Source organism: Pristiophorus japonicus, chromosome 30 (genome assembly GCF_044704955.1).
Source record: "Pristiophorus japonicus isolate sPriJap1 chromosome 30, sPriJap1.hap1, whole genome shotgun sequence".
In the NCBI taxonomy this organism is placed as follows: Eukaryota; Metazoa; Chordata; class Chondrichthyes; family Pristiophoridae; genus Pristiophorus; species Pristiophorus japonicus.
This window is the reverse complement of record NC_092006.1, coordinates 9,517,345-9,578,292: the sequence shown is the minus strand read 5'-3', so window position 1 is coordinate 9,578,292 and position 60,948 is coordinate 9,517,345. Positions and strand designations below refer to the sequence as shown.

The following is a 60,948-nucleotide window of genomic DNA, read 5'->3' as shown; positions in this document are numbered from 1 at the left end:
GGAGGGGTGGTACTGAGGGAGCGCTGCACTGTCGGAGGGGTGGTACTGAGGGAGCGCTGCACTGTAGGAGGGGCAGTACTGAGGGAGTGCCGCGATGTCGGAGGGGCAGTGCTGAGGGAGCGCCGCACTGTCGGAGGGGTGGTACTGAGGGAGCGCTGCACTGTCGGAGGGGTGGTACTGAGGGAGCGCTGCACTGTAGGAGGGGCAGTACTGAGGGAGTGCCGCGATGTCGGAGGGGCAGTGGTGAGGGAGCGCCGCACTGTCGGAGGGGCAGTACTGAGGGAGCGCTGCCTGAAAGGGCGGTGGGAGCAGATTCAATCATGACTTTCAAACGGGGGAATTGGGTAAATACTGGAAGGGGGGGAAATGTGCCGGGCTGTGGGGAAAGAGCAGGGGGGGAGTGGGACTGATTGGATCGCTCTGTCACAGAGCCGGCACAGCACGGGCTCCATGGGCCCACTGGGATCCTCCTGTGCTGTATCGCTCTGTCGGCTGTATCAGAGGATGGTTAAAGAGTTGACCTTTGACCCTGGCTGCACTTTGCCGCCCTTGTCCATTGGCTGCCTCGGTGTCGATCATCGGAAGGCACTCGGTGACTTGGTCACGCCCCCCCCCCCCCCACGATACCCGTCGGGGCGGAGAACTCCAAAGGTCAGCGTCGACGCCAAAGGGTTCAAGGGTCACCTTTTTTTTTTATTGCCATCGAAACCCTGCCAGGAGAGAGTTGACAGTTAACTGCTTCATAGCACACGGGATTCCGAACCCTCGTTCGAAAAAAGACAAAAGGGACCCGCGACATTCCACGGGTTCCGCCGTGGAATGCGCCAAGCCGAGGCGGCCAATCAGCGGGGAGCGGGCGGGCCTCCCCCACGGGACCGAGGGTTCCCATTGGCCGGGAGGTGGCTGAGGGTCAGGCCAATCGCGTGTCAAAATAAACCTCTCTCTTTGTCTCCCTCCCTCCCTCCTCGCCTCTCGGCCGTTTGTTCCCCTTCCACGCCGGCTTCTTCCCACCGCCCCCCCCCCCCAGCCTCCGGCCATTTCCAAAGTCCTCCTCGCTCGAAGCACGTGGCCGTCGGGAGAGGGAAAGAGGGAAATCGAACGCCCCGCGCGCGCACCTCCGTCACCCCGCGGGGAAGCACAGGGGGAAGAAAGAGAGTGAAGAGTTAAAGATCGGCAAGAGGCGGGAACTTGGCCCCGAGTCAAATCAGTTTAAGGGTCAAGGGTCGCACGAGGGTGATAAATCGACACGCTTGACGATGTCGCAGGTAAGAAGGGATCAACGCCGGGGGCCAAGGGCCACGCCTTGCTTGCAGCGTACTAATATTTGGTGAGGTGAGAGGCTTGGCTCAGCTGAGCGGGCTGAGTTGGCCAACTTTGGGTTGCGATCATGAGAACTTGCGGATCGGAGAAGCTGGTTCAGTTGGCGTCAGACAGCGGTGGGGACGATGTTGTTTATTTAACGTGCTGGTGGTTGGTGGTGGACCTCAATTTGATGTCCCCTCCCCCCCCCCCCCCGCCACCTCCCCGGTGAGTCCGTGTGTAGGAGAGGGTCAGGGCAGGCCGCCTCCCTGGCAGAGGGGTTTTCCGATTGGCTGCTGAATTCCCGTCTGGTTCCTGCTTCGGTCCACCGGCCCGTGCTGGGCAGGCTCAACCGGCGACGGGTAGGCCTGGGCCTCGTTGCCCCGGGCGACGATGCAGCAACGGAAAGCTGGGGCCCAGGTTCCTGCCCCCTGCGCTCCGTCCGGTGGAGAGGGTGGGACTGTGGGGACTCACTAAACCTGTCGCCTCTCGCCCTATTGGCTGAAGGCACAAAGATTTAAGAGCGGCAACGCATTCATTGAGCGCCCATAACAGCAATTGTATTGATATAGCGCCTTTAATATGCTTCACAGGGGTGTTATGGGAAAAAATATCTGACCCCGAGCCACTTAAGGAGAAATTAGGGGCAGGTGATCAAAAGCTTGCTCAAAGAGGTCAGATTTAAAGAGCTTCTTGAAGGAGGAGAGAGAGGCGGAGAGGTTTAGGGAGCGAGTTCCAGAGCTTGGGGCCCAGGCAGCTGAAGGCACGGCCGCCGATGGTGGAGCGATTATAATCAGGGATGCTCAAGAGGGCAGAATTAGAGGAGTGCAGAGATCTTGGGGGGTTGTGGGGCTGCAGGAGGTTACAGAGATAGGGTGGGGTGTAGGGTCTGGAGGAGGTTACAGACTTAGGGAGGGGTGTAGGAGCTGGAGGATGTCACAGAGATAGGGAGGGGTGTAGGGGCTGGAGGAGGTTGCAGAGATAGGGAGGGGTGTAGGGGCTGGAGGAGATTCACAGAGATAGGGAGGGGTGTAGGTGCTGGAGGTGGTTACAGAGATAGGGAGGGGTGTAGGAGCTCGAGGAGGTTACAGAGATAGGGAGAGGTGTAGGAACTGGAGGAGGTTACAGAGATAGGGAGGGGTGTAGGAGCTCGAGGAGGTTACAGAGATAGGGAGAGGTGTAGGAACTGGAGGAGGTTACAGAGATAGGGAGGGGTGTAGGAGCTGGAGGAGGTTACAGAGATAGGGAGGGGTGTAGGGGCTGGAGGAGGTTACAGAGATAGGGAGGGATGTAGGGGTTGGAGGAGGTTACAGAGATAGGGAGGGGTGTAGGCACTGGATCAGGTTACAGAGATAGGGAGGGGTGTAGGGGCTGGAGGAGGTTACAGAGATAGGGAGGGATGTAGGGGCTGGAGGAGGTTACAGAGATTGGGAGGGGTGTAGGAGCTGGAGGAGGTTACAGAGATAGGGAGGGGTGTAGGGGCTGGAGGAGGTTACAGAGATAGGGAGGGGTGTAGGCACTGGATCAGGTTACAGAGATAGGGAGGGGTGTAGGGGCTGGAGGAGGTTACAGAGATAGGGAGGGATGTAGGGGCTGGAGGAGGTTACAGAGATTGGGAGGGGTGTAGGAGCTGGAGGAGGTTACAGAGATAGGGAGGGGTGTAGGCACTGGATCAGGTTACAGAGATAGGGAGGGGTGTAGGGGCTGGAGGAGGTTACAGAGATAGGGAGAGGTGTAGGGGCTGGAGGAGGTTACAGAGATAGGGAGGGGTGTAGGTGCTGGAGGAGGTTACAGAGATAGGGAGGGGTGTAGGGGCTGGAGGTTACAGAGGTAGGGAGGGATGTAGGGCTGGAGGTTAGAGGTAGGGAGGGTGGAGTGAGGCCATGGAGGGGATTTGATGCCCAAGGGAGGGAAGTTCCAATTGACGGGGGGGTGGGGGGGGGGTGCCAATGGCGGGGCAGAGGGGGTTGCGAGGAGAGGATACGGGGCAGCAGAGTTTGAGGGGAGCAGACCAGCCACGGAACCATGCCCCAGGCCGACGTGCTGGCTGTCGGGGTCAGAGGTGGGTGTGTGGGGGGTCGGGGGTCGGTGGGAGGGGTGGGAAACACCAATTGGCTTACCCCGCGCGGGGGAGGGGCTTCTCTCTATTGACTTCAATCTCCGCGGTGTGACCTTGGCCTGTTTGACTGACCCCTGACCCCATCCATCTCTTGCGGCCGAAGGTCGGAGTGGACGGTCAACTCTTGACCCCGGCCAAGCGCATGATGGGCAAGGCATCCAGCAGCAGGAAGATTCTGCGGGAAAAGATCCGGATTAAGAACCGCCTGGTTCGGGAATGCCTGGCCGAATTCATCGGCACCTACATGCTGATGGTAAGTACAGGTTCACTCCTGTTCTCTCCGACCCCGGACCCAGTCATCTATCACGTCTCTTCCTTTTATTCCCCCTCGCCACGCTCATCCCGGGGTGCTTATGTGCTCACTTGCTAAGCACCGACAATCCCAGGGCAGGTACAGCACGGGGTTAGATACAGAGTAAAGCTCCCTCTGCACTGTCCCATCAAACACTCCCAGGGCAGGTACAGCACGGGGTTAGATACAGAGTAAAGCTCCCTCTGCACTGTCCCATCAAACACTCCCAGGGCAGGTACAGGGGGTTAGATACAGAGTAAAGCTCCCTCTACACTGTCCCATCAAACACTCCCAGGGCAGGTACAGGGGGTTAGATACAGAGTAAAACTCCCTCTACACTGTCCCATCAAACACTCCCAGGGTAGGTACAGCACGGGGTTAGATACAGAGTAAAGCTCCCTCTACACTGTCCCATCAAACACTCCCAGGGCAGCTCCAGCACGGGGTTAGATAGAGAGTAAAGCTCCCTCTGCACTGTCGCATCAAACACTCCCAGGGCAGGTACAGGGGGTTAGATACAGAGTAAAGCTCCCTCTACACTGTCCCATCAAACACTCCCAGGGCAGGTACAGGGGGTTAGATACAGAGTAAAGCTCCCTCTACACTGTCCCCATCAAACACTCCCAGGTCAGGTACAGCATGGGGTTAGATACAGAGTAAAGCTCCCTCGACACTGTCCCATCAAACACTCCCAGGGCAGGTACAGGGGGTTCGATATAGCGTAAAGCTCCCTCTACACTGTCCCCATCAAACACTCCCAGGGCAGGTACAGCACAGGGTTAGATACAGAGTAAAGCTCCCTCTACACTGTCCCATCAAACACTCCCAGGGCAGATACAGCACGGGGTTAGATACAGAGTAAAGCTCCCTCTACACTGTCCCCATCAAACACTCCCAGGGCAGGTACAGCACGGGGTTAGATACAGAGTAAAGCTCCCTCTACACTGTCCATCAAACACTCCCAGGGCAGGTACAGGGGGTTAGATACAGAGTAAAGCTCCCACTACACTGCCCCATCAAACACTTCCAGGGCAGGTACAGGGGGTTAGATACAGAGTAAAGCTCCCTCTACACTGTCCCCATCAAACACTCCCAGGGCAGGTACAGCACGGGGTTAGAGACAGAGTAAAGCTCCCTCTACACTGTCCCATCAAACATTCTCACTGTCAGTAACGCAGTGTTTAGTGATTTCCCACACATGAATGCTCGTGTTACTGATATTGTGCTCCATTAAAAGTAGTTCAAAATGGCAGAACAATTCCATCCGTAAAAACTCGTCCCGTATCCCTTCTCTCACTCGCCTCACTTCCCAGCCCTCTAACTTTATTGTTGAAAATCTCCTTTTTTCTAGTTGCTGGGAATTTCCACAGTGGCGCAGGTGGTCACAAACCACGATCAGAAGGGAACGTACTTGTCTATTGCCATGGGCTACGCCTCCGGGGTCCTGTTTGGCATTTACTCATCTGTCGGAGTATCAGGTACACCGTGGCAACATCTCTTTCCCGCATCCAGCACAATGCCCCCTGCACGGCAACATCCTTCGGTCCCCGGAGTGAGTTACAGGCTGGAGTCTAATCGAGGGGTTCGGGGGTTTATATATAGAATAACAGATACCCCGGGAGTTAGTTACAGGCTGGAATCTAATCGAGGGGTTCAGGGGGTTTATATATAGAATAACAGATACCCGGGAGTGAGTTACAGGCTGGAATCTAATCGAGGGGTTCGGGGGGTTTATATATAGAATAACAGATACCCGGGAGTGAGTTACAGGCTGGAATCTAATCAAGGGGTTCAGGGGGTTTATATATAGAATAACGGATACCCGGGAGTGAGTTACAGGCTGGAATCTAATCGGGGGGTTCGGGGGTTTACATATAGAATAACAGATACCCGGGAGTGAGTTACAGGCTGGAATCTAATCAAGGGGTTCAGGGGGTTTATATATAGAATAACGGATACCCGGGAGTGAGTTACAGGCTGGAATCTAATCGAGGGGTTCGGGGGGGTTTATATAAAGAATAACAGATACCCGGGAGTGAGTTACAGGCTGGAATCTAATCGAGGGGTTCAGGGGGGTTTATATAAAGAATAACAGATACCCGGGAGTGAGTTACAGGCTGGAATCTAATCGAGGGGTTCGGGGGGGTTTATATAAAGAATAACAGATACCCGGGAGTGAGTTACAGGCTGGAATCTAATCGAGGGGTTCGGGGGGGGTTTATATATAGAATAACAGACATTTGGGAGTGAGTTACAGGCTGGAATCTAATCAAGGGGTTCGGGGGGTTTATATATAGAATAACGGATACCCGGGAGTGAGTTACAGGCTGGAATCTAATCGAGGGGTTCGGGGGGTTTATATATAGAATAACGGATACCCGGGAGTGAGTTACAGGCTGGAATCTAATCGAGGGGGTCGGGGGGTGTTTATATATAGAATAACAGATACCCGGGAGTGAGTTACAGGCTGGAATCTAATCGAGGGGTTCGGGAATTTATATATAGAATAACAGATACCCGGGTGTGAGTTACAAGCTGGAATCGAATCGAGGGGTTCGGGGGGTTTATATATAGAATAACGGATACCCAGAAGTGAGTTACAGGCTGGAATCTATTCGAGGGGTTTGGGGGGGGTTGATATATAGAATAACGGATACCCAGGAGTGAGTTACAGGCTGGAATATAATCGAGGGGTTCAGGGGGGTTTATATATAGAATAACAGATACTCGTGAGTGAGTTACAGGCTGGAATCTAATCGAGGGGTTCAGGGGGGTTTATATATAGAATAATGGATACACCGGTAGTGAGTTACAGACTGGAATCTAATCGAGGGTTTCAGGGAGGTTTATATATATAGAATAACAGATACCCGGGAGTGAGTTACAGGCTGGAATCTAATTGAGGGGTTCGGGGGTTTTATATATAGAATAACGGATACCCGGGAGTGAGTTACATGCTGGAATCTAATCGAGGGGTTCGGGGAGTTTATATATAGAATAACAGATACCCGGGAGTGAGTTACAGGCTGGAATGTAATCGAGGGGTTCGGGAATTTATATATAGAATAACAGATACCCGGGAGTGAGTTACAAGCTGGAATCTAATCGAGGGGTTCAGGGGGTTTATATATAGAATAACAGATACCCGGGAGTGAATTACAAGCTGAATCTAATCGAGGGGTTCGTGGGAGTTTATATATAGAATAACAGATACCTGAGAGTGAGTTACAGGCTGGAATCTAATCGAGGGGTTCGGGGGTTTTATATATAGAATAACGGATACCCGGGAGTGAGTTACAGGCTGGAATCTAATCGAGGGGTTCAAGGGGTTTATATATAGAATAACAGATACCCGGGAGTGAATTACAAGCTGAATCTAATCGAGGGGTTCGGGGGGGGGGTTTATATATAGAATAACGGACATTTGGGAGTGAGTTACAGGCTGGAATCTAATCGAGGGGTTTGGGGGGTTTATATATAGAATAACGGATACTCGGGAGTGAGTTACAGGCTGGAATCTAATCGAGGGGTTCGGGGGGTTTATATATAGAATAACAGATACCCGGGAGTGAGTTACAGGCTGGAATCTAATCGAGGGGTTCGGGAATTTATATATAGAATAACAGATACCCGGGTGTGAGTTACAAGCTGGAATCGAATCGAGGGGTTCGGGGGGTTTATATATAGAATAACGGATACCCGGGAGTGAGTTACAGGCTGGAATCTAATCGAGGGGTTCGGTGGGGGTTTGTATTTAGAATAACAGATAACCGAGAGTGAGTTACAGGCTGGAATATAATCGAGGGGTTCAGGGGGGTTTATATATAGAATAACAGATACTCGTGAGTGAGTTACAGGCTGGAATCTAATCGAGGGGTTCAGGGGGGTGTTTATATATAGAATAACGGATACACCGGGAGTGAGTTACAGGCTGGAATCTAATCGAGGGTTTCAGGGAGGTTTATATATATAGAATAACGGATACCCGGGAGTGAGTTACAGGCTGGATTCTAATCGAGGGGTACGGGGGGTTTATATATAGAATAACAGATACCCGGGAGTGAGTTACAGGCTGGAATCTAATCGAGGGGTTCGGGGGGTTTATATATAGAATAACGGATACCCGGGAGTGAGTTACATGCTGGAATCTAATCGAGGGGTTCGGGGAGTTTATGTATAGAATAACAGATACCCGGGAGTGAGTTACAGGCTGGAATGTAATCGAGGGGTTCGGGGGGTTTACATATAGAATAACAGATACCCAGGAGTGAGTTACAGGCTGGAATCTAATCGAGGGGTTCGGGGGGTTTATATATAGAATAACAGATACCTGGGAGTGAGTTACGGGCTGGAATCTAATTGAGGGGTTCAAGGTGGTTTATATATGGAATAACAGATACCCAGGAGTGAGTTACAGGCTGGAATGTAATCGAGGAGTTCGGGGGCTTTATATATAGAATAACTGATACCCAGGAGTGAGTTGCAGACTGGAATCTAATCGAGGGGTTCGAGGGTTTTTCTATAGAATAACGGATACCCGGGAGTGAGTTACAGGCTGGAATCTAATCGAGGGGTTCGGGGGGTTTATATATAGAATAACAGATACCTGGGAGTGAGTTACAGGCTGGAATATAATCGAGGGGTTCGGGGGGTTTATATGTAGAATAACTGATACCCAGGAGTGAGTTGCAGACTGGAATCTAATCGAGGGGTTCGAGGGTTTATCTATAGAATAACGGATACCCGGGAGTGAGTTACAGGCTGGAATCTAATCGAGGGGTTCGGGGGGTTTATATATAGAATAACAGATAACCGGGAGTGAGTTACAGGCTGGAATATAATCGACGAGTTCAGGGGGGTTTATGTCATGTATCTCACATTACTGTATATAACTATCTTACCATGCTATACATGACTGTAACTGGATATGACCTGTAACAATAAGCATACCTTACCACCAGGGGTGCACTTGCAGGAGACACTCCATACCTGTCCCACTGTGGTATATAAAGGGTGGTCTCAGGCAAGTGCAGCACTGGAGAGCTGGAATTAAAGGTGCAGGTCCTGAGTGACCTTGACTTCAGCATGTGTCTCGTGTAAGTCAGTACATTAGAGTCAGGAGTTAACAGTGGCGACGAATTACGGGATCACAGAATCCACAGAATGGTTACCAACAGCTCAGATGAGAAGTACAATGCTGGAGACAATCGGGATGACTTTATAGAAAGGCTCCAGCAAAACTTTGTGACCAAAGACTGGCTGGGCGACGATAAGGCAGACAAGAGAAGAGCCCATCTCTTGACCAGCTGTGGCTCGAAAACATATGCTTTAATGGAAGACCTGCTGGCACCCGAGAAATCAGCAAGCAAGTCGTTTGAGGAGTTGAGCACACTGGTGAGAGATCACCTGAAGCCAGCGAGCAGCCTACACATGGCCAGACACAGGTTCTACAACTACTGACGCTGTGTGGGCCAAAGCATACCCGACTTCGTAGCGGAACTTCGGAGGCTGGCTAGTTGATGTGAGTTCCCCGATGAACTAAGGAGAGAAGTACTGAGAGACTTTTTTATTGAAGGAATAGGCCACGCAGGCATATTCCGAAAGCTTATAGAGACTAAGAACTTGACTCTAGAGGTAGCAGCACTGGTCGCACAGACGTTCTTGGCAGGCGAAGAAGAAACGAGGCTGATCTATACTTCGGGTACGACTACCAACAAGGCATCGGAACAAGGGGCTCACATTGTGAAACAAACCGCTACCCCCACACACAGACAAAGGCAGCAGAGCAGGCCTTCAACAGCAGGCAGTGGTGCCAGAAGCCATCAAAATCAAGGGCCACATGAACAGCCGATCACACCTCATCAACCCACAATGCGAGCAATCAACAACAGATTGAGAGAAGCTCAAGGGAGATCAGCCAGACACAGCTCATCCTTTGGAAACAATGGAAACGGTCTGTGTTGGAGATGTGGGGGCAGGCACTCAACCAGGGTGTGTCGATTTCAGCATGCCATTTGCAGAAACTGCAACTACACACGGCACCTGGCTCAGATGTGCAGAAAAACAGCAGCTCGGCTGGTATACGAATCGGAAGGGTCGGAAAGCGGACCAGAAGAAGATGGATGGAACAGTGCCCGGGACGCCGAGGTACAGTGGGTTAACACGATCAATGTCCACTGTTCTTACACCAAGATGCCTCCAATTATGATGAGGGTTCTACTCAACGGGATATCCGTCGACATGGAACTGGACACAGGGGCCAGTCAATCCCTCATGAGCGTTCAACAATTTGAACAGCTGTGGCCGCACAAAAACACCAGACCGAAACTCACAAAGATCGACACCAAACTAAGGACCTATACTAAAGAAATCGTCCCAGCCCTTGGCAGCGCCATGCTCTCAGTCACACACAAAGGGATGGTGAACCGACTTTCCCTGTGGATTGTCCCCGGGAATCTCCCAGCCCTGTTGGGGAGAAGCTGGCTCGCAGAACTTAATTGGAAATGGGATGATGTTCACGCCATGTCGTCAGAGGAACGGACCTCCTGCTCAACAGTTCTAAGCTGTTTTGAACATCTCTTTCAGCCAGGTGTGGGCACCTTCAAAGGGGCTAAAGTTAGAATCTACATCACACAGAATGCCAGACCGGTACATCACAAGGCTAGAGCTGTGCCTTCTGTGATGAGGGAAAAGATTGAAAACGAACTGGACCGGCTTCTGCAGGAAGACATAATTTCTCCCATGGAATTCAGAGACTGGGCAAGCCCCATCGTCCTGTCATGAAGCCTGATGGATCCGTGCGAATCTGTGGGGATTGCAAGTCTACCAATAAACAGAGTCTCCCTACAGGACCAATACCCGCTGCCCAGAGCGGAGGATCTATTTGCCACGTTGGCTGGAGGAAAACTTTTCTCAAAACTAGACCTCACATCTGCATATATGACGCAAGAACTGACCGAAGAGTCTACGCTACTCACCACCATCAACACACATCGAGGCCTTTTTGTGTACAATCGATGCCCATTCGGCATCAGGTCGGCAGCTGCCATATTCCAGCGCAACATGGAGAGTCTGCTCAAGTCCATCCCGGGGACGGTTGTGTTTCAAGATGACATACTCATCACGGGCAGGGACACCGACTCTCATCTCCACAATCTTGAGGAAGTACTAAGTTGATTGGATCAGGTAGGCCTAAGAGTTAAGAAATCCAAGTGTCTGTTTCTCACGCCTGAGGTTGAATTTTTGGGCAGAAGGATTGCCGCTGATGGAATCCGCCCAACCGAATCCAAAACAGAAGCAATTCGCCTGGCACCGGAATGTCTCGGAACTGCGCACCTTTCTCGGGCTACTCAATTACTTTGGGAACTTTATGCAGAACTTGAGCACGCTGCTGGAGCCTCTCCACGTGCTACTCAGGAAGGGGTGCGATTTGTTTTAGGGGGGACGCCCAAGAACGCGCTTCAATCAGGCACGCAACCTTCTGTGTTCCAAGAGTGTTTTAGCCTTTTTTGGCCCAGGTAAAAAGTTAGTCCTTACGTGTGATGCGTCAGCGTACGGGGTCGGATGCGTTTTACAGCACATCAATGATGCGGGTAAATTGCAGCCCGTTGCTTATGCCTCCAGGTCACTTTCGCGGGTGGAGCGCGGGTACGGTATGGTTGTGAAGGAGGCGCTCGCGTGCGTGTACGGTGTCAAAAAGATGCACCAATACTTTTTCGGGGCCAAGTTTGCGTTAGAAACCGACCACAAACCCCTCACGTCCCTACTATCCGAGTGCAAGGCAATCAACGCCAACGCCTCGGCGCGCATTCAGCAGTGGGCACTCATGCTGGCGGCTTACGACTACACAATAAGGCACAGACCAGGCACAGACAACTGTGCCGACGCGCTCAGCAGGCTACCCCTGGCGACCATAGAAGGGTCCGACGAACAGGACTGTGAGATGGTCATGGCAATCAATGCCTTTGAATCCACAGGTTTGCCTATGACGGCTCGCCAAATCAGAGCCTGGACGACCAGCGACCCCACGTTATCTCTAGTTAAAAGATGCGTTTTAACCGGTGACTGGGCAGAGGCTCGTGATGCCTGCCCCGAGGAGGTCAAACCCTTCCATAGGCGCATGCATGAACTATCACTACAGGCAGACTGCCTGATGTGGGGCAGCCGAGTAGTTATGCCCTTACGAGGCAGGGAGGCGTTTGTCCGGGAGCTCCATCGTGAGCACCCGGGGATCGTCCTTATGAAGGCATAGCCAGATCTCATGTCTGGTGGCCTGGCATTGCCGCGGACTTGGAGCTCTGCGTCCGTCGGTGCACCATTTGTGCCCAACTCAGCAATGCCCCCAGGGAGGCCCCCAAAGCCCTTGGCCCTGGCCCACCAAACTGTGGTCGTGGGTACATGTAGACTATGCGGGCTCATTCATGGGCAAAATGTTCTTCGTAGTCGTTGATGCATTTTCAAAATGGATCGAGTGCACCATTTTAAACTCGAGCACCACCTCCACCACTGTGGAGAGCCTTCGAACCATGTTTGCAACTCACGGCATTCCTGACATATTAGTCAGTGATAATGGTCCGTGCTTCACCAGTGCAGTATTTCACGATTTTATAGTTGACCATGGTATAAATCACGTTAAGACGGCACCTTTCAAGCCGGCCTCCAATGGCCAGGCGGAACGAGCAGTGCAGATCATTAAACAAGACATGCTCAGAATCCAAGGTCCCACGCTGCAGAGCCGCCTGTCGCGACTGCTGCTGGCATACAGATCTCGTCCGCATTCGTTGACTGGGGTTCCCCCCGTGCAACTATTGATGAAACGAACCTTAAAGACCAGGCTCTCGTTAATCCTCCCAGACATGCATGAAATTGTTGAGGCTAAGCGTCAAAAGCTAATTGAGTACCATGACCGAAATTCGAGGGGGGAGGTGGAATGAGATGGGGGACAAAGTGTTTGTGCTAAACTATGGCCGGGGTCCCAAATGGCTTGCAAGGACAGTAACAGACAAAGAGGGAAACTGGTTGTGCAAATGGACAATGGCCAAACCTGCCGGAGGTATGTAGACCAAGTAAAAAGTAGATTCACTGATAACACTGAAGAACCAGAGGCAGACTACGATGTGGAACTCGCACCACACCTGGTGGACAGACAGGTGGAACAACCTGAGGAAAGGGCAGTCTCAACAGACAGCCCAGGCGAGATACCAGCAATCACACCGAACGAAACAGACAGCCCAGGCGAGATACCAGCGATCACACCGAACAAAACAGACAGCCCAGGCGAGATACCAGCGATTACACCGAACGACACAGACAGCCCAGGCGAGATACCAGCGATTACACCGAACGACACAGACAGCCCAGGCGAGATACCAGCAATCACACCGAACGAAACAGACAGCCCAGGCGAGATACCAGCAATCACACCGAACGAAACAGACAGCCCAGGTGAGATACCAGCAATCACACCGAACGAAACAGACAGCCCAGGTGAGATACCAGCAATCACACCGAACGAAACAGACAGCCCAGGCGAGATACCAGCGATCACACCGAACGAAACAGACAGCCCAGGCGAGATACCAGCGATTACACCGAACGACACAGACAGCCCAGGCGAGATACCAGCGATTACACCGAACGACACAGACAGCCCAGGCGAGATACCAGCAATCACACCGAACGAAACAGACAGCCCAGGCGAGATACCAGCGATTACACCGAACGACACAGACAGCCCAGGCGAGATACCAGCGATTACACTGAACGAAACAGACAGCCCAGGCGAGATACCAGCAATCACACCGAACGAAAAACAGGCACCAAGGCAAACAACTGAACCACAACTAAGACGCTCCACGCGAGAGCGCAGACCACCTGAGAGACTGAATCTATAAAGGCAATAAGACCTTGGGGGAGGGTGATGTCATGTATCTCACATTACTGGATATAACTGTATCTTACCATGCTATACATGACTGTAACTGGATATGACCTGTAATAATAAGCATACCTTACCACCAGGGGTGCACTTGCAGGAGACACTCCATACCTGTCCCACTGAGGTATAGAAAGGGAGGTCTGAGGCAAGTGCAGCACTGGAGAGCTGGAATTAAAGGTGCAGGTCCTGAGTGACCTTGACTTCAGCATGTGTCTCGTGTAAGTCAGTACATTAGAGTCAGGACTTAACAGTTTATATATCGAATAATGCATACCCGGGAGTGAGTTACAGGCTGGAATCTAATCGAGGGGTTCAGGGGGTTTATATATAGAATAACAGATACCCGGGAGTGAGTTACAGGCTGGAATCTAATCGAGGGGTTCGGGGGGGGTGTATATATAGAATAACGGATACCCGGGAGTGAGTTACAGGCTGGAATCTAATCGACGGGTAGGGGTTTTAGATATATAATAACGGATACCCGGGAATGAATTACAGGCTGGCATCTAATCGAGGGGTTCGGGGGGTTTATATATTGAATAACAGATACCCGAGAGTGAGTTACAGGTTGGAATCTAATCGAGGGGTTCGGGGGGTTTATATATTGAATAACAGATACCCGAGAGTGAGTTACAGGCTGGAATCTAATCGAGGGGTTCAAGGGGTTTATATATAGAATAACAGATACCCGGGAGTGAGTTACAGGCTGGAATCTAATCGAGGGGTTCGGGGGGTTTATATATAGAATCACAGATACCCGGGAGTGAGTTACAGGCTGGAATCTAATTGAGGGGTTCGGGGGGTTTATATATAGAATAACGGATACCCGGGATTGAGTTACAGGCTGGAATCTAATCGAGGGGTTCGGGGGGTTTATATATAGAATCACAGATACCCGGGAGTGAGTTACAAGCTGGAATCTAATCGAGGGGTTCGGGGGGTTATATATTGAATATCAGATTCCCGGGAGTGAGTTACAGGCTGGAATCTAATCGAGGGGTTCGGGGGGTTTATATATAGAATAACAGATACCCGGGAGTGAGTTACAGACTGGAATCTAATCGAGGGGTTCGGGGGGTTTATATATAGAATAACGGATACCCGGGAGTGAGTTACAGACTGGAATCTAATCGAGGGGTTCGGGGGGTTTATATATAGAATCAGAGATACCCGAGAGTGCGTTACAGACTGGAATCTAATTGAGGGTTTCGGGTGGTTTATATATAGAATAATATATACCCGGGAGTGAGTTACAGGCTGGAATCTAATCGAGGGGTTCGGGGGGGTTTATATATAGAATAACGGATACCCGGGAGTGAGTTACAGGCTGGAATCTAATCGAGGGGTTCGGGGGATTTATATATAGAATAACGGATACCCGGGAGTGAGTTACAGGCTGGAATTTAATCGAGGGGTAGGGGTTTTATATATATAATAACGGATACTCGGGAGTGAATTGCAGGCTGGAATCTAATCGAGGGGTTCGGAGGGTTTATATATAGAATAACGGATACCCCGGGCGTGAGCTGTAGGCTGGAATCTAATCGAGGGGCTCGGGGGGTTTATATATAGAATAACAGATACCCGGGAGTGAGTTATATTAAGAAACAGTTGAAGGCATTCTTTCTGTCCTGATTTATTGGTGTTTCTTGATGGTGTGTGTCGCTATTACTGTATTATATGCTCACTGTTGTCACTGTGCTCATTCCAAAATGCGTGTTGTTTCGAGCAGTTTATATCTGAGTCTGTGTCTCGGAGTGTCACTGTGGGAATTATGGTCGGAGCTGAATGGGATGGGGCGTTGTATCACCCCTGGATTTCCCCCTGTGGTTCTGTGCCTTACAGAGCAGGGTAACTGCCACCTGTAATCCCTTTGCACCTCGAGAACTAGAAAGAATGGGGAGTAGAAGTAGTACTGCAGTTGTACAGGGCCTTGGTGAGGCCTCACCTGGAATATTGTGTGTAGTTTTGGTCTCCTAATCTGAGGAAGGACGTTCTTGCTATTGAGGGAGTGCAGCGAAGTTTCACCAGACTGATTCCCGGGATGGCAGGATTGACATATGAGGAAAGACTGGATCGACTAGGTCTGTATTCACTGGAATTTAGAAGGATGAGAGGGGATCTCATAGAAACATATAAAATTCTGACGGGACTAGACAGGTTAGATGCAGGAAGAATGTTCCCGATGTTGGGGAAGTCCAGAACCAGGGATCACAGTCTAAGGATAAGGGGTAAGCCATTTTGGACCGAGATGAGGAGAAACTTCTTCACTCAGAGAGTTGTTAACCTGTGGAATTCTCTACCACAGAGAGTTGTTGAGGCCAGTTCATTGGATATATTCAAGAGGGAGTTCGACATGGCTCTTGTGGCTAAAGGGATCAAGGGGTTTGGAGAGAAAGCAGGAAAGGGGTACTGAGGTGAATGATAAGCTGATCTTATTGAATGGTGGTGCAGGCTCGAAGGGCCGAATGGCCTACTCCTGCACCTATTTTCTATGTTTCTATGTTTCTATATTTCAGCTGTGACTGGCAGTTCATCAATGTATGAAAAATAGAACACTTCTTCCCTGTTGGGTGTAACTTGTGACGGGGATGGCAACCTGGACATAGCATCAGCATTACTGTGATCAGCTGATTGCCTGTATTCAATATCATATGTATATGCTGACAAAATCAAAGCCCATCTCTGCAATCAGGTTGCAGCTAATGTTGGAACTGGGGACTTTGGATGGAGGATTGCTATTAGGGGCTTATGGTCCGTAACGATGGTAAACTTATGACCATACAAGTATTTGTGGAACTTATTGACCCCAAAGATTAATACCAAAGTTTCCCTTTCGATCTGCGCATAATTACACTCACTGGCCCTGAGAATGCGTGAAGCAAAGGCGATTGGTCTCTCCTCCCCACTACGTAACACATGAGAGATTACTGCCCCAACTCCATACGGAGAGGCATGACATGCTCGTTTGATCTCCTTCGATATGTCATCGTGAACTAACATGGTGCTCGCTACCAATTGGCTTTTACACTCCTTGAATGCTGTATCGCATTCTTTCGACCATTTCCAATGGACCTGTTTTTTCAACAGCTCATTCAGTGGATGTAATACTGTAGCCAAATTTGGTAGGAATTTCCCATAATAGTTCAAAAGACCCAAAAATGATCGAAGTTTAGTGACATTCCTGGGAGTGGGAGCATTTCTAATCGCATCCAGTTTTCCCATGGTTGGATGTAAACCATCTTTGTCTACTCTGTACCCTAAGTACTCCACTGAGTTTTGAAATAACTCACACTTGCGAGCAGACACTCGTACTCTGTGCTTCTCTAGCCGTTTGAGGACTTCATTCAATATGTTATTATAGATTTGCCTGTTTGGTGCTGAAATTAGTATGTCATCCAAATAACATACTACCCCTTCAATACCTTGCAAAATCTGGTTCATCACCCCTTGGAATATGGCAGGGGCGGAAGACACTCCAAACGGTAGCCTATTGATCTTGGCCAAGGTGAGTATTTATAGTCAAGCATGACTTGGACTCCTCATCTAGTTCAAGTTGTAAGTAGGCATTTGTGAGATCTAACTTTGAGAATATCTGGCCACCTCTCAGTGTTGTGAACAAATCTTCTACATTGGGCAATGTATTACCCTGTCGAACCTGGTTTACGGTTATTTTATAACCACCACACAATCTTACCTTACCATCGGACTTAGGTACAACAACAATGGGTGTAGCCCAATAACATTGACCTACCTTAGAGATAAGGTTCTCAGTTACTAGTCTTTTGAGTTCTTGCTCAACTTTCTCCTTGAGTGCGTATGGTACGGAACGTGGCTTGTAGTAAACCGATCTCGCGTCCTTCTGTACCCTGACACTCGCCTTGAAGCCTTGGATCAGACTGCCCGTTTCGTAGAACACCTTTGGATACTGTTTGATGACATCTTTCTTTGATGCAAATCGCGTTTCAACACAAAAAATCTCACTCCAATCCAGCTTCAGTGATCCCAACCAATTTCTTCCTATTCATCATCATCATCATCTTCATCAGAAATCGAGGAAGACTTGCTTCCACTCTTAGAATGAGCCCTTAGGTGGCTGAACAGTCCAATACGAGAGCCACAGTCCCTGTCACAGGTGGGACAGACAGTGGTTGAGGGAAGGGGAGGGTGGGACAGGTTTGCCGCACGCTCCTTCCGCTGCCTGCGCTTGGTTTCTGCACGCTCTCGGCGACGAGACTCGAGGTGCTCAGCGCCCTCCCGGATGCTCTTCCTCCACTTAGGGCGGACTGGTCTTTGGCCAGGGACTCCCAGGTGTCGGTGGGGATGTTGCACTTTATCAGGGAGGCTTTGAGGGTGTCCCTGTAACGTTTCCTCTGTCCACCTTTGGCTCGTTTGCCGTGAAGGAGTTCCGAGTAGAGCGCTCGCTTTGGGAGCCTCGTGTCGGGCATGCGGACAATGTGGCCCTGCCCAGCGGAGCTGGTTGAGTGTGGTCAGTGCTTCGATGCTGGGGATGTTGGCCTGGTCGAGGACGCTAACGTTGGTGCGTCTGTCCTCCCAGGGGATTTGCAGGATCTTGCGGAGACATCGTTGGTGGTATTTCTCCAGCGATTTGAGGTGTCTACTGTATAAGATTATGAGGGGGCTTGACAAGGTGGATGCAGAGAGGATGTTTCCACTGATGGGGGAGACTAGAACTAGGGAGCATGATCTTAGAATAAGGGGCCACCCATTTAAAACAGAGATGAGGAGAAATTTCTTCTCTCAGAGGGTTGTAAATCTGTGGAATTTGCTGCCTCAGAGAGCTGTGGAAGCCGGGACATTGAATAAATTTAAGACAGAAATAGACAGTTTCTTAAACGATAAGGGGATAAGGGGACAGGCAGGGAAGTGGAGCTGAGTCCATGATCAGATCAGCCATGATCGTATTGAATGGCAGAGCAGGCTCGAGGGGCCGTATGGCCTACTCCTGCTCCTATTTCTTATGTTCTTATGTTCTTATGGTGCACGTCTCTAAGCCATACAGGAGGGCAGGTATCACTACAGCCCATGAGACCATGAGCTTGGTACCAGATTTGAGGGCCTGATCCTCGAACACTCTTTTCCTCAGGCGGCCGAAGGCTGCGCTGGCGCACTGGAGGCGGTGTTGGACCTCGTCGTCGATGTCTGCCCTCGCTGATAGCAGGCTCCTGAGGTATGGAAAGTGGTCCACGTTGGTCTTGATGACTGGGAGGGCAGTGCTGTGTGACAGGTCAGGTTGCTGGAGGACCTTTGTCTATGGATGTTGCTTTCGAACACTTCGGTGAAGATATTAACGATGACTTGGAGTTCAGCCTCTGAATGCGCGCAGACGCAGGCGTCGTCCGCGTACTGTAGCTCGACGACAGAGAATGGGACGGTCTGGGACCTGGCCTGGAGGCGGCGAAGGTTGAACAGGTTCCCACTGGTTCTGTAGTTTAGTTCCACTCCGGCGGGGAGCTTGTCGAGCGTGAGATGGAGCATGGCGGCGAGGAAGATCGAGAAGAGGGTTGGCGCGATGATGCAGCCCTGCTTGACCCCAGTCCGGACGTGGATTGAGTCGGTGGGGAATCCGTTGGTCAGGATCACGGCCTGCATGTCGTCGTGGAGCAGGCGGAGGATGGTGACAAACTTTAGGGGCAGCTGAAACGGAGAAGGACTCTCCATGGTCCCTCGCGGTTAACAGTGTCAAAGGCCTTTGTGAGGCCAAAGAAGGCCATGTACAAGGGTCGGTGCTGTTTCCTGCATTTCTCTTGTAGTTGTCGCGCGATGAAGATCATGTCCGTTGTCCCCCTTAGCGGATGGAATCCACATTGCGACTCTGGGAGGAGCTTTTCAGCCACAGGGAGAAGACGGCTGAGGAGGACTCTGGCGACAACTTTCCCAGTGGCCGACAGCAGGGAGATTCCCCTGCAGTTGCCGCAGTCAGACTTGTCCTGTTAAGGCAGGCTTGTCTCCTGCCACTACTAAGCAAGGCAAGCTCTGAAACTGATCCTTTTCACCGGTGTGATGATACGTCCTACCACAGGGATTTGCTCTCCCGAGTAGCCTCGCAGCTCCATCTTGGGATTGCTCCAGTGGGAGATCACGCAATTTGTTGAGATATGGCGATTCCGGTACTACGCTCACGGATGCATCAGTGTCGATTTCCATGGCTACCCTGGTTCCTGCGTCGTCTACTTGGGTGACGATACTTTGCGAACCGCTGTGAGGATACCCTGGTGCTCCTGATGACGTGTATCTCTGAACCTCCTCGTCCTGTTGCTTCTCTTCAATGCTACGTAGCGTCTGCCAATTTCTACTTCTAGCATTGAACATCGGATCACTCTTCTGTCAGCATGCCTTCGCAAGTTTCCTTGCCGCAGAAACACTCTGCCTTCACATATGGACAACTTTGAGCAATGTATTGTCCCAGGCACCGATAGCAGGACTTCAATGCGTTGTTACCTTGGCCAGTTGCTCAGGCCTTGGGCCCCAGCTTCCTTTTATTTGTAACCTGCAGGCGATTCACGGTCGATTGTCTGACGACTGGAAACGGTGCGAAATTCGCACGAGTATTGTTTGCCCATGTCCATCGATTTGGCTGTCTGACAAACTAAATCAAAAGTCAAGTTAGGGGCTGCCAATGAATTTCTTCTGATTGCTTCATTTTTCATCCCACAAATAAAGTGGTCACGCAATACCCGGTCCTGGAAGTTTCTGAAATAACAGTGAATGGATAACTTTTTTAATGCTACAATGTCCTCACTGATACTCTCGTCAATGACTTCATCTCCTATTCCAAACCGATAACTTTCAACAATTTCCAGGTGATGCTCTAACAGAGAAACATAGAAAGTAGGTGCAGGAGTCCCATTCGACCCTTCGAGCCTGCACCGCCATTCAATATGATCATGGCCGATCATTCCCTCAGTACCCCTTTCCTGCTTTCTCTCCATACCCCTTGATCCCCTTAACCGTAAGAGCCACATCTAACTCCCTCTTGAATATACCCAGTGAACTGGCCTCAACAACTCTCTGCGGCAGGGAATTCCACAGGTTAACAACTCTCTGAGTGAAGAAGTTCCTCCTCATCGCAGTCCTAAATGCCCGACCCCTTATCCTAAGACTATGTCCCCTGGTTCTGGACTTCCCCAACATCGGGAACATTCTTTCCGCATCTATCCTGTCCAGTCCCGTCAGAATCTTATATGTTTCTATGAGATCCCCTCTCATCCTTCTAAGCTCCAGTGAATAAAGACCCAGTTGATCCAGTCTCTCCTCATATGACAGCCCAGTCATCCCTGGAATCAGTCTGGTGAACCTTCGCTGCACTCCCTTCTTAGCAAGAACGTCCTTCCTCAGACTAGGACACCAAAACTGAACACAATATTCCAGGTGAGACCTCACTAAGGCCCTGTACAACTGCAGTAAGACCTCCCTGCTCCTATACTCAAATCACCTCACTATGAAGGCCAACATACCATTTGCCTTCTTCACCGCCTGCTATACCTGTGTGCCAACTTTCAATGACTGATGTACCATGACACCCAGGTCTCATTGCACCTCCCCTTTTCCTAGTCTGCCGCCATTCAGATAATATTCTGCCTTCGTGTTTTTGCCCCCAAAGTGGATAACCTCACATTTATCCACATTATACTGCATCTGCCATGTATTTGCCCACTCACCTGTCCAAGTCACCCTGCAGCCTCTTAGCATCCTCCTCACAGCTCACACCGCCACCCAGTTTAGTGTCATCCGCAAACGTTGCGATATTACACTCTATTCCTTCATCTAAATCGTTAATGATAGAATCTCCGTCGGAGGTGTGTCCTTTGGCTTGACGGGAACAAGCAAATTTTCACAGGGTTTCATACACCTCGGGGCTCTGCTTCAGTCAAGAAAACAGCCCGTTTTCTTTCTAACACCACCTGATTATGGTTTTCATCACCGGGGACTTCGACGATACTATTTGCGGTGAACAACATTTCTAGCCACTCCACATAGGCTCCGAAAGTCTCTCGGTTGCGATGGAACTCACCCAAATGCTCTATTATTCCCATAAGGCATGGCCATCTGGACGCTAATAGTTCAGCCAAGTGTGCTCGAAATTTACTTTGGATTTTTAGCTGTGCTGCAAAACAAAGTCGCTCCGTCGGTTGGCTGGATCGTTCACCGACACAAATTTCAGCTAGGCTATCCAGAAATCTTATCCTCGTCGCCAATGTAAAATATTCTTATGCCATCGCTAAAACACACACAAACAAGATGGCTCCATTACATCATGTGACTTTTATTGTAGTTACAGCAACAGTTGCATTACTACTGTAATCCACTAGGTGGAGCAGTAGTACACTGGGGGCGGTGCTCTATTTGCGCTGGTTGGGGGAGTCTAATATTATGCGGGAGGGCGGGGTGCATAGTCTAAAACTAGAGGCAGGCAAATGGCGGGTATGCGGAGTTGAGACCCACAGATCAGAACTGACCTCATTGCATGGTGGAACAGGCTCGAGGGGCTGAATGGCCTCCTCCTCGACCTCTCCCCCTGAGCCTGTGTGGAGTTACCTAGCCTCAGGTGAGGCCCAAAGAGGGAGGACGTTATGTGAGCCAGGGCGAGGCCATGAATGGCCCCAGGCCCGGTGCCTCACGGGCAAATGCCGTGGTTGAAACTCACTGGCAAGTCCGACACAAGGCAAGGCACTTTGGGTAGGCCCCAGCGGGCCGCTGCTTTACAAGAGCAGCAAGTTAAAATTGGGAATGAAATATTGGCGTCCGTGCTCGCTGACCGACATTGGCTCCCGGTCCAGCAACGCCTCGATCTTCAAATTCTCATCCTCGTCCTCAAATCCCTCCCTATCTCTGTAACCTCCTCCAGCCCCTACACCCCTCCCTAGCTCTGTAACCTCCTCCAGCCCCTACACCCCTCCCTAGCTCTGTAACCTCCTCCAGCCCCACACCCCTCCCTATCTCTGTAACCTCCTCCAGCCCCTACACCCCTCCCTATCTCTGTAACCTCCTCCAGCCCCACACCCCTCCCTATCCCTGTAACCTCCTCCAGCCCTACACCCCTCCCTATCCCTGTAACCTCCTCCAGCCCCACACCCCTCCCTATCCCTGTAACCTCCTCCAGCCCTACACCCCTCCTGATCCCTGTAACCTCCTCCAACCCCACACACCTCCCTATCTCTCTAACCTCCTCCAGCTCCTACACCCCTCCCTATCTCTGTAACCTCCTCCAGCCCCACACACCTCCCTATCTCTGTAACTCCCTCCAGCGCCTACACCCCTCCCTATCTCTGTAACCTCCTCCAACCCCACACACCTCCCTATCTCTGTAACCTCCTCCAGCCCCACACACCTCCCTATCTCTGTAACCCCCTCCAGCCCCTACACACCTCCCTATCTCTGTAACCTCCTCCAGCCCCTACACCCCTCCCTATCTCTGTAACCTCCTCCAGCCCCTATCCCCTCCCTATCTCTGTAACTTCCTCCAGCCCCTACCCCCCTCCCTATCTCTATAACCTCCTCCAGCCCCTACACCCCCCCCATCTCTGTAACCTCCTCCAGCCCCTACACCCCTCCCTATCTCTGTAACCTCCTCCAGCCCCTACACCCCTCCCTATCTCTGTAGCCTCCTCCAGCCCCTACACCCCTCCCTATCTCTGTAACCTATTCCAGCCCTGACACCCCTTCCTATTTCTGTAACCTCCTCCAGCCCCTACACCCCTTCCTATCTCTGTAACCTCCTCCAGCCCCTATATCCCTCCCTATCCCTGTGATCTCCTCCAGCCCCCACACCCTTCCCTATCCCTGTAATCTCCTCCAGCTCTACGACCCTCCGAGATCTCTGCGCTCCTCCAATTCTGCCCTCTTGCCCATCCCCCGATTTCCATCGCTCCACCATCGGTGACCGTGCCTTCAGCTGCCTGGGCCCCAAGCTCTGGAACTCCCTCCCTAAACCTCTCCACCTCTCTCTCCTCCTTCAAGGCGCTCCTTAAAACCCACCAAATGTTTGGTCACCTGATGTGATATCTCCTTATGTGGCTTGGTGCCAAAGTTTGTTTGATAATCGCTGCTGTGAAGCACCTCGGGTCGTTTTACTACATTGAAGGCGCTATATAAACGCAAGCTTTTGTTGCTGTTAACAGCACAGGAGGATCCCATTGGGCCCATGGAGCCCGTGCTGTGCCGGCTCTGTGACAGAGCGATCCAATCAGTCCCACTCCCCCCTGCTCTTTCCCCACAGCCCGGCACATTTCTCCCCTTCCAGTATTTACCCAATTCCTCCGTTTGAAAGTCCCGATTGAATCTGCTCCCACCGCCCTTTCAGGCAGCGCCTTCCCGATCACAACAACTCGCTGCGTCAAAAACACATTCTCCCCATCTCCCCCTCTGGTTCCATCGCCGATTATCGTCAATCTGTGTCCCTCTGGTTACCCGCCCTCCTGCCCCCGGGAACAGTCGCTCCTGATTTACTCCTCAAAACCCCTCGTGATAGTGAACCCCTCGATTAAATCTCCCCCTTAACCTTCTCTGCTCCGAGGAGAATTACACCTGACATATGAAGAAAGACTGGATCGACTCGGCTTATAGTCACTGGAATTTAGAAGAATGAGAGGGAATCTCATCGAAACATATAAAATTCTGACGGGACTGGACAGGTTAGATGCAGGAAGAATGTTCCCGATGTTGGGGAAGTCCAGAACCAGGGGTCACACAGTCTAAGGATAAGGGATAAGCCATTTAGGACCGAGATGAGGAGAAACTTCTTCACTCAGAGAATTGTGAACCTGTGGAATTCTCTACCACAGAAAGTTGTTGGGGCCAGTTCATTAGATATATTCAAAAGGGAGTTAGATGTGGCCCTTACGGCTAAAGGGATCAAGGTATATGGAGAGAAAGCAGGAATGGGGTACTGAAGTTGCATGGTCAGCCATGATCATACTGAATGGTGGTGCAGGCTCGAGGGACCAGATGGCCTACTCCTCTTATTTCTTATGTTCTTATGAGCGGCTCAGCCAGTCACATGATGTTCACAAGACTCAATAAAACCCCAGCCACTTGGGTTCGGGGGATCCACGATGGGGCAGGTGGTTGTGAGCCCGGTGGCTGAACGGGTAACGTGCCGTGTGATTGCTAAACCTTCCGCGAATAAACCAACCAGTTCTTCAGAGCAATGTGCCGCGATGAATTCTTAAGCAAAGGAAAGCACAAAGCAAATACATGACCGTCGCAGATCAGCCGTGATCTGTTTGAGGGGCGGAAGAGGCTCGAGGGGCCGAATGGCCTCCGAGCGTTCGGTTCTTTGTTCCGACGGACCTCCCCTCCTGGGCCTGGGTTACTGGCGGCGTGGTTGGGAGTTTGGTGGCAAACCGTCGGCCCGAATTCACCCCTTGTCCGTTCCTTTCAGGCGCTCATTTGAACCCCGCCGTGTCGTTCAGCCTGTGCCTGCTCGGCAGGTTCTCGTGGAAGAAGCTGCCATTCTACTGCGTGGCCCAGTTTCTGGGATCCTTCTGTGCCGCCGCCACCGCCTTCTGCGTTTACTACGGTACTTAGCGCAGCGGGAGGACGAGGCCGTTCTCTTGGCGGTGGGGGTGGGGGCCGGGGGGGGGGGGGAGGTGCTGTCGACGTGACCTCGGCGAGTTGCGAATGTGCGTTTCTGCAGATCGCGGGGCAAAGCAGAGAAGTCGCTGCAGCGCCACCGCTGGCGGGACGGTGTCATTACAGCGTGACTTGTTTACATTGCATTTCGAAGCTCCCTCAGTACCGCCCCTCCGACAGCGCGGCGCTCCCTCGGTACTTTCCCTCCGACAGCGCGGCGCTCCCTCAGTACTGCCCCTCCGACAGAGCGGCGCTCCCTCAGTACTGCCCCTCCGACAGTGCGGTGCTCCCTCAGTACAGCCCCTCCGACAGTGCGGCGCTCCCTCAGTACCGCCCCTCCGACAGTGCGGCGCTCCCTCAGTACCGCCCCTCCGACAGTGCGGCGCTCCCTCAGTACCGCCCCTCCGACAGTGCGGCGCTCCCTCAGTACTGCCCCTCCGACACCGCGGCGCTCCCTCAGTGCTCCCTCAGTACTGCCCCTCCGACAGTGCGGCGCTCCCTCAATACTGCCCCTCCGACAGCGCGGCGCTCCCTCAGTACTGCCCCTCCGACAGTGCGGCGCTCCCTCATTACCGCCCCTCCGACAGTGCGGCGCTCCCTCATTACCGCCCCTCCGACAGTGCGGCGCTCCCTCAGTACCGCCCCTCCGACAGTGCGGCGCTCCCTCAGTACTGCCCCTCCGACAGTGCGGCGCTCCCTCAGTACCGCCCCTCCGACAGTGTGGCACTCCCTCAGCACTGCCCCTCCGACAGTGCGGCGCTCCCTCAGTACCGCCCCTCCGACAGTGTGGCACTCCCTCAGCACTGCCCCTCCGACAGTGCGGCGCTCCCTCAGTACTGCCCCTCCGACAGTGCGGCGCTCCCTCAGTACTGCCCCTCCGACACCGCGGCGCTCCCTCAGTGCTCCCTCAGTACTGCCCCTCCGACAGCGCGGCGCTCCCTCAGTACTGCCCCTCCGACAGTGCGGCGCTCCCTCAGTACTGCCCCTCCGACAGTGAGACTCTCCCTCAGCACTGGCACTGAGAGCATGGGCCTGGATTATGGGCTCGAGTCCCTCGAACGGGGGCTGTGACCCAGGAACGTCTGACTCCGAGGCGAGAGAGAGAGAGAGAGAGTGCCAGCAACTGAGTCACGGCTGACGCCTCATTAATGATGTCACTCCTCTTTAATTAGATGCGATACATCAGTATGGCAACGGGAATCTGACCGTCACTGGCCCAAGAGGGACAGCAGGAATCTTTGCTACCTACCCTGCAACAGGCATCAGTACTCGTAATGCTTTCATTACCGAGGTAAGCTCGATTCTTTCTCTCGTCTGGCATCCTGAGTCATGATCGGGGAACGTGGGAACTTTAGAACTAGAGGAAGTAATTCAGCTGCTCAGACCAGTTGCTCCGAGAACATGCAAAAGGACATAGACAGGCTAAGTGAGTGGGCAAAAATTTGGCAGATGGAGTATAATGTTGGAAAGTGTGAGGTCATGCACTTTGGCAGAAAAAAAATCAAAGAGCAAGTTATTATTTAGACGGAGAAAGATTGCAAAGTGCTGCAGTACAGCGGGACCTGGGGGTACTTGTACATGAAGCACAAAAGGTTAGTATGCAGGTACAGCAAGTGATCAGGAAGGCCAATGGAATCTTGGCCTTTATTGCAAAGGGGATGGAGTATAAAAGCAGGGAAATCCTGCTACAGTTATACAGGGTATTGGTGAGGCCACACCTGGAGTACTGCGTGCAGTTTTGGTTTCCATATTTACGAAAGGATATACTTGCTTTGGAGGCAGTTCAGAGAAGGTTCACTCGGTTGATTCCGAGGATGAGGGGGTTGACTTATGAGGAAAGGTTGAGGAGGTTGGGCCTCTACTCATTGGGATTCAGAAGAATGAGAGGTGATCTTATCGAAACGTATCAGATTATGAGGGGGGCTCGACAAGGTGGATGCAGAGAGGATGTTTCCACTGATGGGGGAGACTAGAACTAGGGGGCATGGTCTTAGAATAAAGGGCCGCCCATTTAAAACTGAGATGAGGAGGAATTTCTTCTCTCAGAGGGTTGTAAATCTGTGGAATTCTCTGCCTCAGAGAGCTGTGGAAGCTGGGACATTGAATATATTTAAGACAGAAATAGACAGTTTCTTAACCGATAAGGAGATAAGGAGGCGGGCAGGGAAGTGGAGCTGAGTCCATGATCGGATCAGCCATGATCGTATTAAATGGCGGAGCAGGCTCGAGGGGCCGAATGGCCGACTCCTGCTCCAATTTCTTATGTTCTTATATAGCTTCTCTCTATCGAGGCTTTCAAATCCGTTTAACATCTTAAACACCTTGATCAGATCTCCCCCTCAATCTTCGACACTCGAGGGAACAGAAGCCTGGTCTGTGCCCTCGGGATTTAACCCTTTCAGCCCCCGGGTATCATTCTGGGGAATCTGCCCCGCTCCCCGCTCCGAGGCCGAAGTATCCTCCCTGAGTGGCGGGGGCCCAGAACTGGACCCAGTTACTCCCCACGGGGTCTGACCAGAGCTCTGTACAACTGAGACATCCCTTCCTCCTGTGCGTGGCAGGGATTCGATCGGGTGGATCGAGAGAGGAACGGTTTCCTCCGTTGGGAGGGGGTCAGAACAAGGGGGGGCGTCACCTTAAAATTCGAGCCAGGCCGTTCAGGGCTGACGTCAGGGAGCACTTCTTCACACAAAGGGCCGCGGGAATCGGGAACTCTCTCCCCACCAAAGGGCAGTGGATTCTGGGCGGTCAATTGGACCTTTGAAGACTGGGCTCACCCGATTATTGTTGGATAAGGAGACCGAGGTAGGCTGGGCAAAGATTGGGAAAATGAAGTTGAGGTGCAAAGCAGGCCTGATCTAATTGAATGGCGGAGCAGGCTCGAGGAACTGACTGAGCTCTTCCTCTTCCTGTGTTCACCGCCCCACCCTGTCAACAGTGGTGCAGTGGGCAGCTCTCACTCTCTCGCCTCGGAATCAGGAGGTCGTGGGTTCGAGTCCCGCTCCAGAGACTTGAGCACAAGATCCAGGCCGACACTCCCAGTGCCAGTGCTGAGGGAGCACCGTACTGTCGGAGGGGCGGTACTGAGGGAGCACCGTACTGTCGGAGGGGCGGTACTGAGGGAGCACTGTACTGTCGGAGGGGCGGTACTGAGGGAGCGCCGCACTGTCGGAGGGGCGGTACTGAGGGAGCGCCGCACTGTCGAAGGGGCGGTACTGAGGGAGCGCCGTACTGTCGGAGGGGCGGTACTGAGGGAGCACCGTACTGTCGGAGGGGCGGTACTGAGGGAGCACCGTACTGTCGGAGGGGCGGTACTGAGGGAGCACCGTACTGTCGGAGGGGCAGTACTGAGGGAGCGCCGCACTGTCGAAGGGGCGGGACTGAGGGAGCACCGTACTGTCGGAGGGGCGGTACTGAGGGAGCACCGTACTGTCGGAGGGGCGGTACTGAGGGAGCACCGTGCTGTCGGAGGGGCAGTACTGAGGGAGCGCCGCACTGTCGGAGGGGCAGTACTGAGGGAGCGCCGCACTGTCGAAGGGGCGGTACTGAGGGAGCACCGTACTGTCGGAGGGGCAGTACTGAGGGAGCGCCGCACTGTCGGAGGGGCGGTACTGAGGGAGCACCGTACTGCCGGAGGGGCAGTACTGAGGGAGCGCCGCACTGTCGGAGGGGCGGTACTGAGGGAGCACCGTACTGTCGGAGGGGCGGTACTGAGGGAGCACCGTACTGCCGGAGGGGCAGTACTGAGGGAGCGCCGCACTGTCGGAGGGGCAGTACTGAGGGAGCGCCGCACTGTCGGAGGGGCGGTACTGAGGGAGCGCCGCACTGTCGGAGGGGCAGTACTGAGGGAGCGCCGCACTGTCGGAGGGGCAGTACTGAGGGAGAATTGCACTGTCGGTGGGGCAGTACTGAGGGAGCGCCGCACTGTCGGAGGGGCGGCACTGAGGGAGCGCCGCACTGTCGGAGGGGCGGTACTGAGGGAGCGCCGCACTGTCGGAGGGGCGGTACTGAGGGAGAACTGGGCTGTCAGAGGGGCAGTACTGCGGGAGTGCCGCACTGTCGGAGGTGCCGTCTTTCGGATGAGACGTTAAACCAAGGCCCCGTCTGCCCTCTCAGGTGGACGTAAAATATCGCCCGGCCACTACTTCGAAGAAGAGCAGGGGTCGGTGCCCTGGAGCCAATATTTATCCCTCAATCAACAGCAATGTGATAATGACCCACATTATCTGGGTGATTATCACATTGCTGTGCGTGGGAGCTTGCTGTGCGCAAATTGGCCGCCGCGTTTCCCACAATACAACAGCGACCACGCTCCCAAAAGCATTTCATTGGCTGTGAAGCACTCTGAGACATCCGGTGGTCGTGAAAGGCGCTATATAAATTCAAGTCTCTCTTTATTGAAGGTGCGGTACAAAGTTTGAAGGGGTGTTAATTTTGCACCAATCTCGCCTCTCCACAGATTGTCGCCACGGCTGTCTTGCTGATCTGTATTCTGTGTGTGGTGGACGAGAAAAACGCAGGGGCTCCACCGTTCATGCGCCCCCCCCTGATCGCTGTCTCTGTGCTCATCATCGGGATAGGGTTAGGCGCCAACACTGGCTATGCCATTAACCCGGCAAGGGACTTCGCACCCCGACTGTTCACCTACCTTGCTGGGTGGGGCGTCGAAGTATTCACGTAAGTACACGTCACATTTACAGCGGCTTCCGTAGAACCTTCATGCAACTACATGGACATTCCACTGAATTACACCGAATTTACATAGAACAGCATTGGATTTACATAGGACCCAGTAGAATTTACATAGAATTATAATAAAATTGACATCGAATTTGCACCAAATTTACATAGAATTTATATAAAATGACATCGCATTTGCATAACATTTACATAGAAGTCACATAGATTTCATATAATTTACACAGGATTACATAGAATATAAGTAGAATTTACAACAAATTTACTTAGAATTTACATAAATTACATAGAATTTACATAGCAATTACATAAACAACATAGAATTTACATAGAAAGTACATAAACAAAATAGAATTTACATAGAAATTACATACATTATATAGAATTTACATATAAATTACATAAAGTATATAGAATGTACATAGAAATTACATAAACAAAATAGAATTTACATAGAAATTACATACATTATATAGAATTTACATATAAATTATATAAAGTCTTTAGAATGTACATAGAAATTACATAAACAAAATAGAATTTACAGAGAAATTAATTAAATTATATAGAATTTACATAGAAATTACATAAATTATACAGAATTTACATAGAGATTGCATAAATTATATTGCATTTACATAGAAATTACATAAACACAATATAATTTACGTATAAATTACATAAATTATGTAGAATTTACATAGAAATTACATAAACTACGTAGAAGTGACAGAGAAATTACATAAACTATATAGAATTTACGCAGAATACCCAGTCTCTGACCCGCTCTTGTGGTCACAGTATTTATGTGGCTGGTCCAGTGAAGTTTCTGGTCAATGGTGACCCCCAGGATGTTGATGGTGGGGGATTCAGCGATGGGAATGCCGTTGAATGTCAAGGGACGGTGGTTAGACTCTCGCTTGTTGGTGACGGTCATTGCCTGGCACTTGTGTGGGTGGGAATGTTACTTGCAACTTATCAGCCCAAGCCTCCAGTTCCTCTGGTTGTGGCAGCAAGTTCCACATTCTCACCGCTCTCTGGGTAAAGAAGTTTCTCCTGAATTCCCCATTGGGTTTATCAGTGACTGTCTGATATTGATGGGCCCCGAGTTCTGGTCTCCCCCACAAGTGGAAACATCTTCACTACTTCTACCGATCGAACTCCTTCATAACTGTTAACGACCTCGATCCATCTCCGCCCTCCCACTCCCACCACGCCCATCATGGCCCTCTTGCGCACAGCTCCAAGCCAGGATTGTCGTGACTTTGCGAAGGGAACGTGTCGATTAAACGTGTATCGAGCTTTGGTTCGACCACATTTGGAGCACCGCGTACAGTTCTGGTCACAAGAACATAGGAAATAGGAGCAGGAGTCGGCCATTCGGCCCCTCGAGCCTGCTCCGCCATCCAATCAGATCACGGCTGATCTTCGACCTCAACTCCACTTTCCCGCCCGATGCCTCGATTCCCTTAATATCCAAAAATCGACCGATCTCAGCCTTGAATATACTCAGCGACTGAGCCCCCACAGCCCTCTGGGGCAGAGAATCCCAAAGATTCACCACCCTCTGAGTGAAGAAATTCCTCCTCATCTCAGTCCTCAATGGCCGACCCCTTATCCTGAGACTGTGTGACCCCCTGGTTCTAGACTCCCCAGCCCGGGGGGAAACACCCTCCCTGCATCTACCCTGTCAAGCCCCCTCAGAATCTTGTACGTTTACAAAGGTTAGGTCGCAAGAGGTCTTTAAAAACATGAAAGGTTTTGATAGAGCGGATACAGAGAGAATGTTTCCCCTTGTGGGGGAGACCAGGACTAGGAGACCATCAATATCAGACAGTCACTGATAAACCCAATGGGGGAATTCAGGAGAAACTTCTTTAGCCAGAGAGCGGTGAGAATATGGAACTCGCTGCCACAGGGAGGGGTTGAGGCGAATAGTATCGATGTATTTAAGGGGAGGCTGGACAAGCGTATGAGGGAGAAGGGAATGGAAGGTTACGCTGATAGATTTAGATGGGGAAAGACGGGAGGAGGCTCGAGTGGAGCATAAACGCCGGCACGGACTGGTTGGGCTGAACGGCCCGTTTCTGTGCCGTATAACCGATGGGGCAGCACACTCGCTTCTGAGTCAGTAGGTTGTGGGTTCAAGTCCCACTCCAGAGACCTGAGCATAAAAATCTAGGCTGACATTCCAGTGCAGTGCTGAGGGAGCGCCCCACTGTCGGAGGGGCAGTACTGAGGGAGCACCGTACTGCGCTGCCGGAGGGGCGGTACTGAGGGAGCACCGTACTGTCGGAGGGGCAGTACTGAGGGAGCGCCGCACTGTCGGAGGGGCAGTACTGAGGGAGCTCTGCACTGTCGGAGGGGCAGTACTGAGGGAGCGCCGCACTGTCGGAGGGGCGGTACTGAGGGAGCGCCGCACTGTCGGAGGGGCAGTACTGAGGGAGCGCCGCACTGTCGGAGGGGCGGTACTGAGGGAGCGCCGCACTGTCGGAGGGGCAGTACTGAGGGAGCGCCGCACTGTCGGAGGGGCAGTACTGAGGGAGCGCCGCACTGTCGGAGGGGCGGTACTGAGGGAGCGCCGCACTGTCGGAGGGGCAGTACTGAGGGAGCGCCGCACTGTCGGAGGGGCGGTACTGAGGGAGCGCCGCACTGTCGGAGGGGCAGTACTGAGGGAGCGCCGCACTGTCGGAGGGGTGGTACTGAGGGAGCGCCGCACTGTCGGAGGGGCAGTACTGAGGGAGCGCCGCACTGTCGGAGGGGCGGTACTGAGGGAGCGCCGCACTGTCGGAGGGGCGGTACTGAGGGAACGCCGCACTGTCGGAGGGGCAGTACTGAGGGAGCTCTGCACTTTCGGAGGGGTGGTACTGAGGGAGCTCCGCACTGTCGGAGGGGCAGTGCTGAGGGAGCGCCGCACTGTCGGAGGGGCAGTACTGAGAGAGCGCCGCACTGTCGGAGGGGCAGTACTGAGGGAGCGCCGCACTGCGCTGTCAGAGGGGCAGTACTGAGGGAGCGCTGCACTGTCGGAGGGGCAGGACTGAGGGAGCACCGCACTGTCGGAGGGGCAGTACTGAGGGAGCGCCGCACTGTCGGAGGGGCAGTACTGAGGGAGCGCCGCACTGTCGAAGGGGCCGTCTTTCGGATGAGACATTAAACCGAGGCCCCGTCTGCCCCCTCGGGTGGATGTAAAAGATCCCTGGGCCACTATTGGAAGAAGAGCAGGGGGAGTTCTCCCCGGTGTCCTGGGGCCGATATTTATCCCTCAACCAACATCACTAAAACAGCTGATCCGGGTCATTGTCACATTGCTGTGTGTGGGAGCTTGCTGTGCGCAAATTGAGCTGCCGCGTTTCCCACAATACAACGGTGACCGCACTCCAAAAAAAGTACTTCATTGGCTGTGAAGCGCCTTGAGACGTCCGGTGTTCGTGAAAGGCGCTATAGAAATGCAAGTCTTCCTTTGTTCTTTGTGTTGCTGATTGTCTCGTTCCCGCAGGGCCGGAAATGGATGGTGGTGGATCCCTCTGGTGGCACCAATGCTCGGCGGCCCGCTCGGCTGCCTGGCCTACGAACTAATCGTCGAGTTGCACCACGAAGACGCCAAGGTGCTCGAAGTCCGGGCCCTGCCGGCCACAGAGGAGGCCGAGGAGACCGCAGTGCATGCCGTGTAGGCCTCGCTCTACCTTTGCCCCATTCGCCCCTCGCCTTTTTCCCGGCCCTCAAACCGAGCCACGCATCCCATCGAGCGGCGGGCGATCGCCAAGACGAATCTCCGCGGCAACCGGAAGGGGCGGGTGGGTGGCCGGGCTGCGGAGCGGGGACCGAACAGAGGCCGGGTCCTTTCCCCGTGCGCCCCCATACTCACCCATCCCTTTGCGGAACTGTGACTCCTTGCTCGTAAAACTCTCCCGCCCACCCATGCCCCCGACCTGCAAACTCCAGCCAGGGACCTGGGCTGGCTCTTGGGAGTTTCCCTTGGCCTTGACTTGGGAGACGGAGCCCTGTGTGATGGATTTGCCTTGTGGCTTCTTTGCACACACGTCGCCGTTAAGAACCCGTCGGTTTTGTTCGCAACGGTTTGGCACGTTGCCGGTTCATCCACCGGGCTCACGACTGCATACCTCATCCCCCTGAATGCCAAGTGGCCGGGGTTTTATTGAGTCTTGTGCCAAGCCAGCTCCACAGACCCCTGAGCATGCTCACGTGTGCGCACATTACAGCCCGAGTGCGGGGGGGGGCGAATTTCCAGAACCCGGCCCGTGAGGCTGAGGGAGGGGGGTGGGGGGAGGTTGGGAGGGGAAGGGAGGGCGGTTGGCGAGGGACCTAACCCGCGTTGGGAGTTCCTGCAGCCTTGGCCTCAAGTAGACCCCGGGCTAGGCTCGGAGGCCGGGACAATGGGAGGTTAGTCCCAGCGGTGGGCTGGGGAACTTGGGTCTTCCGGAACTCCTCAAAACTCTGACCTTGCTCCTTCTTTTTTAAAAAAAAAACAAAATTGTTTATTTACTGTCCCCCGGACTTTCCCTCCAAGTTGCATCTAAATGAGGAGCTGTGATGGAATTCATTAAAGCTGTTTGAATGAGGATAACCGTCTCCCTTTTGTGGTTTATAGAAACATAGAAACATAGAAAATAGGTGCAGGAACAGGCCATTCGGCCCTTCGAGCCTGCACCGCCATTCAATGAGTTCATGGCTGAACATTCAACTTCAGTATCCCATTCCTGCTTTCTCGCCATACCCCTCGATCCCCCTAGTAGTAAGGACTACATCTAACTCCTTTTTGAATATATTTAGTGAATTGGCCTCAACAACTTTCTGTGGTAGAGAATTCCACAGATTCACCACTCTCTGGGTGAAGAAGTTTCTCCTCATCTCGGTCCTAAATGGCTTACCCCTTATCCTTAGACTGTGTCCCCTGGTTCCGGACTTCCCCAACACTGGGAACATTCTTCCTGCATCTAACCTGTCGAAACCCATCAGAATTTTAAACGTTTCTATGAGGTCCCCTCTCATTCTTCTGAACTCCAGTGAATACAAGCCCAGTTGATCCAGTCTTTCTTGATAGGTCAGTCCTGCCATCCCGGGAATCAGTCTGGTGAACCTTCGCTGCACTCCCTCAATAGCAAGAATGTCCTTCCTCAGGTTAGGAGACCAAAATTGTACACAATATTCCAGGTGTGGCCTCACCAAGGCCCTGTACAACTGTAGCAACACCTCCCTGCCCCTGAACTCAAATCCCCTCGCTATGAAGGCCAACATGAAATTTGCTTTCTTAACCGCCTGCTGTACCTGCATGCCAACCTTCAATGACTGATGTACCATGACACCCAGGTCTCGTTGCACCTTCCCCTTTCCATTCAGATAATAGTCTGTTTCTCTGTTTTTACCACCAAAGTGGATAACCTCACATTTATCCACATTATACTTCATCTGCCATGCATTTGTCCACTCACCTAACCTATCCAAGTCACTCTGCAGCCTCATAGCATCCTCCTCGCAGATCACACTGCCACCCAACTTAGTGTCATCCACAAATTTGGAGATACTACATTTAATCCCCTCGTCTAAATCGTTAATGTACAGTGTAAACAGCTGGGGCCCCAGCACAGAACCTTGCGGTACCCCACTAGTCACTGCCTGCCATTCTGAAAAGTCCCCATTTACTCCTACTCTTTGCTTCCTGTCTGACAACCAGTTCTCAATCCACGTCAGCACACTACCCCCAATCCCATTTGCTTTAACTTTGCACATTAATCTCTTGTGTGGGACCTTGTCGAAAGCCTTCTGAAAGTCCAAATATACCACATCAACTGGTTCTCCCTTGTCCACTCTACTGGAAACATCCTCAAAAAATTCCAGAAGGTTTGTCAAGCATGATTTCCCTTTCACAAATCCATGCTGACTTGGACCTATCGTGTCACCTCTTTCCAAATGCGCTGCTATGACATCCTTAATAATTGATTCCATCATTTTACCCACTACTGAGGTCAGGCTGACCGGTCTATAATTCCCTGTTTTCTCTCTCCCACATTTTTTTAAAAGTGGGGTTACATTGGCAACCCTCCACTCCATAGGAACTGATCCAGAGTCAATGGAATGTTGGAAAATGACTGTCAATGAATCCGCTATTTCCAAGGCCACCTCCTTAAGTACTCTGGGATGCAGTCCATCAGGCCCTGGGGATTTATCGGCCTTCAATCCCATCAATTTCCCCAACACAATTTCCCGACTAATAAGGATTTCCCTCAGTTCCTCCTCCTTACTAGACCCTCTGACCCCTTTTATATCCGGAAGGTTGTTTGTGTCCTCCTTAGTGAATACCTGCCCGGGGCACTGGGTAACACGACACAAATACCGCAGGCCAAGAGCAAAAAGGGGACATCGGCGAGCTCGGCCTGAACACCACGGGCCGGCGGAACGTTCCGGGCCCCGCTGGGACTGATGCCGCCGTAGGGAGCAGGGCCGCTCGCTGACATCTTGCTGAGGGCTTCCTCCAAGGATACTGGGATGAAGGTGCGAGTTTTTCCTCCCTCCTTCCCTCCCTCCCTCCCTCTAGCTCCCTCCTTCCTTTCCTCATTTCCTCCCTCCCACTCTCCTTCCCTCCCTTCCTCCCTCCCTTCCCTTCCTTCCCTCCTTCCCTTCCTCTCTCCCTCCTCCCTCCCTCTCCCTCCCCCTCTCTCTCTCTCCCTCCCTCCTTCCCTCACTTTGTCCCTCCATCCCTCCCTCCCTCTCTCGCTCTCTCACCTTCCCTCCCTCCCCCCTCTCTCTCTTTCTCTCCCTCCATCCCTCCCTCCCTTCTTCCCTCCCTCCCTCTCTCTCTCTCTCTCCCTCCCTCCTTCCCACCCTCCCTCTCTCTCTCTCTCCCTCCATCCCTCCCTCCCTCCCTCCGTCTCTCTCTCTCTCCCCCCCTCCCTCTCCCTCCCTCCCTTCTTCCCTCCATCCCTCCCTCCCTCTCTCCCTCCCTCTCTCTCTCTCTCTCTCTCCCTCCCTCCATCCCTCCCTCTCTCTCTCCCTCCATCCCTCCCTCCATCCCTCCCTCTCTCTCTCTCTCTCTCTCCCTCCCTCCCTCCATCCCTCCCTCCCTCCCTCCCTCTCTCTCTCTCTCTCTCTCTCCCTCCCTCCCTCCCTCTCTCCCTCCCTCCCCCCCAAGTGTGGGGATTGGGATCTGAACTTGTGAGTGCCCCACACACTGCGCTCAGTTTGGACCAATGGGGTGGCCCCTTACTGTAAGTTGTGTCATGTATCTTACATTATTATATATAACTGTATCCTAACATGCTATACATGACTGTAATAAGATATGACCTGTAACCACCAGCATACCTTACCACCAGGGGTGCACTTGCAAGAGACAGGTATATAAGGACAGGTCTCAGGCAAGTGCAGCATTCCAGAGCTGTGAAATAAAGGTGCAGGTCCAGAGTGACCTTGACTTCACTACATGCCTCGTGTGAATCTGTACTGAGGGGACAGGACTTTACAGTGGCGACGAGTTACGGGATTACAGAATCCACAGAATGGTGAACAACGGATCAGATGAAAAGTGCAATGCGGGAGACAATTGGGAGGACTTTATAGAAAGGCTCCAGCAAAGCTTTGTAACCAAAGACTGGTTAGGCGACGATAAGGCAGACAAGAGAAGAGCCCATCTCTTGACCAGCTGTGGCTCGAAAACATACGCTTTAATGAAGGATCTGTTGGCACCCGAGAAACCAGCAAGCAAGTCGTTTGAAGAATTGAGCACACCGGTAAGAGACCACCTGAAGCCAGCGAGCAGCCTACACATGGCCAGACACAGGTTCTACAACTACAGATGCTGTGTGGGCCAGAGCATACCCGACTTCGTGGCGGAACTTCGGAGGTTGGCTAGTTTATGTGAGTTCTCCGACGAACTGAGGAGAGAAATGCTGAGAGACTTTTTTATTGAAGGAATAGGCCACGCAGACAGATTCCTAAAGCTCATAGAGACCAAGAACCTGACCTTAGAGGCAGCAGCACTGGTTGCACAGACATTCTTAGTAGGGGAAGAAGAAACGAGGTTGATTTACAATGCAGGTACGACAACTAACGAAATATTGGAACAAGAAGTTCACAGCACTAAACAAGCTGCTACCCCCACACACAGACAAAACCGGGAGAACAGGTTCTCGACAGCAGGCAGAAGCCATCAAGGGCCACAGGAACGGCCGTTCACACCTCATCAACCCACAATGCGAGCAATCAACTACAAACTGAGAGAAGCTCGAGAGATCAGACAGACGCAATGGAACAGGTCTGTGCTGGAGGTGTGGGGGTGGGCACTCGTCAAGGGGATGTTGATTTCAGCAGGCTGTTTGCAGGAACTGTGAATATACAGGGCATTTGGCCCGCATGTGCAAAAAAAAGCAGCTCGGCTGGTATACGAATCGAATGGGTCAGAAAGCGGACCAGAAGATGGTGGGGACAGTACCTGGGACACTGATGTACAGCGGGTCAACACGATCAATGGCCGCTGCTCCTACAACAGGACACCTCCTATAATGATGAGGGTCCTACTCAACGGGATATCTGTCAACATGGAGCTGGATACGGGAGCGAGTGAATCTCTCATGGGCGCTCAACAATTTGAACAACTGTGGCCACATAAAAGAGACAGACCAAAACTCACAAGGGTTGACACCAAACTAAGGACCTATACCAAAGAAATCGTACCAGTCCTCGGCAGCGCCATGCTCTCTGTCACACACAAAGGGACAGTGAACTGACTTTCCCTGTGGATTGTCCCCGGAGACCCTCCAGCACTGCTGGGGAGAAGCTGGCTGGCAAAACTAAACTGGAAATGGGATGATGTCCATGCCATGTCATTAGAGGAACGGACCTCCTGCTCAACAGTTATAAAGCGATTTGAACATCTCTTTCAGCCAGGTGTGGGCACTTTCAAAGGGGCCAAAGTCAAAATCTACATCACACAGGATGCTAGACCGGTCCATCACAAGGCCAGAGCTGTACCCTATGTGATGAGGGAAAAGATTGAACACGAACTAGACAGGCTTCTGCGGGAAGGCATTATATCACCTGTGGAATTTAGCGACTGGGCAAGTCCCATTGTCCCAGTCATGAAGCCTGATGGATCCGTACGAATCTGTGGGGACTACAAATCCACCATAAACAGAGTCTCCCTACAGGACCAGTACCCGCTGCCCAGAGCGGAGGACTTATTTGCCACATTGGCTGGAGGTAAACTTTTCTCAAAATTAGACCTCACATCTGCGTATATGACGCAAGAATTGACCGAGGAATCCAAGCTACTCACCACCATCAACACACATCGAGGCCTTTTCATGTACAATCGATGTCCATTCGGCATCAGGTCGGCAGCTGCCATATTCCAGCGCAACATGGAGAGTCTGCTCAAGTCCATCCCGGGGACGGTTGTATTTCAAGATGACATACTTATCACGGGCAGGGACACCGACTCCCATCTCCGTAATTTGGAGGAAGTACTAAAGCGGTTGGATCGGGTAGGCCTACAAGTCAAGAAATCCAAGTGCCTGTTTCTCGCACCCGGGGTTGAATTTTTGGACAGAAGGATTGCCGCTGATGGAATCCGCCCAACAGAGTCCAAAACAGAAGCAATTCGCCTGGCACCCAGGCCCCGGAATGTCTCAGAACTGCGCGCCTTTCTCGGGCTACTCAATTACTTTGGGAACTTTATGCAGAACTTAAGCACACTGCTGGAGCCTTTCCACGTGCTACTCAGGAAGGGGTGCGATTGGTTTTGGGGGGATGCCCAGGAACGCGCCTTCAATAAGGCACGCAACCTTCTGTGTTCCAACAGTGTTTTGACTTTCTTTGATCCAGGTAAAAAGCTAGTTCTCACATGCGATGCGTCAGCGTATGGGATTGTTTGCGTTTTGCAACATGTCAATAGTGCGGGCAAATTAAGATCCATAGCTTGTGCCTCCAGGTCACTTTCGCGGGCGGAGCGCGGGTACGGAATGGTGGAGAAGGAGGCACTCGCGTGCGTGTACGGTGTCAAAATGATGCACCAATACCTTTTCGGGGCCAAGTTCGCATTAGAAACCGACCACAAGCCCCTCACGTCCCTCCTATCCGAGAGCAAGGCAATAAACGCCAACGCCTCGGCGCGAATTAAACAGTGGGCACTCATGCTGGCGTCCTACGACTATACCGTAAGGCACAGACCAGGCACAGATAACTGTGCCGACGTGCTCAGCAGGCTACCCCTGGCGACCACGGAAGGGTCTGACGAACAGGACTGTGAGATAGTCCTGGCAATCAATGCCTTTGAGTCCACAGGTTCGCCCATGACGGCTCGCCAAATCAGAGCCTGGACGGCCAGCGACCCCACGTTATCCTTAGTAAAAAGATGTATCCTAACCCGTGACTGGGCAGAGGCTCGCGATGCCTGCCCTGAGGAATTAAAACCCTTTCACAGGCGCATGCATGAGCTATCACTACAAGCAGACTGCCTGATGTGGGGCAGCCGAGTAGTCATGCCTCTGCGAGGCAGAGAGGCATTTGTCCAGGAGCTCCACCGCGAGCACCCGGGGATCGTTCTCATGAAGGCCATAGCCAGATCCCACGTCTGGTGGCCTGGTATTGACGTGGACTTGGAGCTCTGCGTCCGAAGGTGCACCATTTGTGCCCAACTTAGCAATGCCCCCAAGGAGGCTCCACTGAGCCCCTGGCCCTGACCTACCAAACCGTGGTCGCGGGTGCATGTAGACTATGCGGGCCCATTCATGGGCAAAATGTTCCTCGTAGTTGTAGATGCATTTTCAAAGTGGATCGAATACACCATTTTAAACTCGAGCACAACCTCCACCACTGTGGAGAGCCTCGCAACCATGTTTGCAACGCACGGAATCCCTGACATATTGGTCAGTGACAATGGTCCGTGCTTCACCAGCGCAGAATTCCAAGACTTTATAATTGACCACGGCATAAATCACGTCAAGACGGCACCGTTCAAGCCGGCCTCCAACGGCCAGGCGGAGAGAGCAGTGCAAATCATTAAACAAGGCACGCTTAAATTCCAAGGTCCCACGCTGCAGGGTCGCCTGTCGCGACTGCTGCTGGCATACAGATCTCGTCCGCACTCATTGACTGGGATCCCCCCCGCGCAACTGTTGATGAAAAGGACTTTAAAAACAAGGCTCTCATTAATCCTCCCAGACATGCACAAAATCGTTGAGGCAAACCGCCGTAAGCTGACTGAGTACCATGACAGAAATTCAAGGGGGAGATGGAATGAGATAGGGGACAAAGTGTTTGTACTAAACTATGGCAGGGGTCCCAAATGGCTTGCAGGGACAGTAACGGGCAAGGAAGGAAACAGGCTACTGGTAGTACAAGTGGACAATGGCAAAACCTGCCGGAGGCATGTAGACCAAGTCAAAAGCAGATTTACCAACAACACTGCGGAACCAGAGGCAGACGACAATGTGGAACTCGCACCACACCTGGTGGACAGACAGAGGGAACAACCTGAGGAAAGGGCAATCCCAACAGACAGCCCAGGCGAGTCAACAACAATCACACCAATCGAAACAGACAGCCCAGGCGAGATACCAGCAACCACACCCAAAGAAAAACAGACACCAAGGCAAACAACTGAACCACAACTCAGACACTCCACGCGAGAGCGCAGACCACCTGAGGGACTGAACCTATAAAGACAATAAGACCTTGGGGGAGGGTGATGTCATGCATCTTACATTATTATATATAACTGTATCCTAACATGCTATACATGACTGTAATAAGATATGACCTGTAACCACCAGCATACCTTACCACCAGGGGTGCACTTGCAAGAGACAGGTATATAAGGACAGGTCTCAGGCAAGTGCAGCATTCCAGAGCTGTGAAATAAAGGTGCAGGTCCAGAGTGACCTTGACTTCACGACATGCCTCGTGTGAATCTGTACTGAGGGGACAGGACTTTACAGCCACAAGAGTGGGTCAGAGGCTGGGTATTCTGCGGCGAGTGTCTCGCCTCCTGACTCCCCAAAGCCTTTCCACCATCTACAAGGCACAAGTCAGGAGTGTGATGGAACACTCTCCACTTGCCTGGTTGAGTTGCAGCTCCAACAACACTCGAGAAGCTCGACACCATCCAGGACAAAGCAGGCCGCTCGATCGACACGCGACCCACCACCTTCAACACTCACTCCCTCCACCACCGGCGCACCGTGGCTGCAGTGAGCACCGTCTACAAGATGCACCGCGGCAACTCGCCTAGGCTTCTTCGGCAGCACCTCCCAAACCCGCGACCTCTACCACCTAGAAGGTCAAGGGCAGCAGGCGCATGGGAACACCACCCCCTCCACGTTCCCCTCCCAGTCACACACACCATCCCGACTTGGAAATATATCGGCCGTTCCTTCATCGTCGCTGGGTCACAATCCTGGAACTCCCTCCCTAACAGCACTGTGGGAGCACCTTCACCACACGGACTGCAGCGGTTCAAGAAGGCGGCTCACCACCACCTTCTCAAGGGGCAATTAGGGGATGGGCAATAAATGCCAGCCTTGCCAGCGATGCCCACATCCCGGGAACACTCATCTGGCGCCTGATCCCACCTTTCAGAGCAACCCATCCATAGACTTAGTATTTTGAAGTGCAGCTGCTGTTGTAAAAAGTACATAAGAATTAGGAGCAGGAGTCGGCCATTCGGCCCCTCGAGCCTGCTCCGCCATTCAATGAGATCATTGACTGGTCTTCGACCTCAACTCCACTTTCCCGCCCGATCCCTCGATTCCCCGAGAGTCCAAAAACCTACCGATCCCAGCCTTGAATATACTCAACGACTGAGCCTCCACTGCCCTCTGGGGCAGAGAATCCCAAAGATTCGCCACCCTCTGAGTGAAGAAATTCCTCCTCATCTCAGTCCTCAATGGCCGACCCCTGAACCCGAGACTGTATGCCCTGCATCTACCCTGTCGAGCCCCCCCTCTCAGTCTTGTGTGTTTCAATCAGGGCACCTCCCATTCTTCTAAACTCCAGAGAGTATAGGGCCAAACAGCCAGGGGGCATGGCTTTAAAGTAACTGGGGGGGGGGTTTAGAGGGGATTTGAGGGGAAATGTCTTCACCCAGAGGGTGGTGGGGGTCTGGGGTGGAACTCACTGCCTGAAAGGGTGGTAGAGGCAGAAACCCTCACCACATTTAAAAAGTACCTGGATGTGCACTTGAAGTGCCGTAACCTACAGGGCTATGGACCGAGAGTGGGAAAGTGGGATTAGGCTGGGTGGCTCTTTGTTGGCCGGTGGGGACACGATGGGCCGAATGGCCTCCTTCCGTGCTGTAAATTTCTCTGATTCTGTGATTCAATCTCTCCTCGTAGGACAAGCCAGGATGTGGGTCATTTCTGGGGGTTTGTTACCAATAGGTGGCGGTGGTTCCCCACTGCTGGCAGCCAGACTTTGGCTTAGTGGCCCTGGACAACGTGGACCATTTCCCATACCTCGGGAGCCTCTTATCAACAAGAGCAGACATTGACGACGAGATCCAACACCGCCTCCAGTGCGCCAGTGCAGCCTTCGGCCGCCTGAGGAAAAGAGTGTTCGAAGACTAGGCCCTCAAACCTACCACCAGGCTCATGGTCTACAGGGCTGTAGTGATACCTGCCCTCCTGTATGGCTCAGAGACATGGACCATGTACAGTAGACACCTCAAGTCGCTGGAGAAATACCACCAACGATGTCTCCGCAAGATCCTGCAAATCCCCTGGGAGGACAGACGCACCAACGTTAGCGTCCTCGACCAGGCCAACATCCCCAGCATCGAAGCACTGACCACACTCGACCAGCTCCGCTGGGCAGGGCCACATTGTCCGCATGCCCCGACACGAGACTCCCAAAGCAAGCGCTCTACTCGGAACTCCTTCACGGCAAACGAGCCAAAGGTGGGCAGAGGAAACGTTGCAAGGGACTCCCTGATAAAGTGCAACATCCCCACCGACACCTGGGAGTCCCTGGTCCAAAGACCAGTCCGCCCTAAGTGGAGGAAGTGCATCCGGGAGGGCGCTGAGCACCTCGAGTCTCGTCGTCGAGAGGCACTGTTGGAGGGGCGGTACTGAGGGAGCACCGCACTGTCGGAGGGGCGGTACTGAGGGAGCGCCGCACTGTCGGAGGGGCGGTACTGAGGGAGCGCCGCACTGTCGGAGGGGCGGTACTGAGGGAGCGCCGCACTGTCGGAGGGGCGGTACTGAGGGAGCGCCGCACTGTCGGAGGGGAAGTATTTAGCGCCTTTCAAGTGTGTCTCAAGGCACTTTACAGCTAATTCATTACTTTTGGAGTTTAATCAATGTTGTAACGTGGGAAATGTAGGACGAATGCCCCCGTCTGCCCTCTCGGGTGGACGCTAAATATGCCTCGGCCACTATTGAAAGAAGAGCAGGGGTGAGAGGCTGGGGCAGTTCTCCCCGATGTCCTGGGGCCGATATTTAACCCTCAAACCAAAAAGCAGATTATCCGGTCTTTGTTGCTGTTTGTGGGAGCTTGCTGTGCGCATTGGGGGGGCGTCCGGTGCGAGTGGCGGGCGCCACAGAAATGCGGTAGTCCTTCTTTCTACAAATGCAAGTCTTACGGCTAAAGGGGTCAAGGGTTATGGAGAGAAAGCAGGAATGGGGTACTGAGGTTGCATGATCAGCCATGATCATATTGAATGGTGGTGCAGGCTCGAAGGGCCGAATGGCCTACTCCTGCACCTATTTTCTATGTTTCCATGTTTCTTTCCTTTAAATTGAACAAAAGAACACAAAGGCACAACAGATAGAAACATAGAAAATAGGTGCAGGAGTAGGCCATTGGGCCCTTCGAGCCTGCACTGCCATTCAATATGATCATGGCTGATCATGCAACTTCAGTACCCCATTCCTGCTTTCTCTCCAAACCCCTTGATCCCTTTAGCCGTAAGGGCCACACCTAACTCCCTTTTGAATATATCCAATGAACTGGCCTCAACAACTTTCTGTGGTAGAGAATTCCACAGGTTCACAATTCTCGGAGTGAAGAAGTTTCTCCTCATCTCGGTCCTAAATGGCTTTGTCGGATTTACAAAATTCTGGGACCCCCTACTCAATGGACGTGTGTCTGGAATTTAAAAGGGGACTGTGTTAGACTTTTGGAGGAGAAATATGGACAGAAATATCTCACTATTAGGCGCCTTTGGACTAAACTAGGGCCTTTCAGATTGAGTTTTAGACCTTAGCAGTCTAACAAAAGCCCACTTAACAGCGACCCATGATCAGCCACACCAGAAAAACCCTGGCATCAGCAAACGACACAATGGACAGTATCACGACCTGATTACATTCTAACAGCACCATTCGAAAACCCCATCAACACCTTTGGGAATCTTGTACCATGCTAATCCTGTCAGTCCTGCCATCCCAGGAATCAGTCTGGTGAACCTTCGCTGCACTCCCTCAATAGCAAGAATGTCCTTCCTCAGATTAGGAGACCAAAACTATACACAATATTCAAGGTGTGGTCTCACCGAGGCCCTGTATAACTGCAGTAAGACCTCCCTGCTCCTATACTCAAATCTCCTCGCTATGAAGGCCAACATACCATTTGCCTTCTTCACCGCCTGCTGTACCTGCATGCCAACCTTCAATGACTGATGTACCATGACACCCAGGTCTCGTTGCACCTCCCCTTTTCCTAATCTGTCACCATTCAGATAATAGTCTGCCTGCCTGTTTTTTGCCCCCAAAGTGGATGCTCAATCAGCCCACCAAAATTCTGACAAAGGGATCACATTACAGTTGATAAGCCGGCCAAAATCGCAACAAGAGGAACCCAACAGAAAGCCTCGGAGTCACTGAAAAACCAACAATCCAGAGCTGACGCAAAGGAAAAGCTTAATTACCATAAAAACCGTCGACCAGTGCTAATACCGAAGACACCGCAACCAGCCAAAGAATCCACAAGATTGAGGAGAGAGAAAGCAACTGTGCAACTGGTCTAAACTGTGGAGAAATCCTTTGGTGAGCATAGATCCTGCAATTTCAGGGCCGAACTTAGTTAGTGTAGTGGTGGGAGGTGTTTCTTATAAGAACATAAGAATTAGGAACAGGAGTAGGCCATCTAGCCCCTCGAGCCTGCTCCGCCATTCAATAAGATCATGGCTGATCTGGCCGTGGACTCAGCTCCACTTACCCGTCCGCTCCTCGTAACCCTTAATTCCCTTATTGGTTAAAAATCTATCTATCTGTGACTTGAAAACATTCAATGAGCTAGCCTCAACTGCTTCCTTGGGCAGAGAATTCCACAGATTCACAACCCTCCGGGAGAAGAAATTTTTCCTCAATCGGTTTTAAATTGGCTCCCCCGTATTTTGAGGCTGTGACCCCTAGTTCTAGTCTCCCCCACCAATGGAAACAACCTCTCTGCCTCTATCTTGTCTATCCCTTTCATGATTTTAAATGTTTCTATAAGATCACCCCTCATCCTTCTGAACTCCAAGGAGTAAAGACCCAGTCTACTCAATCTATCATCATAAGGTAACCCCCTCATCTCCGGAATCAGCCTAGTGAATTGTCTCTGTACCCGTTCCAAAGCTAGTATATCCTTCCTTAAGTAAGGTGACCAAAACTGCACGTAGTACTCCAGGTGCGGCCTCACCAATACCCTGTACAGTTGCAGCAACACCTCCCTGCTTTTGTACTCCATCCCTCTCGCAATGAAGGCCAACATTCCATTCGCCTTCCTGATTACCTGCTGCACCTGCAAACTAACTTTTTGGGATTCATGCACAAGGACCCCCAGGTCCCTCTGCACCGCAGCATGTTGTAATTTCTCCCCATTCAAATAATATTCCCTTTTACTGTTTTTTTCCCAAGGTGGATGACCTCACACTTTCCGACATTGTATTCCATCTGCCAAACCTTAGCCCATTCGCTTAACCTATCTAAATCTCTTTGCAGCCTCTCTGTGTCCTCTACACAACCCGCTTTCCCACTAATCTTAGTGTCATCTGCAAATTTTGTTGCACTACACTCTGTCCCCTCTTCTAGGTCATCTATGTAGATTGTAAACAGTTGTGGTCCGAGCACTGATCCCTGTGGCACACCACTAACCACTGATTTCCAACTGGAAAAGGACCCATTTATCCCGACTCTCTGCTTTCTGTTCGCCAGCCAATTCTCTATCCATGCTAATACATTTCCTCTGACTCCGCGTACCTTTATCTTCTGCAGTAACCTTTTGTGTGGCACCTTATCGAATGCCTTTTGGAAATCTAAATACACCACATCCATCGTTACACCTCTATCCACCATGCTCGTTATATCCTCAAAGAATTCCAGTAAGTTAGTTAAACATGATTTCCCTTTCATGAATCCATGCTGCGTCTGCTTGATTGCACTATTCCTATCCAGATGTCCTGCTATTTCTTCCTTAATGATAGTTTCAAGCATTTTCCCCACTACAGATGTTAAACTAACCGGCCTATAGTTACCTGCCTTTTTCCTGCCCCCTTTTTTAAACAGAGGCGTTACATTAGCTGCTCTCCAATCCGCTGGTACCTCCCCAGAGTCCAGAGAATTTTGGCAGATTATAACGAATGCATCTGCTATAACTTCAGCCATCTCTTTTAATACCCTGGGATGCATTTCATCAGGACCAGGGGACTTGTCTACCTTCAGTCCCATTAGCCTGTCCAGCACTACCCCCCTAGTGATAGTGATTGTCTCAAGGTCCTCCCTTCCCACATTCCTGTGGCCTGCAAATTTTGGCATGGTTTTTGTGTCTTCCACTGTGAAGACGGAAGCAAAATAATTGTTTAAGGTCTCAGCCATTTCCACATTTCCCATTATTAAATCTCCCTTCTCATCTTCTAAGGGACCAACATTTACTTTAGTCACTCTCTTCCATTTTATATATCGGTAAAAGCTTTTACTATCTGTTTTTATGTTTTGCGCCAGTTTACTTTCGTAATCTATCTTTCCTTTCTTTATTGCTTTCTTAGTCATTCTTTGCTGTCGTTTAAAATTTTCCCAATCTTCTAGTTTCCCACTAACCTTGGCCACCTTATATGCATTGGTTTTTAATTTGATACTCTCCTTTATTTCCTTGGTTATCCACGGCTGGTTATCACTTCTCTTGCCGCCCTTCTTTTTCACTGGAATATATTTTTTTTGCGCACTATGAAAGAGCTCCTTAAAAGTCCTCCACTGTTCCTCAATTGTGCCACCGTTTAGACCTTGTTTCCAGTCTACTTTAGCCAACTCTGCCCTCATCCCACTGTAGTCCCCTTTGTTTAAGCATAGTACGCTCGTTTCTGATACAACTTCCTCATCCTCAATCTGTATTACAAATTCAACCATACTGTGATCACTCATTCCGAGAGGATCTCTTACGAGGAGATCGTTTATTTTTCCTGTCTCATTACACAGGACCAGATCCAAGATGGCTTGCTCCCTTGTAGGCTCTGTTACATACTGTTCTAAGAAACAGTCCCGTATGCATTCTATGAATTCCTCCTCCAGCCTACCCCCTGCGATTTGATTTGACCAGTCGATATGTAGGTTAAAATCCCCCATGACTACTGTCGTTCCTTTTTCACATGCCTCCATTATTCCCTTGATTATTGCCCGCCCCACCGTGAAGTTATTATTTGGGGGTCTATAAACTACGCCAACCAGTGACTTTTTCCCCTTACTATCTCTAATCTCCACCCACAATGATTCAACATTTTGTTCATTGGAGCCAATATCATCCCTCACAACTGCCCTGATATCATCCTTTATTAACAGAGCTACCCCACCTCCTTTCCCTTCTTGCCTATCTTTCTGAATTGTCAGATACCCCTGTATGTTTAATTCCCAGTCTTGGCCACCTTGCAACCATGTTTCTATAATGGCCACCAAATCATACCCATTTGTAATGATTTGTGCCGTCAACTCATTTACTTTATTTCGAATGCTGCGTGCATTTAGGTAGAGTGTTTTCATCCTCGTTTTTAAACCATGATTTTTAGTTTTTACCCCTCCTGCAGCCCTTTTATATTCAGTGGCCCTTTTTGTTTCTTGCCTTTGGTTTCTCTGCCCTCCATTTTTACTCATCTCTTTTCTGTTTTTTGTTTTTGTCTCCTTTTTGTTTCCCTCTGTCTCCCTGTATTGGTTCCCATCCCCCTGCCATATTAGTTTAACTCCTCCCCAACAGCACTCGCAAACACTCCCCCTAGGACATTGGTTCCGGTCCTGCCCAGGTGCAGACCGTCCAGTTTGTACTGGTCCCACCTCCCCCAGAACCGGTTCCAATGCCCCAGGAATTTGAATCCCTCCCTGCTGCACCACTGCTCAAGCCATGTATTCATCTGAGCTATCCTGCGATTCTTACTCTGACTCGCACGTGGCACTGGTAGCAATCCCGAGATTATTACTTTTGAGGTCCTACTTTTTAATTTAACTCCTAGCTCCTTAAATTCATCTCGTAGGATCTCATCCCTTTTTTTACCTATGTCGTTGGAACCAATGTGCACCACGACAATTGGCTGTTCTCCCTCCCTTTTTAGAATGTCCTGCACCCGCTCCGAGACATCCTTGACCCTTGCACCAGGGAGGCAACATACCATCCTGGAGTCTCTATTGCGGCCGCAGAAACGCCTATCTATTCCCCTTCACCATTGAATCCCCTATCACTATCGCTCTCCCACTCTTTTTCCTGCCCTCCTGTGCAACAGAGCCAGCCACGGTGCCATGAACTTGGCTGCTGCTGCCCTCCCCTGATGAGTCATCCCCCTCAACAGTACTCAAAGCAGTGTATCTGTTTTGCAGGGGGATGACCAGATGGGACCCCTGCACTACCTTCTTTGTACTACTCTTCCTGCTGGTCTTACATTCCCTAGCTGGCTGTGGATCCTTCCCATGCGGTAAGACCAACTCACTACACGTGCCACTTATGTCATTCTCAGCATCGTGGATGCTCCAGAGTGAATCCACCCTCAGCTCCAATTCCGCAACGCGGTCCGCCAGGAGCTCGAGGCGGATACACTTCCCGCACACGTAGTCGTCAGGGACACCAGAAGTGTCCCTGAGTTCCCACATGGTACAGGAGGAGCATAACACCCGACCGAGCTCTCCTGCCATGACTTAACCCTTAGATACCCTTAAATTGGTAATAACAATGTTACAGTTCACTTACTGATATAAAAGATAAAAAGAAAAGCTACTCACCAATCACCAGCCAATCACTTACCCCATTGGCTGTGACGTCACCTTTTGATTCCTTTCTACTTCTATTTTGCTTTCTCTCCCGCTATAGCTGCACCGCATATTCACTGCATAACCTCTGTACCCTTTGTGTATACGTTTTCCCCCTTTTTCTGTACATTTTGTTATATGCTATTAAGTTAATTAGTGTGGTGTGCTATTTTCTAAATAAAATATTTGTTCTTGCACCAAACAGCTGTCTGTCTACATCTATCACATCCCCTAAATAATTCCAAGTCCTAGAACCAGAGAGTGGGACGATTCGAATCGTCAGAAAAGGCTGACAAACCCACCACCCCCGACAGCTTACCCCTTCTCCTTAGACTGTGACCCCTGGTTCTGGACTTCCCCAACATCGGGAACATTCTTCCTGCATCTAACCTGTCCAGTCCCGTCAGAATTTTATATGTTTCTATGAGATCCCCTCTCTTCTAAACTCCAGTGAATATAAGCCGAGTCGATCCAGTCTGTCTTCATATGTCAGTCCTGCCATCCAGGGAATCAGTCTGGTGAACCTTCGCTGCACTCCCTCAATAGCAAGAACGTCCTTCCTCAGATTAGGAGACCAAAACTGCTCACAATATTCCAGGTGAGGCCTCACCAAGGCCCTGTACAACTGCAGTAAGACCTCCCTGCTCCTGTACTCAAATCCTCTCACTATGAAGGCCAACATATCATTTTGCCTTCTTCACCGCCTGCTGTACCTGCATGCCAACCTTCAATGACTGATGTACCATGACACCCAGGTCTCGTTGCACCTCCCCTCTTCCTAATCTGCCGCCATCCAGATAATATTCTGCCTTCCTGTTTTTGCCACCAAAGTGGATAACCTCACATTTATCCACATTATGCATCTGCCATGCATTTGCCCACTCACCTAACCTGTCCAAGTCACCCTGCAGCCTCTTAGCATCCTCCTCACAGCTCACACTGCCACCCAGCTTAGTGTCATCTGCAAACTTGGAGATATTACACTCAATTCCTGCGTCTAAATCATTAATGTATATTGTAAAGAGCTGGGGTCCCAGCACTGAGCCCTGCAGTACCTCACAAGTCACTGCCTGCCATTCTGAAAGGGACCCGTTTATTCCTCCTCTTTGCTTCCTGTCTGACTTAGGTGAAAGGGGATAAAAGGGGAAGCTCCACCCACCTTCATCTCTTGAGGTCTTGGTAGTAAATTTAACTGGTCAACATTCAGGAAGGATAGAATAAAAGGAAAAGGAGGTGGGGTAGCATTGCTGGTTAAAGAGGAGATTAATGCAATAGTTAGGAAGGACATTAGCTTGGATGATGTGGAATCTATATGGGTAGAGCTGCAGAACACCAAAGGGCAAAAAACGTTAGTGGGAGTTGTGTACAGACCTCCAAACAGTCGTAGTGATGTTGGGGAGGGCATCAAACAGGAAATTTGGGTGCATGCAATAAAGGTACAGCAGTTATCATGGGTGACTTTAATATGCACATAGATTGGGCTAACCAAACTGGAAGCAATACGGTGGAGGAGGATTTCCTGGAGTGCATAAGGGATGGTTTTCTAGACCAATATGTCGAGGAACCAACTAGGGGGGAGGCCATCTTAGACTGGGTGTTGTGTAATGAGAGAGGATTAATTAGCAATCTCGTTGTGCAAGGCCCCTTGGGGAAGAGTGACCATAATATGGTGGAATTCTGCATTAGGATGGAGAATGAAACAGTTAATTCAGAGACCATGGTCCAGAACTTAAAGAAGGGTAACTTTGAAGGTATGAGGCGTGAATTGGCTAGGATAGATTGGCGAATGATACTTAAGGGGTTGACAGTGGATGGGCAATGGCAGACATTTAGAGACCGCATGGATGAACTACAACAATTGTACATCCTATCTGGCATAAAAATAAAAAAGGGAAGGTGGCTCAACCGTGGCTATCAAGGGAAATCAGGGATAGTATTAAAGCCAAGGAAGTGGCATACAAATTGGCCAGAAATAGCAGCGAACCCGGGGACTGGGAGAAATTTAGAACTCAGCAGAGGAGGACAAAGGGTTTGATTAGGGCAGGGAAAATAGAGTACGAGAGGAAGCTTTCAGGGAACATTAAGGCGGACTACAAAAGCTTCTATAGATATGTAAAGAGAAAAAGGTTAGTAAAGACAAACGTAGGTCCCCTGCAGTCAGAATCAGGGAAAGTCATAACGGGGAACAAAGAAATGGCAGACCAATTGAACAAGTACTTTGGTTCAGTATTCACTAAGGAGGACACAAACAACCTTCCGGATATAAAAGGGGTCAGAGGGTCTAGTAAGAAGGAGGAACTGAGGGAAATCCTTATTAGTCGGGAAATTGTGTTAGGGAAATTGATGGGATTGCAGGCCGATAAATCCCCGGGGCCTGATGGACTGCATCCCAGAGTACTTAAGGAGGTGGCCTTGGAAATAGCGGATGCATTGACAGTCATTTTCCAACATTCCATTGACTCTGGATCAGTTCCTATCGAGTGGAGGGTAGCCAATGTAACCCCACTTTTTAAAAAAGGAGTGAGAGAGAAAACAGGGAATTATAGACCGGTCAGCCTGACATCGGTAGTGGGTAAAATGATGGAATCAATTATTAAGGATGTCATAGCAGCGCATTTGGAAAGAGGTGACATGATAGGTCCAAGTCAGCATGGATTTGTGAAAGGGAAATCATGCTTGACAAATCTTCTGGAATTTTTTGAGGATGTTTCCAGTAGAGTGGACAAGGGAGAACCAGTTGATGTGGTGTATTTGGACTTTCAGAAGGCTTTCGACAAGGTCCCACACAAGAGATTAATGTGCAAAGTTAAAGCACATGGGATTGGGGGTAGTGTGCTGACGTGGATTGAGAACTGGTTGTCAGACAGGAAGCAAAGAGTAGGAGTAAATGGGGACTTTTCAGAATGGCAGGCAGTGACTAGTGAGGTACTGCAAGGTTCTGTGCTGGGGCCCCAGCTGTTTACATTGTACATTAATGATTTAGACGAGGGGATTAAATGTAGTATCTCCAAATTTGCGGATGACACTAAGTTGGGTGGCAGTGTGAGCTGCAAGGAGGATGCTATGAGGCTGCAGAGTGACTTGGATAGGTTAGGTGAGTGGGCAAATGCATGGCAGATGAAGTATAATGTGGATAAATGTGAGGTTATCCACTTTGGTGGTAAAAACAGAGAGACAGACTATTATCTGAATGGTGACAGATTAGGAAAAGGGGAGGTGCAACGAGACCTGGGTGTCATGGTACATCAATCATTGAAGGTTGGCATGCAGGTACAGCAGGCGGTTAAGACAGCAAATGGCATGTTGGCCTTCATAGCGAGGGGATTTGAGTACAGGGGCAGGGAGGTGTTGCTACAGTTGTACAGGGCCTTGGTGAGGCCACACCTGGAGTATTGTGTACAGTTTTGGTCTCCTAACTTGAGGAAGGACATTCTTGCTATTGAGGGAGTGCAGCGAAGGTTCACCAGACTGACTCCCGGGATGGCGGGACTGACATATCAAGAAAGACTGGATCAACTGGGCTTGTATTCACTGGAGTTCAGAAGAATGAGAGGGGATCTCATAGAAACGTTAAAAATTCTGACGGGTTTAGACAGGTTAGATGCAGGAAGAATGTTCCCAATGTTGTGGAAGCCCAGAACCAGGGGTCACAGTCTAAGGATAAAGGGTAAGCCATTTAGGACCGAGATGAGGAGAAACTTCTTCACCCAGAGAGTGGTGAACCTGTGGAATTCTCTACCACAGGAAGTTGTTGAGGCAAATTCACTAAATATATTCAAAAAGGAGTTATATGTAGTCCTTACTACTCGGGGGATCAAGGGGTATGGCGAGAAAGCAGGAATGGGGTACTGAAGTTGCATGTTCAGCCATGAACTCATTGAATGGTGGTGCAGGCTCGAAGGGCCGAATGGCCTACTCCTGCACCTATTTTCTATGTTTCTATGTTTCTAAGTGTGGGCCTCGTGTGCATTTATACTGTATAGTAAGGACATATCATCCAGAACCAGGGGTCACAGTCTAAGGATAAGGGGTAAGCCATTTAGGACCGAGATGAGGAGAAACTTCTTCACTCAGTGAATTGTGAACCTGTGGAATTCTCTACCACAGAAAGTTGTTGAGGCCAGTTTGTTAGATATATTCAAAAGGGAGTTAGATGTGGCCCTTACAGCTAAAGGGATCAAGGGGTATGGAGAGAAAGCAGGAATGGGGTACTGAAGTTGCATGATCAGCCATGATCATATTGAATGGTGGTGCAGGCTCGAAGGGCCGAATGGCCTGCTCCTGCACCTATTTTCTATGTTTCTACATTAATACATTACCCGCAATACCATGTACTTTAATTTTGCACTAATCTCTTGTCAAAAGCCTGATGCCTCATTTTCTGCTGTGGGGAAGCCTTTCCCTTTAATAACCAATCCTTTCCCCCGCATGGTTGCATGGCCCCTTTAAGGGATTGGTGCCATTGAAGTTTTTTTTTGCCCCGCAGCAAGATGGCGGCAGGGTTGGAGTGATGTCACTTCCGCCCCGCAGTGGCTGCGGTGTGTGTGTGTGTGTGGTTGGGGGGGGGGAGCTGCCCGCAGCCTGCCGTGCGTCTGACGTCAGTGCGCAGCAGGGCCCGGGCGGCTGATTGACAGGCCGCCCGGGGACTGGAACAAACAAGGCGAGCGCTGCGCGCCTGCGCACTGCTGCAGTTGGCTAGCATGGGTGAGACAGAGAGTGAGTGAGACACACAGGGGTTAGGGAAAGGGGTGCAACAAAGCAAGCTGGGGGGGTGGTGAAAGGGGGCAGCCTACCCCAAGCAGAACACATGCAAACAGCACAGCAACGTGCATTTAATGCACTGGACCAGGTGAGAGTTTATCATTCTCTTTCAAAAGGAAATTAGTCACATTTTTAAGTGCTCTCTCTCTCTCTTGCAAATTGCATCCTTTCTCTCTCTCTCTGTGCAGATGTGCTGCGTGGCTGGCTGATGTGCAAAGGGCTGCCTTCCCCCACTCCTCCCACCTCCACTCCAATCCTCTTGCAATTGGGAACTGGAGCTGCACTTCTGTGTCTCAGCTGAAGTTTGTGGCCAGAAGTGTGCAGCCAGAGTCAGAGGGAAGGGAGATAGATAGATAGAGAGGGAGGGGAGGGAGATAGATGGAGTGGAGGGAGATAGATAGAGGGGGAGGGAGATAGATAGAGGGGGAGGGAGATGAGGGAGATAGATAGAGAGGGAGGGAGGGGAGGGAGGTAGCTAGAGGGAGGGAGGTAGATAGATAGAGGGAGGGGAGGGAGATAGATAGAGAGGGAGGGGAGGGAGATGGATAGAGAGGGAGGGGAGATAGATAGGGAGGGGAGGGAGATAGATAGAGAGGGAGGGAGATAGCTAGATAGATAGAGAGGGAGGGAGATAGATGGAGAGAGGGGGAGGGAGATAGATAGAGGGGAGGGAGGGAGATAGACAGAGAGGGAGATAGCTAGATAGAGAGGGAGGGAGATAGATAGGGAGGGAGTGAGGGGAGGGAGATAGGGAGGGAGTGAGGGGAGGGAGATAGGGAGGGAGATAGAGAGGGAGGGAGGGGAGGGAGATAGCTAGATAGAGGGGGAGGGGAGGGAGATAGCTAGATAGAGGGGGAGGGGAGGGAGATAGCTAGATAGAGGGGGAGGGGAGGGAGATAGCTAGATAGAGGGGGAGGGGAGGGAGATAGAGAGGGAGGGGAGGGAGATGGAGAGGGAGGGAGATAGGAGAGGGAGGGAGATAGATGGAGAGGGAGGGAGATAGATGGAGAGGGAGGGAGGGGATGGAGAGGGAGGGGAGGGAGATAGATGGAGAGGGAGGGAGGGAGATAGATAGATGGAGGGGAGGGAGATAGATAGAGAGAGGGGGAGGGAGATAGATAGAGAGTAGGGAGGGGAGGGAGATAGAGAGGGAGGGAAGGCAGAGAGAGGTGAGGGGTGGAGTGGAGGGAGAGAGTGGAGGGAAGGGAGAGGGGGGGGAAGGTAGGCAAGGCAGAGAGAGGGAGGGAGGGAGAGTAAGAAGGGAGAGGGAGGGGGGAAGGGAGAGAGGAGAGTAAAAGAGCGAGGGAGATAGAGGAGAGCCAAGGAGGGGGAACGGGAAGGGAGGTGGAGGGGATGAGAGTGAAGGTGGGGAGAGAAAAAGGAAAGCAAAAGAAAGTGAGGGAGGGAGAGCAAGTGAGTGAGGAAGGGAAAAAATCGAGGGGGCGAGAGAGAAGGAGGTGGAGAAATGAGATGGAGGAGGAAGAGAGGAATTGGGATACAGGGGAGGGAGAGAGGAGAGGGGAAGATAGTGGTTCGGCAGGAGAAATGTGGAGGGAGGGGGAGAGTGACAAAAGTGGAGGGGAAAGCGAGAGAGAGAGAAGGGGGAAAGGGAGGTGGAGAGAAAGAGGAGAGGGTCGAGAGAGAACAAGACGGAGTGAGAAGGGGGGAGGAGGCGTGAGAGGGGGAAAGAGAAAGAGAAAGAGAGACACCGAGACAGATGGAGAGGGGGAGAGGCATAGTGAACGAGAGAGAGAGAGAGATGGAGGAGAGGTGCAGAGAGACAGAAGGGTAGAGTAGCAGAGGGAGGGAGGGAGAGAGAGAGAGAAATAGGAAAGTTATCATTTTACCAAAAACAGGCGAGGGGGTCTAATGTGTGTATACATGTCAAACAACGATACAACTTCCTCCTCCAGTCTGTCCGGGTCGATTAAAGTAGAAAATGTTCTGAATTTATTGGGGAAGAGGCTGCCTGTGTGATTCAGCTTACAAATATTTCACATTTTAACTTCTGTCAGTCACTTGTTGACTGATCTCCGTTCAAGGATGTCTGTGTGGGGGTTCGACGTACATCGTCCCGACAGATGTATGGATAGTTTTGTATATTCAGTAAAACGTCCCGTGTGATCATGATTCTATTGGGACTTTGTGTCAGCCCTGACTCAGTGGGTAGCACTCTCTCTCTCTCGCCTCTGGGTCAGAACGTTGTTGGTTCGAGTCCCACTCCAGGGACTTGAGCCCATAATCCCCAGTGGAGTACTGAGAGAGTGCTGCACTGTCGGAGGGGCAGTACTGAGGGAGCGCCGCACTGTCGGAGGGGCAGTACTGAGGGAGCGCCGCACTGTCGGAGGGGCAGTACTGAGGGAGTGCTGCACTGTCGGAGGGGCAGTACTGAGGGAGTGCCGCACTGTCGGAGGGGCAGTACTGAGGGAGTGCTGCACTGTCGGAGGGGCAGTACTGAGGGAGCGCCGCACTGTCGGAGGGGCAGTACTGAGGGAGTGCTGCACTGTCGGAGGGGCAGTACTGAGGGAGTGCCGCACTGTCGGAGGGGCAGTACTGAGGGAGCGCCGCACTGTCGGAGGGGCAGTACTGAGGGAGCGCCGCACTGTCGGAGGGGCAGTACTGAGGGAGTGCTGCACTGTCGGAGGGGCAGTACTGAGGGAGTGCTGCACTGTCGGAGGAGCAGTACTGAGGGAGTGCCGCACTGTCGGAGGGGCGGTACAGAGGGAGCGCCGCACTGTCGGAGGTGCCGTCTTTCAGATGAGACATTAAACCGAGGCCCCGTCTGCCCTCTCGGGTGGATGTAAAAGATCCCGGGGCCACTATTGGAAGAAGAGCAGGGGGAGTTCTCCCCGGTGTCCTGGGGGCAATATTTATCCCTCGACCAACATCACTAAAACAGATGATCTGGGTCATTATCACATTGCTGTGTGTGGGAGCTTGCTGTGCGCAAATTGAGCTGCCGCGTTTCCCACAATGCAACAGTGAGCACACTCCAAAAGTACTTCATTGGCTGTGAAGCCCTTGGGACGTCCGTTGGTCGTGAAAGGCGCTATAGAAATGCAAGGTTTTTTTGGGGCATGAAGGAGGATTTCTGTTTCTCATGCTTAATAACATTTTAACTTGTCTCAAACGGTGCAAAGTACAAAGAAACGATAACGGCGCTGTGATTGGTACAGGCCTGGGCTGAGGTCCAAATTGACATGTATAACGTTGCCACCCAACACAACTATTTCGTGTGTACCATTGTAGTCCGCACTGTGCTCTGGCTTGTAACCTACTCGCTAGGAGGGTATAAAGAGGGACGTTTTAAGTTGTGTTCAGTTTTGGTCTCCGAATCTGAGGAAGGACATTCTTGCTATTGAGGGAGTGCAGCGAAGGTTCACCAGACTGATTCCCGGGATGGCAGGACTGACCTATGAAGAAAGACTGGATCGACTGGGCTTATATTCACTGGAGTTTAGAAGAATGAGAGGGGATCTCACAGAAACATATAAAATTCTGACGGGATTGGACAGGTTAGATGCGGGAAGAATGTTCCCGATGTTGGGGAAGTCCAGAACCAGGGGTCACACAGTCTAAGGATAAGGGGTAAGCCATTTAAGACCGAGATGAGGAGAAACTTCTTCACTCAGAGAGTGGTGAACCTGTGGAATTCTCTACCACAGAAAGTTGTTGAGGCCAGTTCGTTGGATATATTCAAGAGGGAGTGAGATGTGGCCCTTACGGCTAAAGGGATCAAGGGGTATGGAGAGAAAGCAGGAGTGGGGTACTGAAGTTGCATGATCAGCCATGATCACATTGAATGGCGGTGCAGGCTCGAAGGGCCGAATGGCCTACTCCTGCATCTATTTTCTATGTTTCTATATTTCAGCTGTGACTGGCAGTTCATCAATGTATGAAAAATAGAACACTTCTTCCCTGTTGGGTGTAACTTGTGACGGGGATGGCAACCTGGACATAGCATCAGCATTACTGTGATCAGCTGATCGCCTATATTCAATATCATACATATATGCTGACAAAATCACATCGAGAAGGGACTTTAGAATTTCATCATAGGCAGTCCCTCGAGTCGAGGATGACTTGCGTCCACAAGTCCACAGGTGTTTCAATGAGGGACCTAATATTCCGGATCCCGAACTACATCCTGAAGGGTGGAAGGTGCCTGTGGGTGGATTTTTTTAACGTGGGGTGACCGTTGCACACCAGCCACCACACGGGGCTTGACAGAGCGAGGTCTTGGTCCAGGGGCAAGGGTTAACCAGGACGACTGGAGACCAGCTCTGCTGCACGGGCCCAGTGCGCCCACATATCGCACAGTGTGGGCTGGGCCCGTGCTGCCCCCTGGGGCCCTCGCCTCTCCTGGGCCCCCGTGCGTTCGTCTGTCGTGCCTCCGCCCCCGATCTCTCGCCGCTCCTCCGCCCCGATCCCTCATCGCCCCTCCGCCCCCGATCTCTCGCCGCCCCTCCGCCCCCGATCTCTCGCCGCTCCTCCGCCCCCGATCTCTCGCCGCTCCTCCGCCCCCGATCTCTCGCCGCTCCTCCGCCCCCGATCTCTCGCCGCTCCTCCGCCCCCGATCTCTCGCCGCTCCTCTCGCCCTCGATCTCTCGCCGCTCCTCCGCCCCGATCTCTCGCCGCTCCTCCGCCCAGCCCTTCCCACTCCTCTGTACCTGGGCCCTGCCGACGTTCCAGCCCTCGATGTTCCTTGCTTTGGGTTTGATGATGATGAGAGGTGTAATGAGTTATAAATTACATGCTGTGGTTCAGTGGATAACACTCTCGCCTCTCGAGTTCGAAGCCTGAAGATTAACCTTCACCCCACGCCTTTGTTTCCTCCATACTTGACTATTCCGTCATCATAGACAGTCCCTCGGAATCGAGGAAGACTTAACGCGAGTCCTCAGGTGGCTGAACAGTCCAATACGAGAACCACAGTCCCTGTCACAGGTGGGACAGACAGTGGTTGAGGGAAGGAGAGGGTGGGACTGGTTTGCCGCACGCTCCTTCCGCTGCCTGCGCTTGGTTTCTGCACGCTCTCGGCGATGAGACTCGAGGTGCTCAGCGCCCTCCCGGATGCACTTCCTCCACTTAGGGCGGACTGGTCTTTGGGCCCAGGGACTCCCAGGTGTCGGTGGGGATGTTGCACTTTATCAGGGGAGGCTTTGAGGGTGGTCCCTTGTAACGTTTCCTCTGCCCACCTTTGGCTCGTTTGCCGTGAAGGAGTTCCGAGTAGAGCGCTTGCTTTGGGAGTCTCGTGTCGGGGCATGCGGACAATGTGGCCCCGCCCAGCGGAGCTGGTCGAGTGTGGTCACTGCTTCGAAGCTGGGGATGTTGGCCTGGTCGAGGACGCTAACGTTGGTGCGTCTGTCCTCCCAGGGGATTTGTAGGATCTTGCGGAGACAGCGTTGGTGGTATTTCTCCCGCGACTTGCGTCCCAAAATAGTGAACAGGATGCCACCTCCCTCGGGAGCTCTCCCTGAGCCACAAAATTGACTCTTCCAACGCACTCCTGGCTGGCCTCCCACATTAAACTCCAGGTGATCCAACACTCGGCTGCCCCCGTGTCCTAACTCGCACCGAGTCCCACTCACCCATCACCCCCTGTGCTCGCTGCCCCCGTGTCCTAACTCGCACAGAGTCCCGCTCACCCATCACCCCCTGTGCTCGCTGCCCCCGTGTCCTAACTCGCACCGAGTCCCGCTCACCCATCACCCCCTGTGCTCACTGCCCCCGTGTCCTAACTCGCACCCAGTCCCGCTCACCCATCACCCCCTGTGCTCACTGCCCCCGTGTCCTAACTCGCACCGAGTCCCGCTCACCCATCACCCCCTGTGCTCGCTGCCCCCGTGTCCTAACTCGCACCGAGTCCCGCTCACCCATCACCCCCTGTGCTTGCTGCCCCCGTGTCCTAACTCGCACCGAGTCCCGCTCACCCATCACCCCCTGTGCTCGCTGTCCCCGTGTCCTAACTCGCACCGAGTCCCGCTCACCCATCACCCCCTGTGCTCGCTGCCCCCGTGTCCTAACTCGCACC

The 60,948-nt window shown here is 51.7% G+C and overlaps 1 protein-coding gene across 1 annotated transcript; it reads left to right on the top strand.

Annotated features, from left to right (window-relative positions):
* The first annotated feature begins 1,256 nt into the window (after positions 1–1,256).
* Positions 1,257–34,197, top strand: LOC139240111 (aquaporin-9-like). Its single transcript, XM_070868487.1, has 7 exons — positions 1,257–1,265; positions 3,522–3,671; positions 5,062–5,188; positions 25,052–25,189; positions 26,415–26,533; positions 29,702–29,919; positions 33,437–34,197. The coding sequence occupies exons 1-7, from the start codon at positions 1,257–1,259 to the stop codon at positions 33,609–33,611; spliced, it is 936 nt and encodes a 311-aa protein (XP_070724588.1). The 3' UTR covers positions 33,612–34,197.
* Positions 34,198–60,948: the final 26,751 nt, after the last annotated feature.

Excerpts from the sequence above, each read along its gene's own strand:
- LOC139240111 (XM_070868487.1), top strand. Across the intron at positions 25,190-26,414 it reads CGCCTTCTGCGTTTACTACG|ATGCGATACATCAGTATGGC; the intron begins GTACTTAGCGCA and ends CTCTTTAATTAG. Across the intron at positions 29,920-33,436 it reads TGGGGCGTCGAAGTATTCAC|GGCCGGAAATGGATGGTGGT; the intron begins GTAAGTACACGT and ends TCGTTCCCGCAG.